Consider the following 72089-nt stretch of genomic DNA (forward strand, 5'->3'; position numbering starts at 1 on the left):
TCTGCGAGCTGATGGTTTGTTGAGGGGAGGAGAGGTTGTGATCGGGTTCAGTAGGAGGAGGTGCCTGCGAGTTGGCACCTGGCTTCAGCTTTGTTCCTCTGCCCGACTCACAAGCCTAATTCCTGATGAATGGCTTATGCCTAAATCGTCCATTCTCCTGCTCCTCGGATGTTGCCTGACCTGCTGTGCTTTTCCAGTACAACACTCTCCACTCATTCATTATTACTGCCTCATTTCACACTGCCAGGTCCATGCTGTCTGTTTGATACTAATGAGCACTGTTCTCATGGACTGCAATAAAATCTGCCAATCTGAAACAAAAACAGAAATTGCTGTAAAATCACAGGTGTGCTGGCAGCATCTGTGCAGATGAATCACAGTTAACGTTTCACATCCATTGGGTCCGTCTCTCCACAGATGCTGTCAGATGTCCTGAAATATTCCAGCAACATCTATTTTTGTTTGATTTTCAACATCAGCAATTTTTTCATTTTTTTTTATTTTCTGCAAATATGATTTGGCTAAAAATTACGTTCGATGTTTTAAATATGACTGTGATGGAACGGCCAGATTCCACCAGCCGGCTACTTTTATTTGGTTCACGTGACCAATGCCTTTCCACTGGGTCACCGCGCCCTACAGCTGCACTGCATATAAATTGACAAAATTGTGGCATTCTCTCGGATTGGCTAACAGGAGGGAGATTGATTGAAATTATTGAAAACTTTAGATAAACCGATAAAACACGGGATATAAAACGGAAAACTGAAAGGGAAAGGGAGAACAGCGAATGATAGTTTTTTTGACAAAACTGAAATATAATTGCTCAAGATTCAGAAAGTGCTTTCATCCAGAAACATACCATAATATGGAATGTAATGTTTGGGGCAACCAATGCAAGCAGATAGCAAAATCTTAGTTTTAAAGTCTTGCTGCAACTGTTTTGGTTTTGATGAACGCACACATGGGATTCAGTGCTGTTATGATCTCCTAAAATGGGAAAGGAAATCCTTGCCTTCGAGGATACGTGGGGAATGTTGACTGATTCATCCCAGTAATGGCAGGACTGTCCTCTGGAAGCGTATGGGTTAAATCTTTCAATGTTCCATGGAGTTTCAAATGAGTGGTGAAGGGAATGTTTCCATTCCCAAATTAATCATTCAGTAGAATTCAATACAGGGACCCATGAAATGATGAACAAATTGAACAAGAACACGGACATACGACACACAATAGCTACGACCATTACTATGTGAAAACGGTTGATTTCAGATCCACAGTGACCTTTGGTGATGGCATTTACTGTCCAGAACCAGTCTGCACTGGAATGACTGGAGACACACTATGAAGTATTTGAACTTCAGTCGCCATTAGAAATAGATGGGACTGACTCAGGACACGGGGATTTGGAGATGTTGGCCTTTCAAACCTTTCAGGCATTCCGTGGAAGAATAAAGGAAGTGATAGAAACTTTTCGTCTCCATGGAGACGATGTTCATGAACTGGATAGATAGTAATTTACCTTATTGGAGTTTATAAATCGAGGCGTCATATTTACAAAGCAATGAGTTCATCGTGTAACTGTAAAATCTTTTTGTCACACTCAGTGGGAACACTGTGTGTAATCCTTGTCCTCATTCTCCACCAAAAACATGTAAAGAAGTTAGAAAGCGCACAGACGCTGTTTCCTGGATAGCAAGATATTAGAAAGCCAAGTGACGTTGTTTACTGAGACATAAAAATATCAGAAAGGATACAAAAGGGATGATAGAAAGAATTAAGTAGTTTATTCACGAGATTTGGAAATGCTGGATGCACAAACACGCAAGTTTAACGGAAACAAATGAGATTTGCACGTAACGCGAGGTTTGAATGAGTAAATTGGGGAAAGTCCCTCTTTTGAGTGAATCAATAACTTTCGTTAGAGCTTCAAAACCATTAGTGAATGATTAAGAAAAGTTTGGATGAGAGTTTCTTCCACTCAATAGAGTTATTTAAATCGTGAACGACTTTACAGAAATAAAACGTAGAAGCTGATTTCAGAGTGTTTTAAAAGATACACGAACAAACGTACAAGGAGAGAATTTACCATTGAGTGAAAGTCAGTATAGTTGCGTAACAATTTCGAATTTGTTGACTTCAGACACAAAGATATTTCATGAACATGTACAACTGAATAAGACTGAGTATAACAAGTTCATGGATTGGTAAGCTGTGGCGTATTATTCAAGGTGAAACTCTGTAAATGGAGCTGATGTCCTAAAATAACTGCAGATAGAAATTATATCCTAATGAGCAGGAATTGAATCATCACTTGGAGAGGCAACACCCACATTAAAAATTTGACCACATTCACATGATGTTATGTATATTTCGTACATTCTTAACTCCACCCAAGAAATCCACCAAGAAGACTCGGTCCTTTTGTATTGTTAACCCCCTGTACTGCTCTGCAGCACGCCATTGAAGATAAAGTATGCTCAGACCAAAATTCAATTCAATACAATATTCAAACGGTCCTATGTGATTTCTTTTTTTATGATTATTGCAACAAGCTTTGTGAGTTTGTAACAAACTGTGAAACATGAAACCAGTTCAACATCAATTTTCCCGGAATTTAAAGCAGTGCTCATGGGAAACGTTATCCACCTGCTAAAAAAATCACCTTAGCCTCTCTCTCTCCACATATGTCTCTTCACGTTTTAGATACTTGCAGTATGTTTGTAGATCAAGGAGTCATTATCCGGAAAAGGTTGTTTCTCTATCCACAAACACGGGTATTTTCCCATCAACTTGACCTTCTGTCCGTATCCCGCAACACGACGACAAATTGAAGCTGCTCCATGTGAGACTCAAACTTCAAACTTCGGCAAACCCCCCCCCCCCTAAACTGAAACAGAGATACCGTGCACTGGTCACCTTCAGCACAGGAGCAACACATTAATGCTTAACTCCACATTCCTGGTTTTACCTTAACATTTGGGAAACCGACTTTCTCTGATTCCATGGCTAGGAATGGGGATTATATGATCATCTTCACCAGTGATTCTGTCCCCGCGTGAGGAAAGTGGTGAGGTCCTCATTGAAAAGATGGGTAGATTGATGATATGTACAATGTCATCTTTTGCCTTCACTAACCCATGAGCTTTTTATTTTGTTTTGCATCTGTAGAAATCTTAAAATCTTCATCTTGAACAGACTCAATGACAGATCTCCATTGTGTCTCTGGCATCGAATTTCATAGTGTAAACTCCCTCTGAATCCTTCCACCGCAGTCCGCTGTTTGGGAAGTGTTCCAGTTGTGGGATATGCACATCCCCGTCTGTCACCTGTTGCAACCAGTATGCGCTCTGACACTGCCCTCATTTTCCTTCTGACACTTGCTCACTGTGTTGCTGTGATCATACAGTGACTTGGTGTCGCACAGTGCAGGAAAATGATACAGATCAAGGTTTTTGCATTGTTGCCTTCAATTGTCAGTTTAGCCTTATTTTGGATTTTGAAATTGTCTGTTCTGTACACAAGTGCGTGTCAAAAACATCTGAGCGGAAGTTAGGTGTTCCGAATAATGACATTGAGCACTATGCACTCTCCTCCGGTCTGGAAAACAATTCCTCACAGGTAATTTAATAGACAATATACAGCAGGTGCAGGAGTAGGCCATTCTGCCCTTCAAGCCAGCACCACCATTCATTATGATCATGGCCTGAACATCCTCAATCTGTATCCTGTTCCTGCCTTATCCCCATAACCCTTGATTCCACTATCCTTAAGAGCTCTATTCAACTCTTTATTGAAAGAACACCTCCTGCTGTCTGGGATCTTCATTCCGTTGACTTAAAATATTCTCAGTATTCAACAGACCTTGTTACATATTCATTTCCTCATTTTTGTTCAGATCACTGTGTGCATTGTGTGACAGTGGGAGTGCACTTGCCCCACAACCCAGGGGTCAGACCATAGTCTTGGAACCGTACTATGTTATTTATCATTTTACCAACACCAGGGAGAAATATCTGCTGCTCTGCATAATTTACCCAATTCAATTATTCATAAGGTCATAGCTGCGCCATGGTCTGTGACGAGGTGGCCGAGAGGTTAAGGCGATGGATTGCTAATCCGTTGTGCTCTGCACGCGTGGGTTCGAATCCCACTCTCGTCGCTGTCATCAATGGCATTTTGGTGGGGTTGTTTTCAGATGATCACAGCTGTCGTATTGAAACTGGAACGCTAAGAGTCAGTTTACATCCATTTCCGCTATTACAAATTTCAAAGAATAGCTTGAGCCTGTTGACTAAACTGTATTGAAATGTAGGTTGCATTGGGATAATGAAAGGGAGCGCGGTTTCCTTTTGCAAATCAAGTTGCTGTGAACGTTTTTTCGTATGAAAGACATCCAGGAAAATCAAATAACGAGAGCTGCGAAGTGCATGTTTATGCAAAGGAATTCTTAATGAACGTTTTGTCAGATGAAATCCGGAGGAGGTTGAGAAGAAGTAATTCATCCTGGTGAGAAGAGCACAGCGAGACAGCACAAAATGATGGCGATACTTCAAAGGGGCAGGGCGTGGGTGTAGGGGCACTGAGGACTGGCTGTAAATGCACAGTGGAGAATTGCCAATGTTGGTGCCGTGCATGGGCACGGAAAGGCTGACACATTGGTCTCGCCCTCTCCCCTAGCTCTCGCCATTGATGAATGCTGGGCATAAGGCACAGATAAACACAAGATGTGGGAAGCAAGCTCCCTCTCGTTATGCACACACTGGATGCATCACATTGAACTATGAACAACTGGAGAAATCAGCATGTTACCTTTAGGGAGTTGAACTAAACTGTGGATCAATGACCGCAGATTCATGCAACATAAACAAGAAAAATAATTTAAAATGTAGGGTGAAGGTTTGCTTGCTCAGCTGTAGCTTTGATATCCAGACGTTTCATTACTTGGCTAGGTAACATCATCATCAGTGGCGACCTCCAAGTGAAGAGAATCTGTTGTCTCCTCTTTCTCTTTATATCTTTCTCCTCGATGGGGTTCCTGGGGTTTGTGATGATGTCATTTCCTGTTCGTTTTCTGAGGGGTTGATAGATGGCATCTAGATCTATGTGTTTGTTTATGGCGTTGTGGTTGGAGTGCCAGGCCTCTATGAATTCTTAGGCGTGTCTTTGATTAGCCTGTCCCAGGATAGATGTGTTGTCCCAGTAGAAATGGTGGTATTTTTAATCCGTGTGCAGGGCTACGAGGGAGAGAAGGTCGTGTCTTTTTTTGACTAGCTGGTGTTCGTATATCCTGGTGGCTAACTTTCTTCCTGTTGTCTTACGTAGTAGTTGTGAATGTCCTTGCATGGAATTTTGTAGTTGACGTTGGTTTTGTCTGTGGATTGTTCTGGTTCTTTTAAGTTTGTTAGTTTGTGTTTGAGAGTGTTGGTGGGTTTGTGAGCTACTCGGATTCTGAGGGGTCTTAGTAGTCTGGCTGTCATGTCTGAAACTTCTTTGATGTATGGTTAGGTGGTTATGGTTTCTGGCTGTGTTTGGTCTGCTTGTCGTGGTTTGTTCTTGAGGAATGTGTGGACTGTATTTTTTGTGTATCTGTTCTTCTCGAATACATTGTAAAGGTGGTTTTCCTCTGTTTTCCGAAGTTCGTCTGTGCTGCAGTGTCTGGTGGCTCGTTGGAATACTGTTCTGACGCAACTTCGTTTGTGTGTGATGGGATGGTTGCTGGTGTATATAAGTATTTGGTCAGTGTTTGTCGGTTTTCTGTATGCACAGGTTTGTAGTTCTCCGTTGTCCTTTCTTTCTACTGTGTCATTCAGGAATGCGAGTTTGTTGACGGTTTCTTCTTCCTTGTTGAACTTTATGCCTGTGAGAGTGTTGTTGATGATGTTAAATGTCTTTACTATCTTGTTTCGTTTTGTGATGACAAAGGTGTCATCTGCGTAGCGGACCCAGATTTTGGTTTGATTGTTTCTAGGGCTGTTTGTTCTAGTCTTTGCATTACCGCTTCTGCTCTGAATCCTGATAGCGGAGGTCCTATGGGTGGGCCATTGGGGGTTTGTTTGTAGACTATGTTGTTGAAAGTGAAGTGGGTGGTGAGGCACAGGTCCACAAGCTTCATGATGTTTTCGTTGGTAATGTGATTGATGGTGGTTGGTGTGTGTGATGGTCTCTTCTAAAAGTGTGTTTCCTTTGCCATGTCGATGTTGATGAAGGTGAACAGTGCTATTATGTCGAATGAGACCATTGCTTCCCCTTCCTCGACTTTGGTGTTTTTGATGATTTTTAGGAATTCCTGGGTGGAGTGGATGGAGTGCTGTGAATCTTCTATGAGGTACTTCAGTCTTGAGTGTAGTTCTTTATCCCGTCTGTAATTTGGTGCTCTGGGTAATGAGACTATGGGTCTGAGGGGGCTCCTGGTTTATGGATTTTTGGTAGTCAGGTTCGACTTGGCCAACACATTGATCCTGGGACAGTCTAAGCAAAGACATGCTAGAGAATTCCCAGAGGCCTGGCACTCCAACAACAATGCCATAAACAAACACATAGATCAAAAAGCCATCTATCAACCCCGCAGAAAACATACCGGAAATGACATCACCACAAACCCCAGGAACCCCATCCCGGAGAAAGATATAAATAGAAAGCAAGAGACAACAGCTTCGCTTCACTTGGAGATCTCCACTGATGATGTTACCTAGCCAGGTAATGAAACGTCTGGATTTCAAACCTACAGCTCAGCGAGCAAACCTACACCCTAAACCTCAACCTGAGCTACAAACCTTCACAAACCTTGCGATTTAAAGTGTCTTTATACGAATATCATTAACAGACTTTTCGTTATAATACCCGTCTGGTTGAAAGAAGAAGACATCACATTTCAAGATAGATGACAACGTTACCAATTTTGTTTTGAAATTGAGATTTATTTGATCATTTTACACAGTGAACAAGTTCATTTTAAATAATGCAAACCACATTCTCTCACCTGGAATAAAAGTATGATTTCAATATAAACATTGTCCTTGCTAACTCGCAGTTACTCAACATGAAAAATAGGATGTAATGTTTATTAAGCATAGATCAATTAGCACCATTATCTTACTTCGGATTGACTGCAGTGTGCACATGCTAACTATTGTTTAAGAAAGAATGACTTTTGGAAATAATGATTCGGTGGTGACTAAAAATAATATTAGGTTCTCATGATGCGGATATTCCACCAATGTGTCCAGTGGTGGAAATGTACAGTGGGCAGTATTTCTATGATGGTATAGACGTATGTGAGCCGCCAGGGATGGGAGCTCCCACTTCATCTGGAACAGCGTCTTTTGACGTGGACCAGGGAGCATTGTGGCATCCGTCTGGGAGTTCCAACCACACCTGGAGCAGCTTCCATTGACATGGAGCAGCAGGGAGCATTGGGACATCAGAGTGATAGATCCAACCTCAACTGGACCACTTCTATTGACATGGAGGACGGAACATTGGGACATCAGACTGGGAGCTCCAACCTCACAAGGATCAGCGTTTAATGACATTTAGCAGCTGGGCGCATTGGGACATCAGAGTGGTAGGTCTAACCTGAACTGCACCACTTCTACTGACATGGAGCAGGGAGTATTGTGACATCAGACTGGGAGCTCCAACTTCAAATAGAGCCGCTTCTAATGACATGGAGCAGCAAGGAGCATTGGAACGTCAGGTTGGGAGCTCCAAAATCACCTGGATCAGCTTGTATTTACATGGAAGAGGAGGGAGGATTGGGACCTTAGGCTGGGGGAAAGGATATTCAACTATTTTAATCTAAAGTAAAATATGTTTCAACACCTCAGATGTTAATTGATTTATGAAGAATCTTTCCCGGGAAAATACTTAATTCTTTAGATAGTAAAGTCAAGTCCTGCAAATATTCAACTCAGGAAAACGCATTGGTACAGAGAGAAAGGGGAGTGATGTTTCATGTCTTTGTCTTTTCATTTCTGGCCGTCTCTGCACTGGATTACATCACCGGAAGGACGTTTTCACTCATTTCCAGCAAATACCATCAGGTCACTAACGTAATCTAAAGATGAAAAATAATGGGAATATGCGATGTTATGATTAGGATGGAGTTTACTTCAAATTTTGGTGAAAAAGTAGCAAAGTCAGTTGCAATTTCCAAGATCAGCAGTGACCTCATTGATTGGCTGATCAGATTGTGAATGGTCGTTTTTTTGAGGACAATTTGAAGTGAATCAATGATGGTGATTATCTTTGTTCTTTGTTCACCTTGTGACTATTACTGCTATTGCTCATGTCCTTGTTAACAACACAGCTCTGCAGCGTGTAAAACCTCAGCTGTGCATCTGGCCAGTGGCACAACCATTCGTATAGCTGGCTACGCATCAGGCGGTTGTAAGTTCAACTTTTACTTTGCGCAAGTGCATTGTGGAGATTCATCACACATCCAACCTAATCATTTTTGTAATGCTGAGGTGGATAATATTTGAAATTTTCATCTTCACGAGCGAAAATTCTTTCACTGTCTTCGATCAGTTAAGCATTACCAAGAGCTATCAAAGTAAAAATCACACAGCACCAGATGGTATTGAACAGACGTATTTGGAAGCACCAGTGTTCCATGCACTGCTTCTTCATCAGGTGTTTGTCAACTGTTGGAATCGAAAATGGCTTTGTCTGATTATTAAATGTATCCACCCCAGTCCAACACCAATACCTCCAAGTCATGGGTACCGTCGACACCACGAACGGTCGGTTAAAGTCCAGATGATCTTCCAAAAGATCGCGCATATTGACACAAACACCAAGTTTCTGCAGTAAAACACCCACCTGATGAAGGAGCGGCTCTCCAACAGCTAGTGCTTCCAAATAAACCTGCTGGACTCTGCCCTGATATTGTGTAATTTTTAACTTTGTCTACTCAATTCAAACACTAGCACTTCCATATCATAGACAACATCAGCATGTCCCACCATTGTCAGAGAAGGCAATCCTGGAAGAGCCTAATACATTACTCATGGGTACGTTTCATTTTCAGAAACCAACGCACTCAATCGCTGCAGCTCCGGTGGATGAAAAGGCAGAAAAGAAATAGCTGAGACTCGGTTTTGACAATATTTTGAAACTTTTTGGGGAGTGGAATCAGAGGAGAATGAAGGATTAACGGTCCGACTGTGCAGAGAGAGGGAAGGCACTATTCCCTTTGATGAGCTGGGGTATTGACTGATCTAAGGCATGAAACAGATTCCTGGTAGAGCTGCGCTCTCTGCATCAGGAACAAGAAGTCCTGATTTTCTAAACTGTAATGAAACCCAGGCCACTCAGTTAAAGCCCTGAATACTAACCACTAGACCACCAGGGATGAGGGCAGAAGCCGTTGCACCGTTACTTCATAACACAGTTTTTGGAATTATGTCACTGCAAATATGTTTCCACTCAAAAATGATTGAATTATCGCGTGTTTACAGCACAGATCTGGGTCCCTTCATCTCGTTTCCCAACACTTTGTCTGTAAACTTGTATGCTCTTACATTTCACGTGAGGTCTAATTTCTCTGGAACGTTTTAATCTCGTAAAACACAATAAGTGGGATTAAAGTTTGAGATGGGAACTGAACCCCATTTTTAACCATAGACTGAAGCACGCAGACACAGTTCCCCAAGTGTGTCACAGGCCTCGGGAGAAAACATGCAGAAAGTAAGATTTCACCGACTTGTCTGATGTTGTCCCATTTCAGAGTTCAACACCAATGTCTGGTTACAGCAAAGAAAGGAAGCATTCAGCCCCTCCCGTCCCAGTGTTCCTTGCCCATTATTTCCCCATTACTCTGTAGTTTATACTGCCTCACCTCGTTCTTGCTGCCAAACTTTATCACTGCTCACACCCGCTATTTCCTGTCCTGCCAAACGGTTTGCCTCAAGTTCTTGGAATGAAACACAGGATGGCCTATTTCAAGCACTTTTCTAGTTTACAAGGACAGTGTTATCGCCACTGAGCAAGCACATTGCCAGCTCAGAGAGAAGGTCTCATCCTTTAGAAACTGAAATGCAAAGATGATTGGATGGCCTCAGTATTGTGAACCAACCAACCAGACCGGAATAGGGCCGAGGAGATCACGCACAGAAGGATGGGAGAATAGAATGTCGATTTTCTTGGTGTCCAGGGTGATTTTAACAGAAATCTTCCCTGGTAGTATAGTGATGCGGATTCAGTGATTTCACTGTCATGGCTTGTTAAAGGTTAACGTTTACAGCAATCAATATGAAATACTGCCTGATATTTCGAAGCAGAATGATGTGCAGCAGACAGAATAGTTTCCCTGCATGACCTAATAAGAGAGCTCAGAAGAGCGAGGAGGAGACATGAGAGCCAGGAGGAGACATTAGAAGTTGTTGGCGGATAGGATCAGGGTTAACCCTCAGGCTTTCCATAGGTATGTCAGGAATAAAAGAATGACGAGAGTTAAATTAGGGCCAATCAAGAATAATAGTGGGAAGTTGTGTGTGGAGTCAGAGGAGACATGGGCAACACTAAATAAATATTTTTCGACAGTGTTCAGGACATAAAATGAAAATGTTGGCGAGGAAGATATAAAGATACTTGCATCGAGACTCGAAGAGATTGAGGTTCACAAGGAAGAGGTATTAGAAATACTATAGTGTGTGAAAACAGACATGTCTTCTGGGCCAGATGGGATCTATCCTAGGATCCTCTGGGAAGCAAAGGAAGAGATTGCCGAGCCTGTGCCATTGATCTAGAAATCATCATTATCTACAGGAATCGTGCCTGAGGACTGGAGGATTGCAAATGTGGTTCCCTTGTTCAAGAAGGGTCGTAGAGACAACCCTGGTAATTACAGACCAGTGAGTCTCACTTCAATTGTTGGTAAAGCGTTGGAAAAGATTATCAGGAATAGGATTTATAATCATCTAGAAAAGAATAATCTTGTCAGGGACAGGCAGCATGGTTTTGTAAAGAGTCGGTCGTGCCTAACGAATCTTATGAGTTTTTTGACAAAGTGACCAAACAGGTAGATGAGAGTAAGCAGGTTGATGTTCTGTATATGGATTTCAGCCAGGTGTTTGATAAGATTCCCACAGTAGGCTATTATACAAAATGCGGAGGAATGGAATTGTGGGAGACATAGCAGTTTGAATCAGTAATTGGCTCGCTCAAAGAAAACAGAGGGTTGCAGTTGATGCAACATGTTCATCTTGGTGTCCAGTTACTAGCGGCATTCCACAAGGGTCAATGTTGGGTCCACTGCTATTCGTCATTTTTATAAATGTCCTGGATGAGGGCTTAGAAAGGTGAGTTAGTAAATTTGCGGACAACACTATGGTCGGTGGTGTTGTGGATAGTGACGAAGGATGTAGTCGGTTGCAGAAGGACATAGATAGGATGCAGAGCTGGGCTGAGAGGTGGCAAATGGAGTTTAATGTGGACAAGTGTGAGGTGATACACTTTGGATGGAGTAATCGGAATGCAAAGTACTGGGATAATGGTAAGATTCTTGGGAGTGCAGATGAGCAGAGAGATCTCGGTGTCCATGTACACAGATCCCTGAAAGTTGCCACCCAGATTGACAGGGTTGTTAAGAAGGAAAACAGTGTTTTGGCCATAATTAATACAGGAATTGAGTTCTGGAATCAGAAGGTTATGCTGCAGCTGTACAAAGATCTGGTACGGCCACATTTGAAGTATTGTCAACGTTTCTGGTCACCGCATTATAAGAAGGATGTTGACGCTTTGGAAAGGGTGCAGAGGGGATTTTCTAGCATGTTGCCTGGTGTAGAAGGAATGTATTATGAGGAAATACTGAGGACCTTGAGGCTGTCCTCGTTGGATAGAAGACTGAGAGGTGACTTAATAGAGACATACAAGATAATCAGTGGTTCAGATAGGGTTGATAGGGAGAGTCTTTTTCCAAGTATGGGGACGGCAAACACGAGGGTCACAACTTTAAAGTGAGGGGAGATAGGTACAAGACAGATGTCAGAGGTAGTTTCTTTAGTCAGAGAGTAGTTCGGGCATGGAATGCTTTGCCTGTAACGGTGGTAGATTCGCCAAGATTAAGTGCATTTACATCGTCATTGGGGAGGCATATGGACGTACATGGAATAGTGCGGATGGAATGGGCTTCAGATTAGTATGACAGGGTTGCGCAACATCGATGGCCGAAGGGCCTGTACTGCGCTGTAATGTTCTATGTTCTATATGCTTCAGTTCCACATCAACAATGTCATTTGCAATTGCTTGAAGTTCAATCAGTTTAAAACAAGATGGAGGGGGCGTCAGGAAAACGGAAGGGGAATAGTGGTTTTTGAGAGTTAACTACATGCCTCGTGGAGCCAGGTTCAATGTCGACACTGAATATCGGTTTTCCTATTTACCTTGGTATACTGATCACGACGTATCAATGACCCAATATTGTTTGCCCTTTGTGTGTGGTTCTTTGTACATTTCACCTCGGTTCAGTGCTCCGGGGGACCACACTTTTTTAAATTTGGCACGTTTTACTCAGGTCGGTTATGCAGCTTCATATTAAGGCCAACAATTTTAGGGAAAAATAGTCACTATTCAGACCACCAAGTCTGTTCTGCTATTGAATGGTTTCATATCTGATCTGATAACCTTGAACTGCAATTTTTGCCTTTCGCTAGAATGCTTGATATCTTTGCGGTTTGAAGATCTACCGGTCTCAGCCTCATTACACCTAATGACACTTCCCCAACAGCCTTCTGCTCCAAGAAAGTCCACTGATACGGAACTGTCTGAGAGAATAAATGCTTCTTCATCTCTATTTTAATTGTGAGATCCGCATTCCAATACAAAGTTAAAAATCGCACAACACCAGGTCATAGTCCAACAGGTTTAATGGAAGCAATAGCATTTGGAGAGCAACTCCTTCATCAGGTGGCTGTGGAGTACACAGTGGTAAGGTACAGAATTTATGGTGAAAGGTTACAGTGTAATGTCACTGAAATTATACATTGGAAAAATACCTTGATTGCTTGTTAAGTCTTCCATCTGTTAGAATGGCTATGTTAGGTTCATTTCTTTCTTATGTAAATCGAAAATCTTTCTTTTAACACTTACATTCTCAGGTTGTCTTAACCAATTAGTGTCAGCACAGATAACATGTTGAAGGTGTTAGTCCCTGTGTACTGCGTCCATGCCATAATGTTTAGACTGACGCTAATCTAAAAAAACACAACATGCTGCAGACAAGGATGCCTTAAGACATGGTACATTGGTGAAGCCGAGCAGAGGCTACAACAACGGAATGGGCGCTCCGCATCAATCAACGGACAGGTGTACCCCTTCCCAGTTGGAGAGCACTTCAGTGATCCAGGACATTTGACCTCGGATCTTCGGGTGACAACCCTCAAAGGCGGTCTTCGGAACAGGCACCAGCTAAAAGTGCCCCCACAGAGACTGATAGCTAAATTCGGTACCCATGGTCATTGGGTTCATGTCACAGTACAGGTGATCCCATTGCCCTACACACACACACACACACACACACACACACACATCCGTCTGTGGGGTGAATTTGTACTTGCAGAGTTATATTGTACTTTGCTCAAAAACTTCATGAATCCATGTAAGTCTCTGGTAACTCATTTTTATAAATTAGAATCAGTCTAAACATTATGGAACAGTCAGCAGCACAGGGGTCAGACACCAGTTGTTAAACTTCACCTGAGAATGAAACTTTAAAATAAAAAAAGGTTTGCGCTTTGCATATGAAAGAAGTGAAGCTAACATGGTCATGAAAACAGATCGGAGACTTAGCAAACAATCAAGCCATTTTTCAATGTACAATTTCAGTTACATCACACTGCAAACATATGCTATAAATTCTGTGTCTTACAAATGTGTACTCCACAATCACCTGATGAATGAGCAGTGGTCCGAAAGCTAGTTCTTCCAATTAAACCTGTTAAACTATAACCTGGGGTTGTGTGATTTTCAAATTTGCATATCCCAGTCCATAACCGGCATCTCCAAGTCATTCGATACGAGGTGCTCTGGTCACAGAACTAAACTTTCTGCATCCAACTTATTAAATCCTTGAAAATGCCTATATGTTTCAATAAGGATCATTATGTAGTACTGAGTCTCAGCAGGCAAAGGCAACTTATTTCAGCGTTTCTTCCCATTTGATTTCATCTCTGATATGAAATTTTCACTGACTCTGACAGAACTGCTACCTTTGCTGTTTTGTAATGTCAGGAATTCATGTTCCATTTCAGATTTCCATAAGGAACAACAATGTTTTTTTTCCCTGACTGGAAATCAACATTGGGAAATAGCAGCGAGACAGCTGCATTTCAGCACGTTCGCACCAAGGACAACATATGCAATGCTTGGAAATTTTCTTGATGACTTGTTTTTGCCTATTTTGTTCAGTTGAAAAATGACAGTTATCGAGGTTTTAAAAGCATGGCGAATGGCCCTTCAGCCTATTGTATCATTATCAGTTATCAAACATCTGGTTTGGAAACACAGTTTCCAGACGTGACTCTTCGCCTGGTGTGTTCTAACATTTCAAGTCTTAGTTAAATTGTTATTCAATTTCTTAAGGGCTTGAGTGGAACAACAAACATCTCTGTGAACTAACAGTTCTGAAAGACAAACTCTTTCTCGGAGCCATTTGTCAGTTTTCCTCATGATGCTGTGGAAAATGTTTCTGCGCTCACATCTGAATTGGTTTACCCTGTTTCTTCCTCAGCTTCCTCCTTCTTTCTCTTAAATGGGTTACACTCCAGTACAGACACAAGGTGCAGGTTGCGGAAGTCACGTGTTTGCACTTTCATTGACACTCTGTCTGGCCGGGAGCTGCAGACCTTCCCCACCCTGATTCAGACAGCACTGTCCTTCCTGTGACATTTCCCATGGAGAATGGAAGGACAGGCATTAATAACCCGCACTTCGGCGCGTTGCGACAGTTTTAAAATATTGACAGTGCCCCAGCCAGGAATTGAGCTCGAACTCCCGCATAACATACGGCGACACTAACCACGATACTAACAAGGACAACAGTTTCAAAGGAGACACTTCAGCCAGTTGTGGTTGCATTTGTCAAAAGCAACTGCTTAACGACCCGAATGGTTTAGCCCATAGCCTGACAGGTATTGGCAGAACATATTCACATCTGCATATTCCTTCAGGTTATAAGGGTTGCTGCCTCTCTGACCCTAACAGACAGTGTGCTCCAAATTCGAACACCCTCCGGCCGATACCGCTTATCTACACATCGACTTAAAACTTTCTGTCTCTCTCCTTAAATTTCTGGCCCCCTGTGATCGTCCTTCCCATCGATGAGAAACGCTTCTTTCAGTCTACCTTATCTGTACCCCTCACAAACCCCTCTGCATGGTGACAAACAACCCCAGTTTGTCCTGTCTCCCTTCATGACTGAAACTCTTCAGCCTCGACACGATCCGAGTGAATCTCTCCTGCAACTCTCCCAGTGCGATCTCATCCCTGTACAATTCTAGCCCTGAGCCGAATGAACATATTTCCATTCTGTAACAGCATCATGGGTTGCTCTGCAGCTTTTATTGCCTTCCGGTCTGGAGTCACGCCAGACCAGATAAGGACGGCAGTTTCCTTCCCTCAAGGATGTCAGTGAAACAGATGGGTTTTTCAGACAACGTAATCTTAATTCTAGGCATTTATTGCATTCACATACTATCATCATCGTAGTGTGGTGGGAATCCAACCCGTCTCCACAGAACATTACCTGGCTTTGCTGTGTTAACAACCCAGCGATAATCCCACTAGGCTATCGCAGAAAGCCCTCATGGGGGATCTTTTCCAATAGAATCTCTTTTCCCCAGTTATTCCCTATGCCCTTTTATTGAGCCTCACGCTCCAATAATCTCTGGTCCATGTCAGTAAAAGCTGCTAAAAGAGAATTGATCTCACAGCCACGATATCCAAACGGATCGAATGATTTGAAGGTGCCAATGAAGAGATTGGGGCATGGTCGCCCAGCAACAGTGAGTGCAACGGCACAGACTGGATGGTACCAAAATGCAAGTGTATGTTAGATTGTGCAATGTCTCAGTCAAATGGGGCGAGGGACGGAAAAGAGAGCTAGGGAGAGTGCGAGGGAGAGACATCTTCGAGAACGTTTGTGTTTAAATCCTGATACATGAAACGCAGAAATATCAGAGAACAAAATTCGATGGCAAACAGATCATCACCTCGGAGAATATTATCTTGTAAAAACGATTAATTTCTGACCGTGTTTCACCAAAAGTAAAACTTTGAGAGAACTGACCGCCATGATGTGGATTCTATCCGAGGCCGCTGCAATCACAACGCAGAATGCGAGCTACTAAACGGTTACAGCATTCCACATAGCACGCTTGCAAACTGCAAACAGGATGGTAGCAGAGGAAATGTCAGGAAGAATGTACAATATCAAGACTTAGCGACCGGCATGTGGGAACGCAGAATGAACAGAATCTTTAAATGTAGTGTCCCCAGAGACTGTGGAGATTCCATGAATGAGAGTACAGGAGAATGGGATTAATGAAACTCTCCAAACTCTTGGCAGAGTGCAGAACATTGTTGAAACGTATGCTTCAATAGCATTATATTTGAACATTGGCTGCTTCATCACTTTGCCCACACAAGGCAGGACCAATTGCTGCAGGCAATCACACATAATCCGAGTTCCAGACCTGGAATCAGAGAAACTGTGTGAACCATGCACGAAGATCCAATTGGAAACTGGGATGGAATGACAGGAAAGTGGCGCATGTATTTCCGAGGTTGGGACATCTCCTGGTCAAAAGCGGGGCGGAAGGGAATACTTGCCCCCATTTATAATATTATGACCATAAACAGTACATGTTGCTGAGACAGCCGATTGGTGCATCTAAAGCGTGTGGAGACTTTAACTTTGGGGTCGCAAGGTTCGAAATTTCATTTTCCTGTTTGGATCAGTGTTTTTGACATTGGCATCTGCTTTTGTTTACATCAGCTCAAAATCAGCTTCTTGTTCCCAATAAATACTGCAACCTGGAGAAGGTGGTGTTGTGGTTATATAATAAACGAGTCAACCTTGGGGACTCACACACGGAACTGGTAATGTTAAAGTTCGATGAGTAAAACCTGGAATGGAAGCCTGACCTCAGGAACAGAGAACATGCCTTTAATTTCCTGCAATCCCATTCATGCATGTCGCTTATACAGGGGATTCTACCATCTTTACCCAATCCTGCCTCCTTGTGACTCCAGGACCTGAACAACATAGCTGACCCTTAATCCAAGAATGAGGACCGTGTGGGAAAGCAGGCCATTCGGCCCATTCCAGTCGACACCATCCCTCTGAAGCACATCCTATCAGACCCACACTCCATACCTATTCCATTCCCCTTCATTTCCCATGGCTGATCCCAGAAACCTGCACACCTTCAGACTGTGGGAGGAAACTCACACAAGCAAAGAGAGAATGTACATTCTGCACACAGTCACACGAGACTGGGATCCAATCCATATCTTTTGTGCAGCGAGACAACAGCGAATCTGGAAGAACAACAAATCCTGTCCTGACCAGCGACATCCACACCCAGTGGATATATCACGAAGAATCAAAACACATCCACAACATGGACAACGGGACTTGCGTCTGCATGGACATGATTTGAACCAATCGTTCATCCTGGGTATATACAAGGACAGCGATATCACAGAGAAACCAGGGCAATGCGGGATTCAATTACCTGCTGAAGTGGAAACTCGTCTACTCAGTCAAACTGGGGACAGGCTATTCAATAATCCCGTGCGTGGGAAGGGCTCAATGAGCAGAAGAACCTACAGAGTAACCAGCAAGATTACATAACCCAGAAGGAGATCAATTAAACTGTCAACGCTACTGTTAATCCCAACCAGCTGCCGGTTTCATAGCGCCAAAGTCATAGACTCACGCAGCATGAAAACAGGCCTTTCACTCCAACCAGCTCAGACTGTATATAATGCCAAACTAAACGAGTCGCATCTGACGATTCTTAAAACTGTTGAGGGTTAATAATACCCTTGTGATATTATTACTGCATTGTTAATATGAATGTCCAGACATACTTCTGTGGACACGGGTTCAAACCCTGGCATGGCAGATGCTGGAATTTTATTTAAATAAATACCTAGAGTCTAATGATGATATTGAATCAGTTGTTGTAGATCTGATTCACTAATGCCTGATAGGGAAGGAAACTGTCATACCTATCTGGTCTGGCTGGTATGTGACTCCAGATCCATAATATCGTGGTTGATTCTGAACTTCGCTCTGGGCAATAAATTATGTACTAGGCATGAATGAATAGATTTTGTTAATCCCACTGACACTTTCCAACTCATTTATCGAACCAAATATCCTGTAAATATTTTAAATGTACTTTCATTCATCACTGCCTCAGGAAGTGAATTGCACACATAAACCATCCTCTGTTAAAAAAAAGCCTCTCATGTCTTATTTTAAATCCCTGTTTTCACTTTAAACATTTGCCCTCTCGTGATGAAGTCCCCCTCCTTGGAGAAAAGACAGTTACAGTTAACTCGAGCCGAACTCTCAATAATTTATAAATTTCTATCAGGTCGCCTTTCAAACTCCAGTGCTCGAGTGAAAATATTCTCAGCCTATCCAACCTTTCGTTAAAACACAAACCTTCCCCACTAGCCATACGCTGGTATACCTGTTCTAAATCTACTCCAGCCGTATAATTTCCTTGCCATTACTGGGCGACAAGAACTGGACACAGTATTCCAGAAGACGCATCACCCAATGTCCTATTCAAATTTAACTTTACGTAGCAACTCCTACGCTCAAGGGACAGAGCATCGAAGGCAAGATGACATTTTTTTGAACCATTCTGTCTCTATATGAAGCAAACAAAATGAATTATGTACTTGCATCCCTCGCCTCCGTGTTCTACAACACGATGCCACGCCCGATCATTAATTGTATAAGCCCTACTCTTATTTGATGTTGCAAAGTGCAATACGTTCCATTTATCCAGATTGAACTTCATGTGACATTTTTCGGCCCAAAGACGCAATGGATTAATATCCTTCTGGAATCTTAGACCACCTTCTTTACAGTCTCCAATTCTGCTGTCCTCTGCAAGCTTATGAACCATGGCTTCTATGAGTTCTATTGTTTTCTCATATAGGTCAACGAATTTTAATTATTTGTCGTGGCCATCATTTAGCAGTTTTCAAATCATGTAACAATTAGTTATGTCGTTAACCATGAGGAAGAAAGCCACAGACTGCAGGGAAATTGGAAACAATTGGCAAGAAAATGTGCTGAAAGGAATTATATCCAGTGAAGTGGGTGATAATAAATTTGGGAAGGAACAATGATTAAAGTGTGACTGTTAACAGTAACAAAAGAGAAACTGGAGTAGGCATTCAGAATGTTTGAAGGTGATTGGACAAGGTATCAAGTGGTCTCGATGGGTTGGAGATACTTTCTGTTCTTGACAGCAGGTGGGAATATAAGAGCAGGGAAATGATGCTGGAACTTTAGCAACGGCCTATTCAAGATCAATGGAGAGGGGAATCAGATGGACGGAAGTGCGTACTGCAGGTGCTGGAAATCAGAATGAAGACTAGAGTGGTGCTGAAGAAGCACAGCACGTCAGGCAGCATCCGAGTTGCAGAAACAAAAAACGTTTCGGGCAAACGCCCTTCATCAGGAATAAAGCTGGGAGCCTCGAGGATGGAGAGATAAACGGGAGGACTGGGTCTGGGAAGAATTTAGATGAGAGTGCAAGAGGTGGATAGAGATGGGGTGAAAGGTGATAGGTCGGAGAAGAGGGTGGAGCGGATAGGTGGAAAGGAAGATAGACAATGGGACAGGTCAGTAGGATGGTGCCAAAATAGAAAGTTGGAACTCGGATAAGGTGGCCGTGGGGAGATGAGGAAACTGGTGAAGACCACGGTGATGCCCTGGGGTTGAGGGTCCCGAGGTGGAAGATCTGGCGTCTGGTGGTGAGGGAATGGTGGTGGAGGAGACCCAGGAACTGCATGTCCTTAGGAGAGTCGGGGGACGTGGTAATTGATGTTTTTGGTCATGGGGAGTTGGAGTTGAATGTTGTGGGTGCCCTGGAAATGTTCTCTGAAGCGCTCTCCGAGAATGTGTCTGTTGGCGCCAATGTAGAGGAGACCGCATCACGAGCAAGAGATGCAGTAAATGACATGTGTGGAAGTGCACAGGGACATTTGATGGATGTGGAAGCCTCATTGGAGCCTTGGAAGGATGTGAGAGGGAAGATTTGCTGAAGGTTTTGCAATTCCTGTGGTGGCAGGGGAAGGTGCCATGAGGGGAGGGTGGGTTTTTGGAGGGCGTGGAATTGACTAGGTAGTCGTGGAGGAAACAGTCTTTGTGAAAAGTGGATAGGGGTGGGGAGGGAAATATAAATTCCCCTGTCACTGCAGATATTGCAAAACCTGCACCCACATCTACCTCCTCACCTCTGACCAAGGCTCTAATGGTGGCTGCCACATCCATCAAAGTTTCTCCTGCACTTCCACACATGCCATTTCTTGTTCCGGTCCTCCCGATGCGGTCTCCTCTAAGTTGGAGAGAGGAGATGTGTCCTCACACAACACTTCAGAGGTTATCTCCAGGATAACCGCAAGAATCAACCCCAGTGCCCCATGGCCAAACATTTCAACTCCCCCTCCCACTCTCCCGAGGACATGCAGGTCCTGGGCCTCCTGTATCGCCACTGCCTCACGACCCGATGCCTGGAGGAAGAAAGCCTTATAATCCGCCTCGGGACTCTTCCACCCCATGGCATCAATTTTGACTTCACCCGTTGCCTCATTTCCCCTCCCCTACCTTACCCCAGTTCCCACCTTCCAGCTCAACACCATCCGCCTGACTTGTCCCCCCGTGCATCTTGATTCCCACCTATCCACTCCACATACTTCTCTGACATATCATGTTCACCCCACGCCTGTATCCACTTACAGCACTCTCAGCTACCTTCTCCCTAGCCCCACCCCCTTCCCATTTGTCTCTCCATCCCATGTGCTCCCAGTCTTATTCCTGATGAAGGGCTTTTGCCTGAAACGTCCATTTTTCCTGCTCCTCAGATGCTGCCGGACCTGCTGTACTTCTCCAACACCACTCTAATCACGAGGGGAGTCAGTTGATTGAGAAGATTTTCAGATATTTTCTATTGTTGACCACAGACTGTGGATGATAGCAGAACTTTAGCAACCACCAGTTTAGGGAACAGCTAAAGGACTGAGCACAAGTCTGGTCACGGCATAAATCAACATTTTTCTTAAAATTGTAAGATAAAAGATGGAAGGCTGAAGTATGCAACTTTGCCCATCAAGACCGTTTCACCAATGAGTTTCTCACTGATACGATTCAAAGTTAGGGTGCTATGGGCCTTGGAGGGGAACTTGAAAATGGTGGCGTTTCGTTGCATCTTCCAACCTTGTTATATAGTCAGTATAGCTGTTGAGCTTTGAAGGTTGTCAAAATGCCCGAATGACTTACTCCAGTGCATCTTATAGTTGGTGCAATCTGCTGCAATTGTGCCTTAGCGGTGAAGGGAAGGAATATTGCAGGTGTTGAAGAGGGTACACTCAAGTGACTGCATTGTCGTGGACGGTGTCCAGTTCCTTAGGTGTTATTGAAGTTATACCCATCTAGGTAAATGGAGAGAGTTACATTCCATGTCTCTTTTGTGCCTTGCAAACGATGTAGGATTCACAGAACAATGAGTTGAGTTTATAATCAAAAAATGTCTCAAGAACATGTTATTGTTGTCAAAGTATTTATGTAGCCAGTTTCGATAAGCTTTTCCCCTGAAATAATAGCTCTGTGGACGATTACACGGGGTAATTTGTTTACAGTAAAGTTATTGAATGTCAATGAGATATGATTAAATTCTCATTTGTCAGAGTGATCATTATTCTATTTCCGCCTTGTGTTGACCAATTTGATTCGATTCGCTGTCTGATTTCAAGTTCCAATTCCCGTCTGGGCTTGAACGTTCAACCGTTTCTTCCCATAAATGTCTCCTCCTGCTGTAATAATATGTAAGGACGCTGCAGGGGACAGCAGAGATTAATGAACATGTTGTCAACACTGGAGAAAATGGAGCTTCGTGGAATGATTGGTTAGGCTGGGATTATTCTCCTTGAAACAAAGGAGAGGGAGGGGAGCTCTATAATCACATAATAACATTTATAAACGTTCAATTTTTCATGGGATCTTGACAAGGTAGTTACGGGCAGGTGATTCACCCTCTGGTATGAGGAGAGCACCAGAGGACATGAACTCAGAATTAGATATTACCTAATTCAAAAATGAGGAGTAATTTTTTTGCTCAGGGGCCAGTGAATCGGTGGAACTCCTTGCCGAAATTGTTATTGAGGCTGAGGTGTTGTGTATTTTCAAACTGCCAGACAGATATTTAACCAGAAAGATGATGAAGCTTTGTCGAGGCAATGCTGGAGAATGGAGTTGAGGATTATCAGATCAGCCATTAGTTCGCTGAATGGTGGAGCAGACTCGATGGGCTGAATGGCCGACTTCCAATCCTACATCATTTGGTCTAACGTCTTATTTTATTGATACCTTTAGAATTCTGAGGGGATGGGATGAATGATAGAAAAGGTTTCTCAAACTGATCAGACAGATCAGGAACTAAGCTCATAAGGTCATGAACAAGAAATGTGCTGTGGCCTGGACACAACAAATGACACTGGGCACACCGCAGATGGGTATGTGCAGATGTTGTGATTGCTAAAGAAATTTGGTGGATATAATATTGTTGCCAACTTGGTGACCACGCTGGATGCTGGATCGTGGTATGATTCACACAGCAAAAGGTTGTGAAAGAATGAAAGATTCGTTTCATTGGAAAAGTTTTCTGCGGTTCCAATTCAATTGACTGTTTAAAATACTGATCAGAACTTTGTGTGGAGCATTACATTAAAATTCACAATCCCACTGGATAAACTATTGCACCCGATCTCTCCTTTTTTGTTCCCCTTTCATTCGATGTAAATTCATAGAAAGTCAAGATGAAATGAAAGGAGGAAGGAAACGTTTGCACTCCTTTTCATTATCCCAATGTAACTTACAACAGAATCAAATTGCTTTACTTCGACTTTGATGAGATATCGATTTATCACAAATCTCCGTTTCAATGAAGGGCAAGAGCAAGATTCTCCACACAAAGTATCCTAAAGATGCGAGGCACAAAGGAAAACAAGAGCTGCTTATGATGGAAATAACAGCCAGAGAAGGATTCAACTCCACACATGAGCAATGGAAGAGCAACCCGTCGCCTGAACCCCTAGGAGACTTCAGCCCATTGCAAAGGGGCTCACATGTGACCCCGTCAAGATTACATTTGGTGCACCTAGGGGATAAGCAATTCCCTGAGCCGAATCGAATCCACACCATTATGTTTCTGCTTTCAGTGGAATAATAATACCAGCAAAATACAAGCAATTGACCTCGTCCTTGGAAGGAATACCTTGTCCTTGATTTATTTCGAGTCGGAACTGTCTCAGAATGAACCAGCAAACATGAAATTCCCGTCACATTCACACGCACATTTAATCTTGACGCATAATTTCTTCAGATAGTTTCTCTCTCACGTGAAGAAGTATATACGGAGAGAGAAGTGAAGGTGATGTTTTAGCTCGATGGTCTTTCTCATATGGCTGAACCTGAACTGGGTAAAATTCCCGGAAATGCAGTTTTGTTCGTTTCATTTTATTAATTTTGCTGTAACTTCACTCTGTTCATTCCAATGATCGGAAGTGAATTGGATTTATATGATTGGAACGTTTAATGTTGTGTTCAATTTTGCTCCGAATTTATTTCAGCTTAAAGAAAATACTGATGCGAAAAACAGAAGGTTGAACTACAAAACAAGATGCCAGTTTTGATGCTCAGTAACTTCGGCTGATTTCAGTGGGTATCAAATGAACCCAATATCATGGCGATCGTCCTCCCATCTTTAAGGCATGGGATTAAAGCAGGAAATCGGTCTCCAAGAGACGGGTCACTTCCTACTCATTATGGAATAGCTTTCCTTGACAATATACAAAATCTGCTCTGTTCCATTTATAATGCTTCATGTGGTATATTAATATAAATCTTTCAAAACTGAGTTTTTTTTTTTGCGGAATCTTACTCAGCTGCATTCGCTTCCGATATTTATTTGCATCTGAAGTCGTCCAAATAAGACATTGTTTCCTCACACCTTCTACCCCCTACACCCTCCTTTACACTTTTACCTGGCCACAGGCTGTCTCTCTCCTGGTGAAACTCACTGCTTCTGTGTCTCTAAATGTGCTTTTCCAAATATTTTGGAAACGGATTGTCTGAGTGACAGAAATTCTGCTCCCATCATTTATTAGTCCTACTTCGATGGTTTTGAAATCTTGACTTGCAGAAATTTATGAACTTGAAAGAGTGAATTTACCACATATTTACTGACTCCAAACCTCATATACTCCGGAAAACTTCCATTCGGTTTTCCTTGGTTCAGTGTCAAATTTTCCAACACACAAATAAATAAAATTCCATCCCCACTAAACGCCGTCAGCATCGTCTCCAATGCCTGAGCAGCCCAGTAAACGCTGGCAGTGTCCTCTCTGATAGAATCACATATTCCCTACAAGGCAGGAAGTACAGTTCAGACAATCAAGTCTGAAGGGATACTCTGAACAGCATCTCAACCAGATACCGCTCCCATCTCAATCCCTCCAGGCCTCTGGCTTGTGATTACAAATCAACCTGCTGGAATAAAACCTGGCATCGTGTGACTGTTGACCTTATCACTGCGTTACCCATGGCTAATTCACTTAACTGACTGAATTCACTCCCTGGACACATGAGCGCAATTTAACATGGCCAATCCAACTAACCTACAGACTTAAGAGCAGTGAGAACCACTGAGCAAATGTACCATCACATTGAACACTATTTGAATCATGTGTAATGGCTTTACACACTGGTAACTCCACCTAGTGAAAACAAGCCGCGCCCACCAACTCGAATTCAATGCATCCAAACGCGGTTCTATGCTGGACAACCTCATTGTACACAAAGCTGCTGGAAATGTTTCTGCACGCAGATCTGAATGGGTTTACTTTGTTTTCTTCCTCAGATTCCCGATTTAAATAAACATATCAGTCAAGAACAACTCTATATAATGGTTTTCATTACAACCCAAACACAATGTGCAGTTTGCAGAAGTTACGTGTTTGCACTTTCATGACACTCGATCTCTCCAGGAGCTGCAGTCCTTCCCCATCTGATTCAGACAGCACTGTCCTTCCTGTGACATGTCCCATCGAGAATGGAAGGCCAGGCATTAATAACCTTCACTGGGGAACAGAGCGACAGGTTTAAAACCTTTACGATGCCCCCAGCGGAGTATTGAGCCCTGTGACAGGCGGGGACACTAACCACGATACTGTGGAGGATGACAACATCGAAGGAGGCCCTTCAGCCTGTTGTGGCAGCACTTGTCAAACACAACTGCTTAACGACCTGAATCAAGTTTTCCATCGTTTAGCCCATAATTTTACATGTTTTGGCATCACAATTTAACATCTCGATTTTCTTTCAGATTAGAATGATTTCTGCCTCTCTGACCATTTCCGCAAATGTACTCAAACCTTTCTGCCTTTTCCCGAAAACTTTTGGCCCCAGTGTTCGATCCCTCCATCAATAACAAAAGCTTCTTTCAGTCTATCCTATCCATATCACTCAATATTTAGTACATCTCAGTCATGTCTTCTCCAATCTCCTCTGCTCAGCGAGAAACAACCCCAGTCTGTCCAATCTCTCCTCACAACTGAAACTCTTCAGCCCAGACAATATCCCAGTGAATCTCCACTGCAACGTTCCCAGTGCGATCACATCCATGAAGTACTCTGAATTGCAGAACTGCACATAGTAATCTAGCTAGGGCGGAATGAACTTTTTTCTCTATTCTGTTACAGTTTGAGGGCGTCGCTGACTCGGCAGTATTGATTGGTATCCCTAATTGCACAGCGGATAGTTGAAACTCAACCATATTGTAGTGAGTCTGGAGTCACATGGAGGCCCGAGCAGGTAAGAATGACAGTTTCGTTCCTTAAATGACGTCAGATGTTTTTTTTTCAACAATTGAACATGGATATATAGGAGTTGTTAGATCGTAATTCCAGATATTTATTGAATCCCAATTCTACCACCTAGCATGGTCAGAGTCAAACCCAGGTGCCTGGTGTCTGAATAAACAGTTCAATGTTCAGTGGTAATAGCGCTCGGCCATTGCAGAAAAGCAGTGAAACTGATCTTATCCAAGAAAGTCGCTTTTCCCCGATACTGTCCCGTGCCATTTTCCTGAGCTTGACCACCCCCCCCCCCCCACCGCCCGAATTATCTCGGGTCCATATCAGTAAAAGCTGCTACATGAGGATTGATCTCACAACAGTGGTAAACAAATGGATCAAATGGTCTGCAGGTCCCGATGGTGGGGTTGGGGCACGTTCACCCAGCAACAGTGACCCCAGCCACACAGACTGATCGGTATCAATGGGAGAGTCTGTATTAGACTTTACAATGCCTTAGTGAAATGGGAAAAGACTCCGCAAACACATGATGAAAGAGCGGCTCTCTGAAAGCTAGTGCTTCAATTAAACCTGTAAGACCATAACCTGGTGTTGGGTCATTTATATCTTCGTACTCCATAGTCCAACAACGCCATCTCCAAATTAATGAAATGGGGGTTATGGGATGGAAAGTTCGGTTAGTGATCGTTGGAGGGAAGAAATCTCTGAGAACGGGTGGATTTGAATTCTGACATATGAAACACAGAGATGTGAGCGAGCAGAGCTTGAAGGAAAAAAAAATCAGCTTGGAGAAAATCAAAACTTTAAAACAACTGATTCCTTTGTGTTTCACAAAAGACTGGGTCATATAGAGCAATTACTGCCACGACTCGGATTCGAACCGAATTTGCTGCGGCCACAACGCAGAGTACTAACCACTATACGATCACGGCAGCCCACTAACATGCACTAAGCACTCGCAATAAGTACAGTATCATAAGGAATGTTAGGCAGAGCAGCAAATGCACAATATCAGTGCTTAGCGAACAGTAGCTGATATGTGGGAACTAAGAATGGTCTGACCATTTAACATCGGTTCCCCCAGTGGCTGTGTTGATTCCATCATTGATGTGTTGAGGGCTGAGATAAATACATTTCTCCAAAACATCAAAGACTCCGCGGACAGTGCAGCTTTTATAACCTGCACATCCACCAATATCATTTATTATATCCGTTGCTCCCGGTGCAGTCTCCTGTACATTGGGGAGACTGGGCGCCTCCAAGCAGAGTGCTTTAGGGAACATCTCCGGAAAACCCGCACCAATCAACCACACAGCCCTGTGGCCCAACATTTCAACTCTCCCTCCCACTCTGCCGAGGACATGGAGGTCCTGGGCCTCCTTCACTGCAGCTCCCTCACCACCAGACACCTGGAGGAAAAACGCCTCATCTTCCACCACGGAACACTTCAACACCAGGGCATCAATCTGGACTTCAACAGTTTCCTCATTTCCCCTTCCCCCACCTCACCCCATTTCTAAACTTCCAGCTCAGCACTGTCCCCATGACTTGTCCTGACTTGTCCTACCTGCCTATCTTCTATTCCACCTATCCATTCCACCCTCCCCACCCCGACCAATCACCTTCATCCCCTCCCCCATTTTACTATTGTACGCTATGCTACTTTCTCCCCACCCCCACCCTCCTCTCACTTATCTCTCCACCCTTCAGACTCTCTGCCTGTATTCTTGAGGAAGAGCCTTTGCCCGAAACGTCGATTTTACTGCTCCTCGGATACTGCCTGAACTGCTGTGCTCTCCCAGCACCACTAATCCAGAATCTGGTTTCCAGCATCTGCAGTCATTGTTTTTACCAAGCTTTTGTTGAAATATATACCTCAATAGCAATGCAGTTTACCATCGGTTACTTCTTGAGTTTCCCCATACAAGGCAGTAACCACTGCTGCCACATGGTCCCTGTTCCTCGCCCCAGAATCAGAGGGACTGGGTGGTGCAGTCGCGAATAACCAACTTGAAATCAAGATGGGAATGAAGTTGCAGATAGACTCGATGGCTCAAGTGACTCAACCGGAGAATGCACGGTGTTTCTATGATGGTTTAGAGTCGCAAGCAATTCCGAGGTTGGGAGTGCTTCTGGTCAAAGGCGGGACAGAAGGGAAAATTTGTTCCCGTTTATAATAACAGCAATCTACAGTGCATCTTGCTGAGACAGCTGAGTGCCACAACTGGAGCGTGGGCAGCTGGTTTGAAGTTTAATTTTGCTTCACTATCACCCAGTTCCCTGGAATGAATTGGTTTCACCATTTTTATTTCCAATTGTTTAATATCTCCCAGCAGTCTGCGGCTTTCTTCCTCATGGTTAATTGCATGACGAACTGTTGTGTGATCTGCACACTGCTAAATCACGGCAACTACAAGTAAATATAAATCATGGATCTATATGAGAAAACAGTGGAACTCACTGCAGGCATGCTGCTTAGGTTTGCAGGCGATACCAGTATTGTAGACAGTGAGGAAGATTATCAAAGTTTCGAAAGGATCTTAATCCAATGAGTCGTTGTACTGAAAAATGCAACATGGAGTTCAATCTGGATAAATGAAAGGTATTACATTTTGGTACAACAATACGTGTGGTTTTGCGTATGTTGGAGAACAGGGAAGCTCGGTGTGCAGGTCCATAATTCCTTGTAATTTGCATTACCAACAGACAAGATGATTCAAAGGCATTTCACATACTTCCCTTCATTGCTCATTCCTTTGTGTATAGTAGTTGGGACGTTATGTTGAAGTTTTGCAGGACATTGATGAGGCCTCCTCTCGAATATTATGTCCAGTTCTGGTCGCCCAGTTGTGGGAATGATATTATTCAGCTGGAATAGGTTCACAAAACGTTTGTTGCCTGTGGAAGGTTTGAGTTATAATGAAAGGCTGGATAGGCTGAGACTATTTTCAGATTCGAGTTTGGGGTACTGGATATTGGGGTACTTGAGGAGCAGGAGAATCGACGTTTCGGGGAAAAGCCTGATGAACGACACTTGCGTGAAAAAAAACATTGATTCTCCTGCTCCCCGGATGCTGCCTTACCTGATGTGCTTTCCCAGCACAACACTCTCGACTCTGATCTCTCATCTGCAGTTCTCACTTTCTCCTAGTTGAGACTGTTTTCACTCGTGGTTAGGGGTTTGTACGGTGACCTGACAGAAGTTTATGAATTATTGAGAGGCAAGTTAGAGTTAACGATAGCGGCCTTTTCCCAGGAGGGGGATTTCAAGACGAGAGGGCATATGTTTAAGATGAAAAGAGAGAGTGTTTTAAAAAAGACATGTTTAGATACCGTATTTTACGTGTGTAATTAACTTGCTGAGGAAGTGATGGATGAGGGTATGTTTGCAACATTTAATGGACAATTGATTCCAAACATGAATGGGAAAGTGGGATTTTTAAAATAAATTTATTCATGCCTAGTACATCAGTTATTTCCCAGATTGCATTTAAGAGTCAACCACGGTATTATCCATCTGGAGTCTCCTGTGGGACAGAGCAGATGAATAGGGCAGTTTGCTTCCCGAACTGGCATGAGTGAATCAGATGGGATTTTCCACACAACTGATTCAGGTCATCAAGAGACTCTTCAATTCCAGGTGCTTATTGAATTCAAACTCCACCATCTGTTATGCCAGGACCTGAACTCTTTGTCCCCAAAATATTACCTGGGTTTTGGATTAACAACACATTAATAAAACAACAAGGGCATTATCACCACTCAGCGGGTACAGGAGGAGGCAGATGGGAATGGGTGAGTTTGGCAGTATGTTCAGCATGGATCGGTTGGACTGACAGTCCTGTTTTCATGTTGTCTGACTCTGACTAAAGCTATGGAGCAGGAAGCTGGTTGGGATTAATGGCGCATTGACAGCATAATCGATCTCCTGATGGGATATGTAATCCTGCTGGAGTCTCCGGAGATTATTTTGCTCAGTGATCCCTTCCCACACAAGGGACTGGTGAACGGTCTCGCTCCAGTGTTACTGATTAAATGAGATTCCATCTCTGTGGTTAATTGAATCTCTTCCAGAAGTTCCTATATTGCCCTACTTTCTCTGTGGTATCTGTGTACTTTTTTCTACACAGGGTGAACGATCCTTTCAAATTGTGTCCACACAGATACAAATTCTGTTTTCCATGTTGAGAATTTGTTTTCATTCTTCCTCATTCACCCACGGGGTGTGAGTATGACTGGTCAGGACAACATTTATTCTTCGCCCCTCGTTCGTTTCTGTCTGGCTACACCACAAACCCGGGTGTGATCCCAGCCTCGGGTGTCTGTCTGTGGGCAGTCCACACATTCTCTGTGTGTATGCGTTTTTAAGGGCTCAACACGCTCCACTTGTGCCACTCAGCTGTCTTAGAAAGATGCACCAGAAATCGCTATGATAGTATAAACGGGGACAACCATTCCCTTGAGCAGGAGCACACTCAACCGAGGAATTTCTTGCGCCTCTATATCATCGCAGAAGGACGCACGCTCACCAATTGCATCACTGGAGACAGAGAGTAACTCCACGCACTCATTCTCATCCCCATTTCCGGTTGGATCTGGGCGGCTGTGCCGATGTTATGCTAAACTCCTATTGAAGCACACATTTCAACAATAGCCTGTACTGTCCCGCAAGTCTTTGATGCTTGTCGAAATCTATTAATCTCAGTTTTCAACATTCTCTTACAAGGGATCTCCACAGCCTCTGAGGAAACCGAACTGAAAGATTCAGCTCATTCACAGTTCCCACATATATATCACTGTTCGCTGAGTACTGATATTGGACATTTGCTGTTCTTCCGAACATTTCCTCTGCTAGTATACTTATTGCTGCTTGCAAGCATCCTGTTCTGTGGTTACTGTGATCGTTGTTGTCGGTATTTTGCATTGTGACCACAGCAACCTTGATTTGAAACCAAATCACGGCACTTAGTATTCTCTCCGTTGTCCTTTTTGTGACACATGCTCAGAAATTAATTGTTTTACCTTCAAATTCCGCTCTCTCACATCTCTGCGTTTCATATATCAGGATTCAAACACACCCGTTGTCAGAGATTCCGGTCCTTCCCACGATTATTAAACCTCCTTTCCGTCCCTCCTCCCATTTCTCTGAGGCAATGCACAATCTATCACTCTCTTTCACATTCATACTATTCTGGCTGTGCTGCTGCTGCGGTCACTGTTATTGGGTGAACGTGCCCCAATCCCACCATCGGGGCCTTCAAACAAATTGATCCAATTGGATACCGCGGTTGTGAAATCAATCCCCATGTAGCAGCATTTACTGACATAGGCCAGAGACAATTGGAGCGTCAGGCTCATGGAAAATACCCAGGGCAGTTTTGGTGAAAAGACATTTTGTTGGAAAAGATCAGCTTTTATGGCTTTCTGCGTTGGTCTTGTGATAATTTCATAGGACCGATAATCCAGAGACCGAGGTAATTGTCTGGGTACCGGGGCTTGAATCCCACTATGCCATGATCGTCAAATTTGGATTCAAAACATATCTGCAAGGAAGAATCTAATGACTACTATAGATCCATTGACAATTATTGAAAAAAAAATCTATTTCACTGATGTCATTTCGGGATGGGATTTGCTATCCTTACTTGGTCTGGGCTGCATGTGACTTCAGACTCACAGCAATATGGTTGAGTATCAACTGCCCGCTGGGGAATGTGGAATGGGTAATAAAAACTGCTCAGCCAGAATCGCCCTCATACTAATCCAGAAATTTTAAAACAAATACTCATTAGGATCAAGCAAGAGTGTTGTGTGCAGCTTTGCAAGTCATATTATAGCAGGGATGTGATCACACTGAGAAAATTGCAGGAGATATTTACCGGGATACTGTTTGGGCTGAAGAGTTTCAGTTTTGAAGAAAAACAGGACAGAGTGGAGTGTTAGTCGCAGTGCAAAGGAGATGTAGACAAGACTTGATTGAGTTAGGGCATGGACAGGGTTGACTGAACGAGTTTCCCATTGATGGAGGGATCGATCAGCAGGGGCCAGAGACTTCAGAAGAAAGACAGAAAGGTTTGAGAAGTTGTGCGAAAAACCTTTATCAGCCAGTGGGTGGTTGGAATTTGGAATACACTGTCTGCATTTTTTAGAGCGGTAGAACCCCTTATAACCTGAATAAATATTCAGATGTGAGCTTGTGATGCCAAGACATATAAGGCTGTGGGGTAAGCATTCTGAAATGGGATTCAGTTCATTAGGCAGTTGTTTTTGACAAGTGTGGCCACATTGGGTTGAAGGGCCTCCTTTAACATTCTTGTTCTCTGTAGTACAATGGTTGGTGTCCCCGCCTGTCACAGGGCTCAATTTTCCGCTGGGGACAGTATAAGCGTTTTAAAACTGTCAATCCATTCCCAAGTGCGAGTATTGATACCTGTCCTTCCATTCTCGATGGGGCATATCACACGAAGGACAGTGCTGCCTGAATCAGTGTGGGAAAGGGCTGCAGCTCTCAGGGAGGCAGAGTATCAGTGAACGGCCAAACACGTGACTTCTGCAAACTTCACCTTGTGACTGTGTTGGAATGAATAGCATTTGACAGACTTGTTCCGGATTGAAGGATTTACTAGAAACAGGAAGCTGAGGAAGAAACAACATAAACGCATTCAAGTATGAGTGCAGAAACATTTCCCACAGCACGAATAAAATTGTAAAAGACAGAGTAGCGTTTCGATACATTGAATTTGGGTTCATTTGTTTTGATCAGTTTTACCAGGTTATAAAACCATGAAAAAATGATACAGCACTTGCTCATTTGATGGAACATTGTTTCAGTAATTCGCACTGCTGTTCAGAGGGAGGGTTAGGTTGATTTGCAAAGTTAAATTTCCCTTTCGTGTCCAGGGAGTGAATTTAGTAAGTTAGGTGAATTAGCCATGGGTAACGCGGGGATAAGGTCAGAAGTCACAGGACGTTAGGTTATACTCCAACAGGTTTATTTGAAATCAAAAGGGGGAGGGATTCCCCTTCTTCAGGTGAAGTATAAGGAAATGGGAAGGGGAACTAGGTCTGAGTGAGATGCTCTTCAGAGAGTCAACACCGGTTCGATTGACTGAAATGCTCTTTCTGCACTGTAGGATTCTGTGATTCTATGAATTGATAATGACGGTGTTTACTGGGGCGTAAAGCCATTAGATAAGATGCTGATGGGGGTGTACTGAGGATGAGATTTTATTCACTTGTGCTCTTGGAAAATTGAGAAGAGTTATCCCTGAACCAAGGAACACTTAATGGGGTTTTTTCAGGTTATGAAATGTTTGGACAGAGTAAATAGGAGGAAAATTCCCACTTTTAAGTAAGGAAACATCTAGATGTCAGGCATTCAATACCTTTGATAAAACCTTTGAAGGACAACGAAATGATGAGAACAGAATCGCTGTCACTCCGAGAATCTGTTTTTCAAAATATTTGGAAAGGCACATTTGATGACATACAAGGAATAAATTTCACAAGGAGAGAGACAGCGTGTGGCTCGGTAAAGATGCAGAGGTGGGGTGTAGTCGGTCGGAAGTTGCGGGGAAACAATGTCTAAGTTGATTGACATTAAATGTAAAGAAATTTCTTTAATGTGTGCAGCTGAAGAAGATTCGGTTCCAAAACTCTGCGTTTTAAAAGATTTGGCATTATGTTCACCTAAAGCATTGTAAATGGAACTGAGTGGAGTTCTATTTATTGTGAACGGAAGATATTACATAATGAATAGGAAGTGACCAGTTGCTTGGAGATCGACTTCCTGCTTTCATCACATGCGTTAAGGATGTGAGAACAAACACCATGATGTTTGGTCCATTTAATACTCAGTGAATCTGCCAAAGGAACGAGCAACAAAACTGGTGGGTTTTCTTTTGTACTTTAACCCTCTGTTTTTCTAAGCAGTATTTTCCTTAAGCTGAAATAAAGTCTGAGCAAATTTGAATACAACATTAATCGTTCCAATGAGATATATCCAATTCACTTCTAATTATTACAATAAACATTGTGAGTTTGCAGCAAAATTAAAATGAAACGAACAAATCAGCTTTTCTTGCGATTTAATCCAATTCAGGTTCAGCCATACGAGAAAGGACATTGAGCGACAACATCACCTTTATTTCAATTACCATGGCTGCTTCTTCACGTGAGAGAGAAAGTGACTGAAAAAATTATGTGCCAAAATTAGGTGTAAATATGACGGAAAATTCTTGTCCTGTTTCATTCTGACTCAGTTCTGACTCAGTATGTATCAATGACAGCAATTCATTCTGACCAGCATGGCTATTTATTGGAATTTGCTATTATTATAATTCTAGTGAAAGCAGAAACACAATGGCGTGGATTCGATTCCGCTCTGGAACTTTCTCATCAATGACTTTCACTACATGTAACCTGATGAGGTCACATGTTACCCCTCTACAAAATGTGGAGAAGAGACCGAGAGATTATGGTGGTGGGATATTACACCGCTGTACTCCACATTCACGGGTTCGAGTCACACTCTGGTTGCTAACTTTACGCGCCGCACTCGCAGTTTTTCTTTGCACATCACACCTCTGGTTTACACTGGATCGAGAAACTTGTTCTTGCCCTTCACTGCACGAGAGATTCAGGAATAATCGACACCACATTAAAGTCGAAATGAAGAGTGAGAGCAGTCATTCTATTCAATTGTAGATGAAATTGGTGTAATGAGAAGGAACGCATTTTTCTTTCCGTCCTACACTCCATCTTGTCTTTCTATGAATTCCCATCGAAAGAAAGAGAAAAAGAAAACAAGAGATTGGGAGCACAAGATTATCAAGTCGGGTTGTTCATGAGTATTTTAACCTAACACTTCACACAAAGATTTGATCAGTATTGCAAACAGTCACTCGGAATTGGAACCGCAGAAAATTTCTCCAATGAAACGAACCTTTCATTCTTCACCAATTTCTGCTGTGTGTGAATCATGCAACGATCCATCATCCAACGTGATCACTGACTGAGAGCGTGCCAACTGTATAAGATTTAGCAACTTCCTTCAGCAATCACAGCTTCTGTACACAGCCACCTGTGCTGGGCCCAGTGTCATTTGTTGCCCCAGGTCACAGCACATTTCTTTTTCCTGTGTTTATGAGCTTTGTTCATAATCTGTCTGATCTCTTTAATAAACTTTTCCTGTCACTTCATCCCATCCCCTCACAATTTTGAACTTATGAATAAAATAAGGCGTTAGATGAAATGTTAAACCAAGTGGAAGTATGCTATTCAGCCCAAGGAGTCTGCTCAACCATTCAACGAACTCATGGTTGATCTGATTTGGAGATGCCGGTGTTGAAATAAGTAAAATATCACACAACACGAGGTTAGAGTCCAGCAGGTTTACGTGGAAGCTCTAGCTTTCTGAGCGATGCTCCTTCATCAGGTGATAGTCACCTGACTATCACCTGATGAAGGAGTGTCGCTCCGAAAGCTAATGTGCTTCCAATTAAACCTGTTGGACTATAACCTAGTGTTGTGTGATTCTTCACATAGTTGGTCTGATAATCTTGAATTCCTTTCTGCTCATTTAGCTCGAAAAGTTTCATCATCTTTCTGATTAACTATCTGGCACAGTTTGAAAATACCCAACCACACAGTCTCAACAGCGGTTACTCTAAAATGCCACAGTTTCTTAGACCCCTGAGCAAAGAACTTACTCCTCATTTCTGAATTAAATGGGCAATATCTAATTCTGAGATTATGTCCTCTTGTGCTGTCTTCAGAGCATAGGGCAAGCCAAATGCTCGTATCTACCCCGTCAAGATCCTACGACTATTGAACATTTATAATTGTTACTATGTAATTATAAATTTCCCCGACTCCTCCTTTGTTTGAAGGAGAATAATCCCATCCTAACCAATCATTCCACGAAGTTCTACTGTATTCAGAGTTAGCAACATGTTAGTAAGTCTGCGCTACCCCTTATAGCATCCTTACATATTATTAAGACAGGTGGAGAAATTTCAGCGAGGAAACGGGTTGAAATTTCAGGCGCAGACGGGAATTGAAACTTGAAATCAGAAAGCGATTAGAATCGGATTGACCCCCAGAAGGACTAAATACAGGAAAGATATCTCTGACAAATCAGAATCTAATCATGTTCGATTGACATTCAATGGCTTCAATGTTACTGAATTCCTCCGTGTAGTCGTCCTCGGAGCTAGTATTTAGGAAAAATGGAACCTGACCGCCCGTATAAAGAAGTTGACGACAAAAACCTGTCCGTGGGTCAACTTTGTTTGATTATTAACTCAACTCTTGTCTCCGTGAAGCCTACATCGTCCGCAACGCACAAATTAGATGTTTAGCAGAACTCTCTCCATTTGCCGAGGTGGGTGCAGCTTCAACACCACTGAAGGAACTGGACACCCTCCACGACAATGTAGTCACTTAACTGTATATTGTTCAACACCTGACTATTTATTCCCTTAACTGTTAAGGCACAATTGAAGCAGAGTGCACCACATAGAAGATTCACTGGAGTTAGTTATCGAGGCTTTGTTGACAGAACCTTCATAGCTCAAAAACTGTACCGACCATAAGGACAAGTTAGAAGATGCACTGAACCTTCACCATTTGCAAATTAGCGTCCAAGGCTCATACCAGCATGATTTGGAGAGGAATCAGTGGTAAATTCATTGAGTGGTGAAGTAGTTTGATGGGCAAAGATTTATACTTTAGCCCTCTATCTTTCATCTTTCAATGTTTAAAAAAAAGATTATTGCATAGACCAGACCTGTGCTCGTTCCTTTAGTTTTTTCCTAAACCGGCGGTTGCTAAAGATCGAATATCATCCACAGTCTGTGGTCAACAATAGAAAATATCCAAAACCCTCTCGAACAACTGATCTCCCTGTCCCTGTGTTCAGGGATCTGTAAATGCCCATTCCAAGATCTCTTTGTTCCTGTTCACCAATCAGAATCCTCACGGTTATTGTTACAACTCCCCAAATTCACCACCACTCATTGGTCTGGATTCAATTCCATTCACCATTTTGCCTTTCCACATGATGTATACATCCCTGCGGTCCCTGACATTATTCATCAGAGTCAACCACACGACTATGTATCGTCAGTAAACTTCTAAATCATGACTTCTAATAAAAAAGTTTTAATTATTGATCTACATCAGGAAACAGTGGTACTTCACTGGGAAAAAGCAACCAAACATGGTTCCTTTCTGCATGGGATGAACAACTCCAAGGGTTGCTAGCCCAGTATCTCGCCACTACATTTGCAGATGACACAAAGATTGGTGGAGTAGCCAGAAAACATAGAGGACAGTCAAAGAATGAAGGGGAATATAGATAGACAGAAGAGTTGAGCAGAGAAGTGGCAAATGGTGTTCCATCCAAGCAAATGTGAGGTGATGATTTAGGGAAGTCTAATTCCAGAGCCAAGTATACAGTAAATGGAAGAGCTTGGGTAAACTTGATGAGAAGAGAGATCTGGGACTTCAGGTCCTTTGTACCCTGAAGGTGACTGCACAGGTGGATAGAGTGGTCAAGAAGGCATATGGCATGCTTGCCTTCACCGGATAGGGCATTGAGTATAAGAGCAGGCAAGCCCTGCTAAAATTGTACAAGAGTTTGTTTCGGCCGCGTTTAGAATACTCTGTGCAGTTCTGGTCGCCAAAGTACCAAAATTATGTGGACGTTTAGGAGAGAATGAGGAGAAGGTTTACGCAGATGTTGCCTGGTATGGAAGATGCAACCTCTGAAGAGAGGTTGAGTCGATTACTTCTGCTTTCATTAGGCAAAAACGAGATTGAGGGGATCTGATTGAGGTCTACAATATCATGACGGGTACAGACAGGATGGATAGAGATAAGCTTTTTCCCAAGATGAGGGCTTCAATAATGAGAGGTCATGCATTCAATGAGAGGTGAAACTTTTAACGGAGATAGACATGGAAAGTATTTTACACAGAGGGTGGTAGGTGCTGGAATGCGTTGCCAGCAGAGGTAATAGAGGCAGTCATGGTAGATTCATTTCAGGTGCGCCTGGACAGATGCATGAGTAAGTGAGAAGCAGAGGGATACAGATGCTTAGAAATTGGGCGACATGTTTAGTGAGTTGATTTGGACCGGCTCAGGTACGGCAAGGAAGAATCTAATGACGATTATATATCCATTGACAATTGTTGAAAAAAAAATTCCAATGATGTCATTTCGGGATGGAATTTGCTATCCTTACTTGGTCTGGCCTGCATGTGGAAGAGATTGATCGATTTCGACAAAACATTAAAGACTCGGGGGACAGTACAGGATATTGTCGAAAAGTATGCTTCAATAGCATTTTAGCTTAACATTGGCACAGCCGCCCATATCCAACCAGAAATGGGGGTGGGAATGTGTGCGCGGAGTTACTCTCTGGCTCCAGTAATGCAATAGGTGAGCATCCTGTCCTTCTGTGATGGGAAAGAGGCGCAAGAAATTCCTCGGTTGAGTGTGCTCCCACTCAAGGGAATGGTTGTCCCCGTTGATACAATCATAGCGATTTCTGGCGCATCTTTTTAAGACAGCTGAGTGGCACAAGTGGAGCGTGTTGAGACCTTAACTTTGTAGTGATGGGTTTAAAACTGATTTTTCTGTTTGGATCTGTGTTTCCGACACTGGCGGTGGCAGCTACATTTGCTCGCATCAGCTCAGTATCAGTTTCTTCCACACAGTCAAGACTTCAACCAGGAGAAGGTGGTGTTGGGGTGATATTTTAAACTAGTCATATTTGGGGGTTGGGACACGGAAACGGTGATGTTTACGTTCGATGATTAAAACATGAAATACAAGCCTGACCTCAGGAACAGAGATCATGACTTTAATTTCCTGCAATCCCATTCATTCACGTCCCTTATGCAGGGGATTGAACCATCTTCAACCAGTCCTGCCTACGAGAGACTCCAGGAGCAGAAAAACATGAGCTGACCCTTAATTCAAGAATCTCCACCGCGTGGGGAAGCAGTCTAATCGGCCCTTCCAGTCCACACGGTCCATCCGAAGCGCATCCCACCAGACCCCACGGTATTCCCTGTCCCATAAGCCTGCATTTCCCATTGTTGATCCCTGTAACTGGCACATCTTTGGTCAGAGGGAGAAATAAAAACGCAAACACACAGAGAATGTGCAGACTGCCCACAGACAGACACCCGAGGCTGGGATCGCACCCGGGTTTGTAGTGGAGCCAGACAGCAACAAACAAGGGGCGAAGAATAAATGTTGTCCTAACCAGTGATAATCACACCCTGTGGGTGAATGAGGAAGAATAAAAACACATTCACAACATGGAAAACAGGATTTGTATCTGTGTGGACACAAGTTGAAAGGATCGTTCACCCTGGGTTGTAAAAAGGACACTGATAACACAGAGAAAGCAAGGCAATGTGGGAACTGCTGGAAGCGATTCAATTAACCACAGAAATGGAATATCATTTAACCAGTAACACTGGGGAGAGGCCGTTCACCAGTCCCGTGTTTGGGAAGGGATCACTGAGCAAAACAACCTCCGGAGACTCCAACATGATTACATATCCCATCAGGTGTTGGATTATGATGTCAATGCGCATTTAATCCCAACCACCCGCCTGCTCCAGAGCGTCAATCAGACTCATACAACATGAAAACAGGCCTGTTAGTCCAACCGATCCATGCTGAACATACTGCCAAACTAACCCATTCCCGTCTGCCTCCTCCTGTACCCGCTGAGTGGTTATAATGCCCTTATAGTTTTATTACTGTGTTATTATCCAAAACCCAGGTAATATTTTGGGGACAATGAGTTCAGGTCCTGGCATGGCAGATAGTGGAGTTTGAATTCAATAAGCGCCTGGAATTGAAGAGTCTCGTGATGCCCTGAATCAGTTGTGTGGAAAATCCCATCTGATTCACTCATAACAGTTCGGGATGCAAACTGCCATATTCATCTGCTCTGTCCCACAGGAGACTCCAGATGGATAATACCGTGGTTGACTCTTAAATGCCCTCTGGGAAATAACTGACGTACTCAGCATGAATAAATTTATTTTAACAATCCGAATTTCCCATTCATGTTTGGAATTAATTGTCCATTAAATGTTGCAAACATACCCTCATCCATCACTTCCTCGGCAAGTTAATTACACACGTAAAACACATTCCCTTTAAAAATGCCGCACATGTCTTTTTTTAAAAATCTCTCTTTTCATCTTAAACATATGCCCTCTCGTCTTGAAATTCCCCTCCTGGGAAAAGGCCGCTATCGTTAACTCAAAACTTGTCTCTCAATAATTCATAAACTTCTGTCAGGTCGCCGTTCAAACCCCTAACCTAGAGTGAAAACAGTCTCAACTGGGAGAAAGTGAGAACTGCAGATGGGAGATCAGAGTCGAGAGTGTTGTGCTGGGAAAGCACAGCAGATCAGGCAGCATTTGAGGAGCAGGAGAATCGACGTTTCGGGGAAGAGCCTAATGAACGAAACTTGTGTGAAAAAATGATTCTCCTGCTCCTCGGATGCTGCCTTACCTGATGTGGTTTTCCAGCACCCCAATCTCGAATCTGAAAATAGTCTCAACCTATCAAGCCTTTCATTATAACTCAAAACGTCCACTAGCAACAAGCGTGCACACCTTTTGTGAACCTATTCAAGCTGAATAATATCATTCCCACAACTGGGCGACCAGAACTGGACATAATATTCCAGAAGAGGCCGCATCAATGTCCTGCAAAACTTCAACATAACTTCCCAACTGCTGTACACAAAGGACAGAGCAATGAAGGGAAGTAGGTTAAATGCCTTTGAACCATCTTGTCTGTTGGTAATGCTAATTACAAGGAATTATGTACATGCACACTGAGCTTCCATGCTCTCCAACATACGCAAAGCCATACTCTTTTTGTTGGACCAAAATGCAATACCTTCCATTTATCCAGATTGAACTCCATGTTACATTTTTCAGTACAACGACTCATTGGATTAAGATCCTTTTGAAACTTAGATAATCTTCATCACTGTCTCCAATACTGGTATCGCCTGCAAACCTCCAAAGCATGCCTGCAGTGAGTTCCACTGTTTTCTCATTTAGATCAATGATTCATATTTACTTGGAGTTGCCGTGATTTAGCAGTGTGCAAATCATACAACAGTTAGTCATGCAATTAACCATGAGGAAGAAAGCCACAGACTGCTGGGAGATATTAAACAATTGGAAATAAAAATGGTGAAAGCAATTCATTCCAGGGAACTGGGTGATAGTGAAGCAAAATTAAACTTCAAACCAGCTGCCCCCGCTACAGTTGTGGCACTCAGCTGTCTCAGCAAGATGCACTGTAGATTGCTGTTATTATAAACGGGAACAGATTTTCCCTTCTGCCCCGCCTTTGACCAGAAGCACACCCAACCTCGGAATTGCTTGCGCCTCGAAACCATCATAGAAACACCGTGCATTCTCCAGTTGCGTCACTTGAGCCATCGAGTATCTCTGCAACCTCATTCCCATCTTGATTTCAAGTTGGTTATTCACGACTGCGCCACTCATTTCCTCTGATTCTGAGACTGGGAACTCGGACTGTGTGGCAGCAGTGGTTACTGCCTTGTGTGGGGAAACTCGTGAAGTAACCGATGTTAAACTGCATTGCTATTGAACTATATATTTCAACAAAAGCTTGGTAAAAACAATGACTGTAGATGCTGGAAACCAGATTCTTGATTAGTGGTGCTGGAAGAGCACAGCAGTTCAGGCAGTATCCGAGGAGCAGTAAAATCGACGTTTCGGGCAAAAGCTCTTCGTCAAGAATACAGGCAGAGATTCTGAAGGGTGGAGAGATAAGTGAGAGGAGGGTGGGGGTGGGGAGAAAGTAGCACAGAGTACAATATGTGAGTGGGGGAGGGGATGAATGTGATAGGTCGGGGTGAGGGTGGAATGGATAGGTGGAATAGATGATAGGCAGGTAGGACAAGTCAGGACAAGTCATGGGGACAGTGCTGATCTGGAAGTTTGGAAATGGGGTGAGGTGGGGAAGGGGAAATGAGGAAACTGTTGAAGTCCCCATTGATGCCCTGGGGTTGAAGTGTTCCGAGGCGGAAGATGAGGCATTCTTCCTCCAGGTGTCTGGTGGTGAGGGAGCGGCGGTGAAGGAGGCCCAAGACCTCCATGACTTCGGCAGAGTGGGAGCGAGAGTTGAAATGTTGGGGCACAGGTCTGTGTTGTTGATTGGTGTGCGTGTCCCAGAGATGTTCCCTAAAGCGCTCTGCTCAGAGGCGCCCAGTCTCCCCAATGTACAGGAGATCGCATCGGGAGCAACGGATACAATAAATGATATTGGTGGATGTGCAGGTAAGAAAAGCTGTACTGTCCCCGGAATCTTTGTTGTTATGGAGAAATCTATTCATCTCTGCCCTAAACACATTAATGATGGAATCAACACATCCACTGGGGGAACCGATGTTAAACGGTCAGTCCATTCTGCGTTCCCACATATCTGCTACTGTTCGCTGAGCACTGATTTTGTGCATTTGGTGCTCTGCCTAACATTCCTTATGATACTGCACTTATTAAGTGCATTGGCTGTGTTCGTCTGTGGGTTACCAAGATCGTATAGTGGTTAGTATTCTGTGTTGTGGCCGCAGCAACAGCGGTTCGAATCCCAGTCACGGCTGTAATTGTGCTGTATCCCAGTCTTTTGTGAAACACAAAGGAATCAGTTGTTTTAAAGTTTTGATTTTCTCCAACGTGATGTTTTTTCCTTCAAGCTCTGCTCGCTCACATCTCTGTGTTTCATATGTCAGAATTCAAATCCACCCGTTCTCAGAGATTTCTTCCCTCCTCCGATCACTAACCGAACTTTCCATCCCATCCCCCCATTTCATTAATTTGGAGATGCTGGTGTTGGACTAAGGAGTACTGTGCGAGATAAGTGGCTATCCAGCCCCATCTACGGCACTTTTCATTTCCCTTCCCAGGAACGAAGACACGGAGGAGTCAGTCCAAAACTTTTTCATTCAACTTTGCAAAGTCGGGTGCTGTTCCCAAAGGTACACACACACAAGCATAGTAATCTCCACACATTATATACATGTATATGTGGGCTGGGTTTACTACTGCTGCCTTGACCAACGAGTGCTCGGATTCCCCACTGTTTTCCTTTTTTGGGTTCTGGTGCCTGCGATTCTTTTATCATTCACTTGGCCAATCAGTGTTTGAGCTTCCCATTCTTCCCTTATATGGATGATGTTGTACAACTGTGGTTAAGGGCGGCCTCTCAACTATCGAGGAAAGCTGTTACAACTGTTTCATTCATATAAACGTGGGGGAGGTCCGGCAACAGTTTCGAGTGTCTGCTTGTGTTTACTATGAGGTAGAAAAGACTAAAAGGCAGCTAACCGTCTACCCACTACATGCTTGTGTTTACTATGAGGTAGAAAAGACTAAAAGGCAGCTAACCGTTTAAAAATTACACTACCCCCTACAAATCCCCCGTGTCTTTTCTTACGGCCTGTAATTTTTCAACCGTAAGTTTCTTCTCCAGGGCATTTAATAATTCCCGAGCTTGTTCATCAAACTGCCCTTCTCTAATTTTTTTTTTATTTCAAAAATATACTTTATTCATAAATGATTTGATGGTCTGTACATTGGATCATGCCATACATATGTCCATATTTACAAACACAGATTCGACTTTATTCTTGTCCTTTACAATCCTGTGCATTTTTTCAATCTTGTATATATACATATATTTGGCTGAGGCATCAGCAGAGCCCAAAAAAACGTCTGTATGGGCCCCCTGTTCTTCTTTCGGCAGGCCGATCTTACACGGTGGTCTTTCCCCACCGCGCCTTGGCGGCAGCTGCCCCAAGCTTCAGCGCGTCCCTCAACACGTAGTCCTGGACCTTGGAATGTGCCAGTCTGCAACACTCGGTCGGGGTCAACTCCTTCAGCTGGAAGATCAACAGGTTTCGGACCGCCCAGAGAGCGTCCTTCACCGAGTTGATGATCCTCCAGGCGCAGTTAATGTTCGTCTCGGTGTGAGTCCCGGGGAACAGGCCGTAGAGCACGGAGTCCCGCGTCACGGCGCTGCTCGGGACGAACCTCAACAAGCACCACTGCATTCCTCTCCAGACTTCCTCTGCATAGGCACATTCCAGAAGGAGGTGTGTGACAGTCTCGTCCCCCCCGCAGCCACTTCGAGGGCAGCGTGCGGTGCGGCAGAGAGTCCGGGCGTGCATAAAGGATCTCACAGGCAGAGCCCTTCTCACCACCAGCCAAGCCACGTCTTGGTGCTTGTTGGAAAGTTCTGGCGATGAGGCATTCTGCCAAATGGCTTTGACAGTCTGCTCAGGGAACCGCTCGACAGTATCCGCCCTCTCCTTTTCCCGAAGGGTCTCAAGGACGCTACGTGCTGACCACTTCCTGATGGACTTGTGGTCAAAGGTGTTTTTCCTCATAAATTTCTCCACGAAGGACAGGTGATACGGAACGGTCCAACTACTCGGAGCGTTCCGCGGCAGCGAGGCCAGGCCCATCCTTCGCAACACCGGGGACAGGTAGAACCTCAGTACGTAGTGACACTTGGTGTTTGCGTACCGGGGATCCACGCACAGCTTGATGCAGCCACACACAAAGGTGGCCATCAGGGTGAGGGTGGCATTGGGCGTGTTTTTTCCCCCATTGCACCGGTCTTTGTACATAGAGTCTCTTCGGACCCGGTCCATCTTTGATCTCCAAATGAATTGGAAGATGGCCCGGGTGACTGCGGCGGCACAGGTCCTGGGGATAGGCCAGACCTGTGCCACATATAGCAATACTGAGAGGACCTCACACCTGATGACCAGGTTTTTTCCCGCGATGGAGAGCGACCGTTGCCCCCATCTGCCTAGTTTCTGTCTCATCTTCCTGATCCGCTCCTCCCAGGTCTTGGTGCACGCCCCAGCCCCCCCGAACCAAATACCCAGCACCTTCAGGTGGTCAGTCCTGACGGTGAAGGGGATATAGGATTGGTCGGCCCAGTTCCCGAAGAGCATGGCCTCGCTCTTGCCTCGGTTTACCTTGGCCCCCGAGGCCCGTTCGAACTGGTCGCAGATGCACACGAGTCTGTGCACGGACAGCGGATCCGAGCAGAAAACAGCGACGTCATCCATGTACAGGGAGGCCTTAACCTGCAGGCCCCCGCTGCCAGGAATAGTCACCCCTCTCAGGCTCGCATCCTTCCTGATGGATTCGGCAAATGGCTCTATGCAACACACAAACAAGGCGGGTGAGGGGGCATCCCTGCCTGACTCCAGATCTTACAGGGAAGCTATCTGATTCCCACCCATTGATTGAGACTGCACTGACAATGTTGGTGTAGAGCAGTCTGATCCAATTTCCGATTCCCTCCCCAAAGCCCATTTTGGAGAGGACATCCCTCATATATGTATGCGATATCCTGTCAAAGGCTTTCTCCTGGTCCAGGCTGATGAGGCAGGTGTCCACCCCCCTGTCCTGCACGTAGGCGATCGTATCCCTGAGGAGTGCGAGACTCTCAGAGATCTTCCTGCCCGGTACAGCACAGGTTTGGTCCGGGATTCACGTTGTTCCATCTCGAGATTTATTCGTTCAACCTGCCCATAGGGAACATCCTTCTTAGTAAGGGCGGTTTCGATCAGTCGTTGAGTTAATCCCCGGACACAGGGAATAACGCAACACCCAAGGGCAGTGAGTACCCCTGCCACCACTATACATGAGACAAGAAAGGGGACGACCACCCCCGTCCATTTACCGAACCAAGCTTCCAACCAGTCCGTGAGGCCAGAGTCGATGCCCGAGTTTTCGGCCAGTTCGTCCGCCAATGTGGTGAGTCCATCCAGGGCGCGGGTGATGGACCCATCAGGGGCTGTGTTGTTGGGGATGAAAGTGCAGCACTGAATGCCTATCATGACACAAATACCCCCCTTCTCTGCCAACATCATGTCTAAGGCCAACCTATTTTCCCACGCCATCCTACTAGTGGCGTCCAGTTGTTCTGCTATTCCTTTCACTGCATCCCGGGTATAATTAATGAACCTCTGCTGATTGTAGTAAATATAATTAATCCAATCCACATTCTTATTGATGGTCACCCACCAGAACAGTGACGACTCAAAACCCGCCGCTATCTGGTTCCTAGCCTTGTATTCGTCAGGAACACCCCTGGGGACCCCTATGGCATCTAAATATATGTTATCATCGAAAGAGGTCTCCAAAGCTCTCTCAGTTCTTCCACTAGAACGGGGTCGCTCTTGTTTTTCGAATGCCAGGGTGAATGGGATGGCCAATTGAACGATCGCACAAGTGCCCGTCCATTTTCGGGGCAGGGTCGGTCGCAGAACCCTCCCACCACAGTACCACCAGAGGTCTGCCCTAGGTACATGAATGTGGGAGTAATTCCCGCCCCCGGTAGTTTCATTGACCAGCCGGATTGATCCGCTGCACTTGTCAAATGTCCCCACATCGTCGTCCCACTGTAGTCCCGTCCGAGAGACGCAGGCCTGGTGCGTACCCGTTACCCCTGAGAATGATGGCGGGCGGGGCGCCCCCTCAGTCCTGACGGGGGGAAACTTCAAACTCAAGGGTCGACAAGTGGGGTCGTTCCAGGCCTCTCGGTCCTGGTACAGCCTTATCATGCAGTCCATGGCTCGTGGGTGTTTCTCCCATCCCAGCGGGAATGGGACCACCTGAGGGTTAGGGCGGGCACTCGTGCATGCGTAGCAATCACTCTTTTTCATGCTCCTCACAGTATATTTGACCCATTCCATCCAGGCATTCGCCTCCCCGTATACCGTTTCTATTTCAAAGGTCTTTTCCAAATCCGTTGTCTCAATTATTCTAATCTTTTCCTGCTTACCAGTGGTGGATGAGCCCCCAGACTCAGCTTCAATGACCGTGATATACGTGCAGCACAGCTGCATTCCCCCCCCATCCTGCCTGGCCCCCAACTCTAATACCCAGTATTGTTCTATTAAGTCTCGCCTCGTTCTTTTGCAAGTTCTTTATGGTCAGATAAAGCGGATTGCACCGATTATGCCCACAATCTCGTCCAGGGGTGATGGGATCACGGACAACTGACACCATAGCCTGGACCCCGGGGGCTGGAAGCCTACTTAGGCCTTCCCTACCATACAATTGTAATACTAACGTCTGACCCTGGAATCCCCTTTCTCTCTCTAGATTCTGCTTAGTTTGATTCAGTTGACTTTTAGTCCTACAGGGCACCAACTCACAAAGGTCTAAGCTAAATGTCTCTGTTGATTGGTTGGCAAGCACGGAGATGGTGAACCACTGACGGTCCTCTATTTGTTTCATCCGGAGGCCAAATTGGGTAACACGCACACAAAGACCCAGCCCAAGGACAATGGCATAGCAAGTTAACAATACGATTGACCGCATTTTGTCGCGACACCCGTAGCCTGAGGGCACAGTTCCTTTAGACTCGCCAAAGTCCGATTAGTTCGTTCTCAGAGTCTCTGTTCCTTAGATGCCTTTGTCAGAGAGGTTCGTTCGTCCTCCGTCGGTTGTGGCACTGGTCCCTTGACTCGAGTGTAATGTGTCCAGCCCTTTTCGGCCGTACGGACAGCCGTTTCGGTCGTCAAAAGTACCAGGAAGGGACCGTCCCAAGTTGGTTCGAGGGTACGTTGCTTCCAGCTTTTAATCAGGACCCACTGACCCGGCTTGACGGTGTGCACCGCAAACTCGAGGGGCGGCGTCTGTGCCAAAAGTCCCTGTTGGCGTAAACGAGATAGAGCAGACCCCAGAGCCACCACATATTTTTGCACAAACATATCCCGAGACTCAAATACAGGAGGTTCCCCCTTCGGCCCATGGAACGGGAGGCCAAATAACATTTCGAAAGGGGAGACGCCCAAATCCCGCCTTGGCTGGGTGCGAATTTGCAACAGGGCAAGGGGTAGGCATTTGGTCCAAGGCAGGCCGATTTCACTAGTGAGCTTGGTTAGCTGCTTTTTGATGGTCTGGTTCATTCTTTCGACCTTGCCCGAGGAGGAGGGATGCCAGGGGGTGTGCAAATCCCAGTCAATCCCCATTGCTTGCACTACATTCTGGAGGACGGTCGAGGTGAAGTGGCTCCCCTGGTCAGAGTCAATAGCGCGGGGTAGCCCAAATCGTGGGATGATTTGCTCGAGTAGAATCTTGCTAACCTGAGTTGCCGTTGCCGTGGTAGTGGGGAAAGCTTCCACCCATCCTGTCAGGTGATCTACCACTACTAATAGATACTTCAGGCGACCTATGGGGGGGAGCTCAGTGTAATCTACCTGAACATACTCAAACGGCCTATAGACCGGACTCCTGCCCCCTTGTCTTGCATGCTGCCGCAGCCCCCTTTTGTTAATCTTTCGACATGTTATACAATCTCCTGTGACCTGCTTGGCTACCGTGTACAGACCAGGGTGAGCATATCGGCGCAGGAAGGCACCACACAGTGCCTGGGCGCCCCAGTGACCCCCTTGGTGTAAACGGGCAATAATGTCCCGCGTCAACGGTCGATTTAGTAGCTGGCGGCCATCGGGTAAGGTCCACTTGCCTTCCCTATCCTTTGTACCCCCCAGAGACGCGAGAAGAGTTTCTTCTTTGTCAGTAAACGTGGGCACTTCGGTAATTTCGGATATCTGTGGAATCCTTACCAGGCAGTTTATTGCTTCCTTCCCCATCCCAGCCAATTTTGCCTGTTCATCTGCCAATTGATTCCCCAGGGTCTCTATTTTATCGTCTTTCTGGTGTCCTTTCACATGTACTACAGCAATCTCTTGTGGCAGCAACAAATCCTCCAAGATCATGGCTACTAGTTCCTCATGGACCAACTCCTTTCCTCTACTATTTATCATTCCCCATTCTTTCCAGATCTTCCCAAAGGTGTGTACTACCCCAAAGGCATACTTAGAGTCAGTGTAGATTGTCCCGGCTATTCCCTTTAAATTCCTCAGAGCCCGGTGCAAGGCGTACAATTCGCACGTTTGTGCGGACCAGGCATTCGGTAGCCGTCCACTTTCCACTAATTCCCAACCAGTCTCACTAATGACTGCATAACCGTTGTGTCTCTTCACATCTATCACTCGAGAGGACCCATCAATGTACCACCGCCTTCCTGCATGTAAGGGGGTATCCCTCAGATCTTCCCTCACTTTACTCTGGTACTCTATTATGTCTGAACAGCAGTGTTCCAGTTCCTCCTCCCCTTCCCCTTTCCAAAGAAAGTCCGCCGGGTTCTGGCAGCCCCCGACTTCTATTCGGAGGTCTTCTCGGTCTAACAGTATGGCTTCATATTTCAGAATTCTCGAGTCAGTCAGCCACCTCCCGGCCTTCTGATTCAGGATAGTTCTAATCTGGTGGGGAGTAGTGACTGTCAAGGGGGCCCCGAAAGTCAACTTCCTGCTTTCCTCTACCAGCTTTGCCATGGCTGCCACCGCTTGGACACACTCCGGCCACCCTCGGGAGACTGGATCCAGAATTTTTGACAGGAAAGCCACGGGCTTCCTTTTACCCCCCCCCCCCCCCCCCCCAGTCCTGGGTCAATACTCCAAGAGCGGTTCCCTGTCTGGAGTTCACAAAGAGGCGAAATGTCTTACTAAAATCCGGCAAGCTTAAAACAGGTGCGGCCATCAATTTTCCTTTTAGGGTTTCAATTAACTTTTTCTCCTCCTCCTCCCATTTTATTCTGTTGGGTGCCTCCTCAATGAGTTTTAGGTACAAGTCTTTAGTAAGGGGGGCATAGTCGTCTATCCATAACCGACAATAGCCTAAGAGTCCCAAGAACTTCCGCAACTCCCTCTTGGTCGTTGGGAGGCCTAGTTCGATTATTGCCCGCACTCTTTCCGGACTTATTCGTTTCTGTCCCTGGCTTATCAAGTGTCCCAGGTACTTAACCTCTTTCTCGACATATTGGAGCTTCTTCTGACTCACTCTTAACCCCTTCTCAGCTAGGTAATTTAACAGGGCATTAGTCCCAAGTAGGACGTCCTCCTCCGCCGGTCGGGATAAAAGGAGATCGTCCACGTATTGTATAAGCTTAAGGGACGGGGACAAGGTTAGTCCCTCCAATAATTGTTCCAGAATCTGCCCGAACAGAGTCGGGGACTCAGTGAATCCTTGGGGGAGTACGGTCCACCTGTACTGTTGTTGTCTGCCAGTATCAGGATCCTCCCATTCAAAAGCAAAAAGATCCCTACTGTCCTTGTCCAGGGGACACGCCCAGAAGGCATCCTTTAAGTCTACAACACTAAACCAGCCGTGGTCCGGGGGGATTCGCTCCAGAATAGTGTATGGGTTCGGTACCACAGGGTGCCGTACTTGGACAATTTTATTTACTTCCCTTAGGTCTTGGACCATTCGGTAGCTCCCATCTGACATCCGGACCGGCAGGATGGGGGAATTGTATCGTGACATACAGGGCTCTACCAATCCATCTTTTATTAGGTCTTCCATAACTGTCTTCAGGCCCTGCCTCCCTTCCCAAGAGATGGGGTATTGGCGCACTCTGACGTCGGAGCTCTGGGGCTTTAATTTTACCTCCACAGGTCGAATTGCGAGTCCCCCCCGGTTCCCTTTAGCGACCCAAACCCTAGGGTCTATCTCTGTCAATCGGGACTCACTAAGGTATGACATGGTAACGGCTAATTCTTCCTCTTCTCCCACTTCTATTCGCAATCCGAAACGGACTATCAAATCCCGTCCCAACAACCCATAGGGAAGATGGGGGAGGTGAAGGAGTTCCACCTGGAGCTCCTCCTCCTCCAGCCGCAAGGGTTGTGGTTCGAATATTTTCGCATTAAAAACCCCACCCTTAACTCCTGAAATGTTTAATGTTTTAGCTTGGAAGCCAACCCCCCTTGGATGGAGGGGAATTGAGGACCTGCCAGCGCCTGTGTTAACTAAGAAGGTAACATCTTGTCTAAATGGGCCCACCCGTAAATTTACTAGGGGTTCTTGGTAGGCCCGTGTTCCGATCCTCCCCTGACTTCCCTAATCCATTTGTTCACACTCCATTTCATACATCCCTTCTCTTTCCCTTTTAAACTCGGGACAATCCCTTTTGAAGTGTCCCAGTTTCCCGCAATGGTAACATCCGGCCTTCTGAGGGCGCTCAATTCCATAAGATCCTCCTCTCTCACTTCTGCCCCGTCTCGCTTCTCTCCCTCTCCAACTTTTCTTCAACGTTCCTCTTTCCACCCCATAATCTTCCTCCCCCATTCCGGTGGACTTACAAGCTTCCCGTACGGCTGCCACCATCATTTTTGTCTTATGTTTCTCCCTTATTACATCCCTCTGAACGTACACCTTCTGTGCTTCCCGTAAAAATTCTGCAACATCCTTTTCAGCCCAATCCTCCACTTTCTGTAATTTCTTCTGAATGTCAGGCCATGACTTAGTCACAAAGTGCACCTTAAGCATGCTCTTGCCTATTTCCCCATCAGGGTCTAAACCTGAATACTTTCGCATGGACTCCCGCAAACGGTCTAAAAACTCACTCGGGGATTCATCCTTTTTCTGTCCAACTTCAAATGCTTTTGCTAAATTCCGCTGTTTGGGCACGCAGGTTTGGATTCCCCTGATTATAAGGCTTCTGAGGTCTGTCATATTGGCCCTTCCCCCCGCGTCGTTATGATCCCACCGGGGGTCCTCTAAGGGGTACTTCTGCTCTCCACGCTGAGGGCCGTCCTGATGCTCCCTATCCCAAATGGCCATTGCACTATTCCGGATCATAACAATTTCATCGTAATTAAATAGTATTCTCATCATGGCCTGCAGTTCAGCCCATGTGTATATACTGGGCCCCAGAAATTGGTCCAGTTGTATTCCCACACTGACGGGGTCGTCCAGTAGACGGGGTAGTTCATTACGGAGTTGCCGGATATCCCCAGAATTTAAAGGTTGTACTACGAACCCGGTCCGTTCGTTCCCAAACGGCACCTCTCGTAAGGGGTTCAGCTGTTCAATATTGTCACTCCTCCCAGCTCTCAATCCCTCTTCTCGACCTCTCCGCATCTCGAGTCGGACTGATTTCCTAGTGCATGGGGTGAGTTCTGCGCCCCCTCCTGTGCCCCCCCCCCCACCCAGCAGTCTCTTCCTCACTGGTCGTAGCCTGCTGGGACTCGGAATTATCCGTCGCAGGAGGGAGGTCCGCGCTGGACGCCTGGTCGTGCGCGGGTGGTATATACGGGGGCGGGGAAGACGGTGGCAAACCGTCGGTGAGGATGTCCCAAGACTTCTGGGTCTTCCTCGGGTCTGTTTGGGGAATCAGAGGATAGAGACGTGTGGGACTCTCGCCGTCGCCCGCCAACCAGGCGGCGGCATATTTGCTCTCCTCTGGGTCAAACGGTTGTTTTCTGTTAACATATACATTTAGGATTTGACACACCCAGTCTTCATCAGACCCATACTCGGGTCAAACTACCGAGGGGGCGCGGATAGGTTCTTTGGTCCATATAAAACAACAATATTTTATCATGGTCTCTTTCTTTAAGTCCTTCGTTCTACTGCTGTCCGTCCATAGACTTAACTTCCGACCTAATGGACTATCGGGGGGTATTTCTTTCCCATTTGCAGTCTTCCCTGACTTTTCCTTAGAAGTCTGATTTCCCATGGTTTATCTTCGGTCCTGGTCTTAAACGCCCAAAGCGTTTTCACAGATGACCGTCAAAACCACAATTTCCCGTGGTTTATCTTCAGTCCTGGTCTTAAACGGCCAAAGCGTTTTCACAGATGACCGTCAAAACCACAATTTCCCGTGGTTTATCTTCAGTCCTGGTCTTAAACGCCCAAAGCGTTTTCACAGATGACCGTCAAAACCACGCGGCCAACAAGGAAGAACAAAAGAATCTCTTACCTTGATCCGTGCACGGAGTTGTCTGGCCTTTTTAAATGTGTGTACCCCCGTGTATAGTCACTAACCGGTCGTCCCAGTACTCGTCCGTGTGTTCCTTTTCCAGGATTCAAAATTATTTTTAAATGAGCCGGGTCACATCCTCTCTTGGCCAACGGCCAACGGACCAAGCCGATCACTGAGAAGTATAAATATATACAAGACGCGTCTTTGTTGTAATCAGGCTTGATCCGTGAGCCGAAGAGACTGCCCCCCCGGCAATAATTATTTCATCCCGGAGGAGCCCCCAATTGTGCGAGATAAGTGGCTATCCAGCCCCATCTACGGCACTTTTTATTTCCCTTCCCAGGAACGAAGACACGGAGGAGTCAGTCCAAAACTTTTTCATTCAACTTTGCAAAGTCGGGTGCTGTTCCCAAAGGTACACACACACAAGCATAGTAATCTCCACACATTATATACATGTATATGTGGGCTGGGTTTACTACTGCTGCCTTGACCAACGAGTGCTCGGATTCCCCACTGTTTTCCTTTTTTGGGTTCTGGTGCCTGCGATTCTTTTATCATTCACTTGGCCAATCAGTGTTTGAGCTTCCCATTCTTCCCTTATATGGATGATGTTGTACAACTGTGGTTAAGGGCGGCCTCTCAACTATCGAGGAAAGCTGTTACAACTGTTTCATTCATATAAACGTGGGGGAGGTCCGGCAACAGTTTCGAGTGTCTGCTTGTGTTTACTATGAGGTAGAAAAGACTAAAAGGCAGCTAACCGTCTACCCCCTACATGCTTGTGTTTACTATGAGGTAGAAAAGACTAAAAGGCAGCTAACCGTTTAAAAATTACACTACCCCCTACAACCCTCTCTCCTTCTCCCCTCTCTCCTTCCGCCTTCCTTCTCCCCTCTCTCTTTCCCCATTCATTCCCCTCTCTCCTTCGCCCCTCTCTCCTTCCCCCACTCCTTCCGCCCTCTCCTTCACCACTCTCTCCTTCCCCGCTCACCTTCACCACTCTCTCCTTCTCCCCTCTCTCCTTCCCAGTCTCCTTCCCCCTGTCTCCTTCTCCCCTCTCTCCTTCCCCGCTCACCTTCACCACTCTCTCCTTCCAAGTCTCCTTCCCCCTGTCTCCTTCAACACTCTCTCCTTCACCTCTCTCTCCTTCCCAACTCTCTCCTTCCCCCTCTCCTTCCCCCCTCACCTTCACCACTCTCTCCTTCTCCCCTCCCTCTTTCCACTTCACCTTCTCCCTCTCCTTCCCCCCATCTCCTTCCCCCCACTCCTTCACCACACTCTCCTTCTCCCCTCTCTCCTTCCACCCTTTCCTTCACCATCTCTCTTTCTCCTCTCTCTCCTTCCCCCCGTCCATTCCCTCTCCTTCCCCCTTCCTTCTCCCTCTTCTTCTCCACTCTCACTTTCCCCCTTCCCTTCTCTCCTTCCCCCACTCCTTCCCCCCTCTACTTCACCACTTTCTCCTTCTCCCCTTTCTCCTTCCTACCTTCCATTCCCTCTCCTTCCCCCCTCTCCTTCCCACTCCCTTCCCCTCTCTCTCTGTTTCTCCTCTCTCCTCCCCCCTTCCTTCCCCCTCTCCTTCTCCACTCTTTCCTTTCCCCTTCCTTCTACTTTCTCCTTATCCCCCTCTCCTTCTCCCCTCTCTCCACCCCATTCCTTCCCCCCTCTCATTCTCCACTCTCCCCTTCCCCCTTCCTCCTCCTCTCTCTTTCTCCCCTCACTCCTTCCCCCTCTCCTCCCCCCTCTCCTTCTCTCCACTCTCTTTCTCCACCCTCTCGTCCCCTTTCTTCTTCCTCCTCTTCTTCTTCCCCTCTTCTTCTCCCCTCTCTCCTTCCCCCTCTCTTTCCCCCGTCTCCTTCACCACTCTCTTCTTTTCCCCTCTCTTTTTCCCCATTCCTTCCCCCCTCTCCTTCTCCATTCTCTCCTTCTCCACTCTCTCCTTCCCCACTCTCTCCTTCCCCCTCTCCTTCACCCCTTACCTTCATAACTCTCTCCTTCTCCCCTCTCACCTTCCCCGCTCTCCTTCACCACTCTATCCTTCTCCCCTCTCTCCTTCCCCTTTTCTTCCTCTCTCTCCTTCCACCCTTCCCCCCTCTCTCCATCTCCCCTCTCTCCTTCCCCCTTCCTTTCCCCCCTCCTTCTGCACTCTCTCCTGCCCCCTCTCCTTCCCCTTCCTTCTCGTCTCTCCTTTCTCCTTCCTACCCCATTTCCTTCCCCACTCTCTCCTTCCCCCCCCTCTCCTTCTCCCCTCTCTCCTTCTCCCATCTCACATTCCACCCTCTCCTTCACCACTCTATCCTTCCCCCCTCACCTTCACCACTCTCTCCTTCTCCCCTCTCTCATTCCCCCTCTCATTCCACCCTCTCCATCACCACTCTCTCCTTCTCCCCTCTCTCCTTCCACCCTTTCCTTCCCCCTCTCCTTCACCACTCTCTCATTCTCCCCTCTCTCCTTCCCCCTTCTTTACCCTCTCTCCTTCTTTACCCTCTCTCCTTCCCACTTCCTTCTACCTTCTCCTTCTCCCCTCTCTCCTTCCCCCTTCCTTCCCCTCTCTCGTTCTCTCCCTCTCCTTCCCCTTTCCTTCCCCTCTCTTCTTCTCCCCTCTCTCCTTCCCTCTTCCTTCTCCCCTCTCCTTCTCCTGTTCTCTCCTTCCCCCCCTCTCCTTCTCCGCTCTCTCCTCCCCCCTTCCTTCCCCCCTCACCTTCTCCACTCTTTCCTTTCCCCTTCCTTCCACTTTCTCCTTATCCCCCACTGCTTCTCCCCTCTGTCCACCCTCTTCCTTGTTGTGCCCTCTCTTTCACCCCCCTTCACTCTATCTCCTTCTGACAACCCTCCTCCCCCTCTCTTTCACTCCCTGTCCATCCCCCCTTCCCCCTCTCCTTCCACCCCACTGCTTCACCCCCTCTCCTTCCACCCTTCCCCACTCTCCTTCCCACACTCTTTCCCTCACTCTTTCCCCCTCTTTCCTGCCCCCCCAACATCCCCTCCCCCCCTTCCCACTCCATTCCCCTCTCTCCTTCCCCCAACTCCTTCTGACATCTCTCCTCTCCACTCTCTGCCTCCGTCTCCTTGCCCCACTCCTTCCCCCTTCTCCCTCTACTCCCCCCTTTTCCCCCAATCACCTTTGCCCCCTTCCCCCTCTTCTTCCCCGCTCTCCTTACCCCCGCTCTCCTTCCCCCCACTCTCACCCCCCCACTCTCTCCTTCCCCCTCTCGCCCTCTCCTTCCCATCTCTCCTTACCCCTCTCCTTACCCCTTCTCTACTTTCATCCTCTCTCTGTCCCCCCTCCTTTCCCCCTCTCCTTCCCCCTTTCCCTCCCTCTCCTTCCCTCCTCTGCTTCCCCTCACCTTACCCCATGTCTACTTTCATCACCTCTCCTTCCCCCTTTCCTTCCTCCTTTCTCCTCATACCCCTTCTCCTTTCCCACCTCTCATTACACCCCTTCCCCCTGCTTTCCACCCTCCCTCCTCCCCCTCCTTCCCCCCTTTCTCTTCCCCCCCTTCCCATCTTATCCCTCTATCCCTCCCTCCTTCCCCCACTCTCTCTCTCTGTGGACCTTGTGTTCTTTTACCCCTTTGTCTCAAAAACATTCAACTTGTGCTACAAAATATTTCCATCTCCCCCACTTCAAATACCCACGAGTCACATTGCTGTGTGTGGGACGGTTTTATTTGTTTAAAATATCAACAAAAGAAGCTGGAGAAGGTGTGAGAGAGGGGACAGCGAGAGAGAGAGAGCGAGAGACATATGGACAGAGAGATCCCCTCCCTGATACTCAGAGAATTGAATTGAAGCGGCCAACCTGTGTCTTATTTATGCGATTATCACATTTGATCACCCAGGCCTGTACACATCCCACATTACTCTGACATTAGAACAAGTCTTTGGGGAGAGTTTCTCATTTAAGGTTTTAATTCCCTTCTTGGGGAGTCTGGTCTGTCAGACACTTTCTGGGGATTGGTATATTTGTCTTAAATCACAAGTCCCCAATTACTTTAATCCCAGGCTTCAAGTCTGTTTGAAAAATGACAGGGCCACAATCTGACAGGAACCAGTTACCCAGAGGCCCCTAAAACCCAGGGTCCCCCCCAGAAGAGATTAAACCTCGGGGTAAATAAACACACAACTCACTGTGGGCCCCCACAGGGTGCAGCCTGTCGACTAGGCCTCAGGCCTCAGGCCCATGTTCCCCCTCTGGATGTTGTTCTTTCCTGGCCTTGAACATTTTGGATCTTCATGTTGCAGATTTCCAAACAAAAGTTCCTCGGGATAAAAGAGAGAAAAGATCATGTGAAAGGGTAAGCGAGAGTATTTTGAAGGCAAGCTTAAAATCCAAGGTTTAAAATCACCCCCGCCCATCCCCAATGTATCAAAATATCTAACACAGTCAACAGTGGAACATGGTGTGGGAGCAGATCTTCCCAGGGATTGGAGGAGGATAGTGAGGGAACACCATCAGATTCTTACACTCTGCAGTGACCTGGGATCAATTGCCTTTTACTGAAAACAGTTCCCAACTTGTATGTGCCTGGAGCTCCCTCCAGTCTGAAACCCTCATTCCCCTCTATCCTGTCTCCTGTCTCTGAGCCAATGGTGTATTCATTCTGTTACTGACCCTTCAGTCCCTTCAGACACAGCAAGATCCCACAATTAGTATTACTCTGATGTTACAACAAGTCTTTGGATAGAGTTTCTCATTTAAAATTTTCATTCCCTCTTTGGGGGAGTCCTGTCTGTCAGACACTCACTGGGGATTGATGTGTTGGTGTCAAATCCCAGGGTTTATAAATGTGTTGCTGGAAAAGCGCAGCAGGTCAGGCAGTATCAAAGGAGAAGGAGAATCGGTGTTTCGGGCATAAGCCCTTCTTCAGGAATGACAAGGGTGTGCCAAGTGGGCTAAGATAAAAGGTAGGAAGGAGGGACTTGGGGGAGGGGCGTTGGGAATGCGATAGGTGGAAGGAGGTTACGGTGAGGGTGATAGGCCGGAGAAGGGGTGGGAGTGGAGAGGTCAGGAAGAAGATTGTAGGTTAGGAAGGTGGTGCTGAGTTCGAGGGTTGGGACTGAGGCAAGGTGGGGGGAGGTTAAATGAAGAAGCTGGAGAAATCTGTATTCATCCCTTGTGGTTGGAGGGTTCCTAGGCGGAAGATGAGGCGCTCTTCCTCCAGGCGTCGTGTTACCATGGTCTGGCGATGGAGGAGGCCCCGTTACTTTAACCCCAGACTCAGTCTCCAGGATATGAATGGGACAAGACAGGTTTGATCAAAGATCAACGATTCCCACTGGGTGGAGATTCCAGAAAGAGGGAGAACATGTCACATCCAACAGCTGGAATAGATAGAGAGGAAAGCTGCTTGCTGCTGCTGGGGCTAGGATTAGGATCATCTTCGAAAACCCGAACAATACTCTGAAACACTTTCAGGACTAAAATGAAGGAACACAGCCTTCCATTTCACACCAGGATGTTGTACAGACTTTTCTTACTCACTCACTGAACCTGTCCAACCCCCCTTCCCAGCCTCTCTCTGTCCTCTTGGTATTTTCCTGTCCCACATCACTTTGTGTTATCAGCAAATGGAACCGAGGGTCCCATCATCTCAGTCATTCATACAGAATATGGCCAGTGTTCAGTGGGGAACAGAGAATGATCCACTCCCATCTGCTGCTGTACAGCTCATGTCTGTCTCAGAGTCAGCTCTGAAACATCTCCAGGACACTCCCATCCTGTCTCTGGGGGCCTCTGGATTCCTTGGGACCAGCTGAGTTAGTTTTCGAGTTAACATCATCAGACTAGTCACCTCTACAAAGCATTGGTCAGATCACATTTGGAATATTGTGTTCAGTTCTGGGCAACTCATTGAAGGAAGGGCGTTAAAGCCCTGGACAGAGTTCAAAAGGACATTTACATTAGGAATGAAGGATTTTAGATACAAGGAAAGATTAAAGAGATTGGGTTTGTTCTCCTTGGAGCAGAGAGATTAAGAGGTGACCTTATGGAGGAGTTCAAAATGTAAAACAATTTTGAAAGGGTAAAGAATGATATTCTATTTCCACTAACTAGTATGTAAGACACGGGGGATCCAACAAAGAATCCCTGGAGTGCTGGTTCATAGTTCCTTCAAAGGTACGCAGGATAGTCTTTGTCTTAAAATGACACAATTACTCTGTTTCCTGGTTTGCAACTGATTTCACAACTTCCTATATTCGACTTTCAATGCTCCCTCTGTCCCCCCACCTTATATTGGCTGGTGTCCCTTTTAGACTGTCCTTCAGCCCCTCAGTGCCATCCCAGCCTCTGGAACCAGGGAGGCAGTGTACTACCTAGTGTCACATTCCCACCCTCACACAGACATCTGCCTGGTTCCCTTACAATGCGATACCCCAATCACTGTCAATCTCCCTCTTCAGTCATTTTCTGCATGAATTAAAGTGGGTTCGATTAGCGGAAGGTTCCTTTAGACTGAGGAAATAACTAATCTAACTCCTTTATTTAAAAAGGGAGGGAGGCAGAAAGCAGGAAATGACAGGACCAGTTCAATCAACTTCTGACCAAGGAATGATGTGAAATGTTTTCATCTTTCTGTGGTTCCTAACAGTTACACATGTCCTGTATTATAATATTGCAGTAATTCATGTTGGTATTTCAGGGGGAGGGTGTGCTGCCTTGTTATTGGATGGTGAAAGAAGAATAAAGGACCCAGTCGGACATTTCTCTATGAAACAAATCAATTTCATTCATTCAGACAGTGGCTGCCATTCCTCCTCCTGGCCCCTAGAGGGAGCCACTCCAGTCTTCAGGGATCTCACCCATGGCGACTGATGATGGAAATCTATCAGACAGGGCCCCCTCCAATTTCTCCTCTAGCCTCTTGCAGGAAGGTGTCTCAAACATTTGAGGAACAGCTCAATCTAGCCATCTCCCCCCCATCACTATCCAGTAAATCAATGAGTGTCTTTCTCCACTAAGTAGAATGCTGGCTACGCCCAATGGGGGTGAAGAAGGTGTTAGTTGAACATTAATCTTCCAAGGATCTCAGTTTGGGGTGGGCAGGAAGAGTGTCCACAGACCTCCCACAATGCAATGCATCTTGTGGAGGTGGGAACATGTCAGAGACTTTACCTACTACTCTCCTGCCTGATCATTCTTCAGTGTCCCCCAGTCTCTGTCCCCCCCCCCCCATCCCCAAATCCAAACCAATTCCACACTGAGTTTTCAGAGAGGTTTCAGAATTTGCCTTCATTGGCGTCGAGGTGACGATATTAGGTGCAGTTGATGGCAATCAGGAGAGTGGCTGGAGATTGATACATATCCAATGTGATATATCATTCTTCCCTTTGTACATTGTTCACTGATACCACAGATTGGTTGCTGGGATGCAGATGCCCCTTGGCCTGCTTTGTTCGCTCCCCTACCATTTGGCATCCTTTAAGAAACACAGAAATTTATGATGATAAAAAGAAAATGGGATGTTGAACAAAATTTTGGCTGCCTAAAACCCATAATGTTCTCAGTTATTTTACTGCAGCATTATGGAAACTTAAAAGTACAGAGGAGGACCCTGAGCCTTTTGTGCTTTGAAACAGCAGACATGTTGAGTGCCCCATCTCCAATTGAAACCTGCAAGTTCCTTATCCTGAACAAGTTCTCCAACTCCCTTCCATTTATTCCTGGAACCAGGTTCCACTACCTTTTTCTGTCAAATATTCCTAGATGCTGAGAACTCAAAATATGTAAACGGTTCTCCTCATCTGCCGTATTAGTGATATCGCAATGAGATTGAATCTCTGGTTCTACACTACTGAGATTCCTTCACATTGGGAATAACCTCCATTGTGTAGAGTGGCACTATCACTGTGTTAAATAGACTCCGAACAGACCCAGGAACACAAGAGTGGGCTATGGGCCAGCAACAGCAGCAGAGTTGTATTCCAACACAATCTGTCACCTCATGATCTGGCATATCCCCCACTCAAGCATTTCATTCATGAAGTTGACAACAAGATAAATCTTGTGGGACTGTAGGAACCAGAACATGTCTGCTGTCTATTGTCGAGAATGAGCAGTACCTGTCTATATTTGAGAGAACAGCAGTCCCTGTCTATAATACAGGGAACAGCAGTCCCTGTCTATATTACAGAGAACAGCAGTCCCTGTCTATAATACAGGGAACAGCAGTCCCCGTCTATAATACAGGGAACAGCAGTCCCTGTCTATGATACAGGGAACAGCAGTCCCTGTCTATGATACAGGGAACAGCAGTCCCTGTCTATAATACAGGGAACAGCAGTCCCTGTCTATAATACAGGGAACAGCAGTCCCTGTCTATAATACAGGGAACAGCAGTCCCTGAGTATAATACAGGGAACAGCAGTCCCTGTCTATAATACAGGGAACAGCAGTCCCTGTGTCTAACACAGGGAAGAGCAGTCCCTGTCTATAATACAGAAAACAGCAGTCCCTGTGTATAATACAGAGAACAGCAGTCCCTGTCTATATTTGAGAGAACAGCAGTCCCTGTCTATAATACAGGGAACAGCAGTCCCTGTCTATAATACAGGGAACAGCAGTCCCTGTCTATAATACAGAAAACAGCAGTCCCTGTGTATAATACAGAGAACAGCAGTCCCTGTCTATATTTGAGAGAACAGCAGTCCCTGTCTATAATACAGGGAACAGCAGTCCCTGTGTATAATACAGGGAACAGCAGTCCCCGTCTATAATACAGGGAACAGCAGTCCCCGTCTATAATACAGGGAACAGCAGTCCCCGTCTATAATACAGGGAACAGCAGTCCCTGTGTATAATACAGGGAACAGCAGTCCCCGTCTATAATACAGAGAACAGCAGTCCCTGTCTATAATACAGAGAACAGCAGTCTCCGTCTATAATACAGGGAACAGCAGTCCCTGTCTATAATACAGGGAACAGCAGTCCCCGTCTATAATACAGGGAACAGCAGTCCCTGTCTATAATACAGGGAACAGCAGTCCCTGTCTATAATACAGGGAACAGCAGTCCCTGTCTATATTTGAGAGAACAGCAGTCCCTGTCTATAATACAGGGAACAGCAGTCCCTGTCTATATTTGAGAGAACAGCAGTCCCTGTCTATAATACAGAGAAAAGCAGTCCCTGTCTATAATACAGGGAACAGCAGTCCCTGTGTATAATACAGGGAACAGCAGTCCCTGTCTATAATACAGAGAAAAGCAGCCCCTGTGTATAATACAGGGAACAACAGTCCCTGTCTATAATGCAGGGAACAGTAGTCCCTGTCTATAATACAGAGAAAAGCAGCCCCTGTGTATAATACAGGGAACAGCAGTCCCTGTGTATAATACAGAGAACAGCAGTCCCTGTCCATACTACAGGGAACAGCTGTCCCTGTCTATAATACAGAGAACAGCAGTCCCTGTCTATAATACAGGGAACAGCAGTCCCTGTCTATAATACAGGGAACAGCAGTCCCTGTCTATAATACAGGGAACAGCAGACCCTGTCTATAATAGAGGGAACAGCAGTCCCTGTCTATAATACAGGGAACAGCAGTCCCTGTCTGTGATACAGGGAACAGCAGTCCCTGTCTATAATACAGAGAACAGCAGTCCCTGTCTATAATACAGGGAACAGCAGTCCCCGTCTATAATACAGGGAACAGCAGTCCCCGTCTATAATACAGGGAACAGCAGTCCCCGTCTATAATACAGGGAACAGCAGTCCCCGTCTATAATACAGAGAACAGTAGACCCTGTCTATAATACAGGGAACAGCAGTCCCTGTCTATAATACAGGGAACAGCAGACCCTGTCTATAATACAGGGAACAGCAGTCCCTGTCTATAATAGAGGGAACAGCAGTCCCTGTCTATAATACAGGGAACAGCAGTCCCTGTCTGTGATACAGGGAACAGCAGTCCCTGTCTATAATACAGGGAACAGCAGTCCCTGTCTGTGATACAGGGAACAGCAGTCCCTGTCGATAATACAGAGAACAGCAGACCCTGTCTATAATACAGAGAACAGCAGTCCCTGTCTATAATACAGGGAACAGCAGTCCCTGTCTGTGATACAGGGAACAGCAGTCCCTGTCGATAATACAGAGAACAGCAGACCCTGTCTATAATACAGAGAACAGCAGACCCTGTCTATAATACAGAGAACAGCAGTCCCTGTCTATAATACAGAGAACAGCAGTCCCTGTCTATAATACAGAGAACAGCAGACCCTGTCTATAATACAGAGAACAGCAGTCCCTGTCTATAATACAGGGAACAGCAGTCCCTGTCTGTGATACAGGGAACAGCAGTCCCTGTCTATAATACTGGGAACAGCAGTCCCTGTCTATAATACAGGGAACAGCAGTCCCTGTCTGTGATACAGAGAACAGCAGTCCCTGTCTATAATACAGGGAACAGCAGTCCCTGTCTGTGATACAGGGAACAGCAGTCCCTGTCTATGATACAGGGAACAGCAGTCCCTGTCTATAATACAGGGAACAGCAGTCCCTGTCTGTGATACAGGGAACAGCAGTCCCTGTCGATAATACAGAGAACAGCAGACCCTGTCTATAATACAGAGAACAGCAGTCCCTGTCTATAATACAGGGAACAGCGGTCCCTGTCTGTATTACAGAGAACGAGGAGTCCCTGTGTATCTGGTAGCAAACAACAGTTCCTGTTTGTATTGTGGAGAACAGCTCCCTGTGTGTAGATTTTAGAAAACAGCCATCCTTATTTTTATTGCAATTGTACCAGCCTCCACCACATCCTCTGGCAGCTCATTCCATAAACGTACCACCCTCTGTGTGAAAACGTTGCCCGTTAGGTCCCTCTTATATCTTTCCCCTCTCATCCTAAACCGATGCCCTCCAGGTCTGGACTCCCCTACCTCAGAGTAAAGACTTTGTCTATTTACTCTATCCATTTCTGGACTTCCCCACCCCAGGGAAAAGACTTTGTCTATTTACCCTATCCATGCCCCTCATAATTTTGTAAACCTCTATAAAGTCACCCCTCAGCCTCTGATGCTCCAGGGAAAACAGCCCTCGCCTATTTAACCTCTGCCTATAGCGCACATCCTCCAACCCTGGCAATATCCTTGTAAATCTTTTACGAACTTTTTCAAGTTTCACAACATCTTTCCGAGACCAGAATTGCACTCAATATTCCAACAGTGTCCTGTACAGCCACAACATGACCTCCCAACTCCTGTACTCAATACGCTGACCAATAAAGGAAAGCATACCAAACACCTTCTTCACAATTCTACCTACCTGTGACTCCACTTTCAAGGAGCTATGAACCTGCACTCCAAGGTCTCTTTATTCAGCAACACTCCCCAGGACCTTATCATTAAGTGTATAAATCCTGCTAAGATTTGCTTTCCCAAAATGAAGCACCTTGCATTTATCTAAATTAAACTCCATCTGCCACGTCTAAGCCCAATGGCCCATCTGATCAAGATCCTGTTGTAATCTCAGGTAAGCTTCTTCGCTGTCCATTACACTTCCAACTTTGGTGTCAGCTGCAAACTTACTAACTACACCTCTTATGCTCACATCCAAATCATTTATATAAATGATGAAAAGTAGTGTACCCAGCACCGATCCTTGTGGAACTCCACTGGTCACAGACCTCCTGTCTGAAAAACACCCCTCCATCATCACCCTATGACTTCTACCTTTGAGCCAGTTCTGTATCCAAATGGCTACTTCTCCCTGTATTCCATGAGATCTAACCTTGCTAATCAGTCTCCCATGGGGAACCTTGTCGAATGTCTCACTGAAGTCCATGTAGATCACATCTACCACTCTGCTCTCATCAATCCTCTTTGTTACTTCTTCAAAAAACTAAATCAGTTTTCTGAGACATGATTCCCCATGCACAAAGCCATGTTGCCTATCCCGAATCAGTCCCTGCCTTTCCAAATACATGTAACATCCTGTCCCTCAGGATTCCCTCCAACAATTTGCACACCGCTGAGGTCAGGCTGACCGGTCGATAGTTCCCTGGCTTGTCCTTACAACCCTTCTTAAACAGTGGCACCACGTTTGCCAACCTCCAGTCTTCCGGCACCTCACCTGTGACTATCGATGAGACAAATTTCTCAGCAAGAGGTCCAGCAATCACTTCTCTAGCTTCCTACAGATTTCTCACGTACACCTGATCAGGTGTTGGGGATTTATCCACCTTTAACCGTTTCAAGGCATCCAGCACTTCCTCCTCTGTAATCTGGACATTTTGCAAGATGTCACCATCTATTTCCCAACATTCTATATCTTCCATATCCTTTTCCACAGTAAATACTGATGCAAAATACTCATTTAGTATCTCCCCCATTTTCTGTGGCTCCACATAAAGGCCGCCTTGCTGATCTTTGAGGGGCCCTATTCTCTCCCTAGTTACCCTTTTGTCCTTAATGTATTTAATAAAACCCTTTGGATTCTTCTTCATTCTATTTGCCAAAGCTATCTCATGTCCCCATTTTGCCCTCCGGATTTCCCTCTTAAGTATACTCCTACTTCCTCTATTCTCTAAGGATTTACTCGATCTATCCTGTCTATTCCTGACATATGCTTCCTTTTTTTTCTTTACCAAACACTCAATTTCTTTAGTCATCCAGCATTCCCTATTCCTACCAGCCTTCCCTTTCACCCTGACAGGAATATACTTTCTCTGGATTCTTGTTATCTCATTTCTGAAGGCTTCCCATTTTCCAGCCATTCCTTTACCTGCGAACATCTGCCTCCAATAAGCTTTCGAAAGTTCCTGCCTAATACCGTCAAAATTTGCCTTTCTACAATTTCGAACTTCAACTTTTAGATCTGGTTTATCCTTTTCTCATTACTATTTTAAATCTAATAGAATTATGGTCGCTGGCCCCAAAGTGCTCCCCCACTGACACCTCAGTCACCTGCCCTGCCTTATTTCCCAAGAGTAGGTCAAGTTTTGCATCTTCTCTAGTTGGTACACCTACATACTGAATCAGAAAATTGTTTTGTACGCACTTAACAGATTTCTCTCCATCTAAACCTTTAACACTATGGCAGTCCCAGTCTATATTTGGAAAGTTAAAATCCCCGACCATAACTACCCTATTATTCTTACAGATAGCTGAGATCTCCTAACAAATTTGTTTCTCAATTTCCCTCTGACTACTGGGGGATCGATAATCCAATCCCAATAAGGTGATCATCCCTTTCTTATTTCTCAGTTCCACCCAAATAACTTCCTTGGATGTAGTTCTGGGAATATCCTCCCTTCGCACAGCTGTCATGCTATCCCTTATCAGAAATGCCACTTCCCGTCCTCTCTTGCCTCCCTTTGTATCCTTCCTAAAGCATTTGTATCCTGGAACATTAAGCTGCCAGTCCTGCCCATCCCTGAGCCATGTTTCCGTAATTGCTCTGATATCCCAGTCCCATGTTCCTAACCATGTCCTGAGTTCATCTGCCTTCCCTGTTAGGCCCCTTGCATTGAAATAAATGCAGTTTCATTTATTAGTCCTACCTTGTCCCTGCCTGCCCTGACTGTTTGATTGACTTCTGTTCTCAGCTGTACCCGTCTCAGATTGATCTCTTTCCTCACTATCTCCCTGGGTCCCACCCCCCCACCTTACTAGTTTAAATCCTCCCGAGCAGTTCGAGCAAATTTCCCTGCCAGTATATTAGTCGCCTTCCAATTTAGGTGCAATCCGTCCTTCTTGTACAGGTCACTTCTAACCCAAAAGAGATTCCAATGATCCAAAAATGTGAATCCTTCTCCCATACACCAGCTCCTCAGCCATGAATTCATCTGCTCTATCCTCCTATTCCTGCCCTCACTAGCTCGTAGCACCGGGAATAATCCAGATATTACGACCCTTGAGGACCTCCTTCTTAAATTTCTGCCTAACTCTCTGTAATCTCCCTTCAGAATCTCAACATTTTCCCTTCCTATATCATTGGTTCCAATGTGAACAATGACCTCCTGCTGGTCCCTCTCCCCCTTGAGAACATTCTGCACCCTCTCTGAGACATCCTTGATCCTGGCACCAGGGAAACAGCACACCATTCTGCTTTTTCACTGCTGGCCACAGAAACATCTGTCTGTACCTCTGACTACAGAATCCCCAAACACAATTGATCTCTTGGAAGCCGACGTACCCCTTGTTGCATTATAGCCAGTCTCAATACGAGAAACTTGGCTGTTCATGCTACATTCCCCTGAGAATCCATCACCCCCTACATTTTTCAAAAGAGCATACGTGTTTGAAATGGGTATATCCACAAAAGACTCCTGCACTAGCTGCCTACCTCTCTTACCCTTCCTGGAGTTAACCCATCATTGTGACTGTATCTGAGACTTTCCCCCTTCCTATATCTGTCATCCATCACATACTGTTGCTGTTGCAAATTCCTCATTGCTTCTATCTGTCTCTCCAACCGATCCACACAGTCTGATAAGATTCGCATCCAACAGCATTTATGGCAGATATAATCCGCAGTAACCTTTAAAATCTCTTTAAACCCCCACATCTGACATGAAGTACATATCACTGCAAAAGCCATTTTTTCTCCTTCACAATCGACAGACCCTGAAAATACACTGTCTTATTCCTCTACAAACACTGCCCCAGGTTAAATTAATCGTTATGGCTTATATTTTAAGTTTAATCAAGAGACTTATCTCCAAAAACATATAATCAAGAAAGAATCCACTATACTCACTACTGCAGCCTCTCTCTTGGACAGACTTAAAACAATTAACTTACCTGATTCTGTGCTGTGAACTTCGCCCAACAGTTCCTCCAAGATCAGTTGTGAATTTCACTGTTTGTTAATTTTCCCAGATGCACTCCGATGTCCAGCGATACATGAATTCAAACAGCAAAGGCAGTAACTGTGCAGGTTCTCGTTCTCTCTCTCTTCAGGGTTCATTCCAGAGTATTTTGCATTAAGACTCTTAATCTGCGACTTTGGAACTGCCTCTCTTACTCCTTTTAGAATCAGGTCTTTCAATTCCCTCATTTCTTCTCTATGATCCGGGTTTTGATTGTCCCACTGGGGGTCTCTGAGGGGAAACTTCACCTCTCCCTGTCCAGCATCCCCATCCCCAATGGGATATTCCCTGTCCCATATTTTAATGGATGCTCCTCGAATAAGTCCCCTTTCTTCTCCAGCAAATAGTATATTCAAAATAGACATTAACTCAGTCCATGTACACAGACTGGGCCCCAAGAATTGATCAATTTGTTCAGACAGCCCCACCGAATCCTCAACCATGACCTTCATCTCCTTTTTAAATGTTCTGACCTCCCCACTGGTGAGGGGAGCACTTACAAACCCAATCTCTTTGTTCCCTATTGGTACCTCCCGAAGGGGATAACTCTTTACATTCTTCCCCTTTTTTTGTTTTTGCTTTCCTCCCCTAGGCTTTGGTTTAGATCCTCCGGAGGCCTCCTCAACATCTACTTTATCTTCCCTTTCTTTCGTTGAGGATTGAGGGTCTGGGACAACAACGTCCCCGTCCACTGCCCCTTCTTCCTCCTCTTGTGGGTCATCCGTTCCCTGTCCCCATCTATCTTCTCCTCCTCCATTTCCACCTAATTTGATTTTATAGTACGGGGGGGAGCGGGGGGAAGCAGCCAAGAGGATCCCTTGTCTTTACTACCATCATTCCCAAACTGCCCTTCCAACAAGACGCATAGTCTGCCTCCTCTCGAATAAAAGGTTGTTTTTCATTCACATACAGATCTAAATTCTGACAGACCCAATCCTCGTCCGAGCTGTACTTTGGCCAGAAGACAGCCGGACGAAGGATTGGTTCTTTGGTCAATAAGAAACAACAATATTTCATCATTTTCTTTTTATCTTTTTCCCTTGTACAAGTCTGACTTGTCCATTTCCTTAACATCCTCCCCAACGGACTTTCTGGAGGAATGTTAGCAGGGACTTTTTCTTCCTTTACTTCGTCGCAGTTTGACTTACTCTGCCTGCCCCCCATTTCTCAGGACCCTCGCCAGTCCCTCAGCGATTAAATACCCCTTTTCCCAGCCACCAAGGCAATACTTAAAAGTCAGTTTTCGTACCTTGGTCTGTGCACAGAGTTGCCTGACCCCTTTTTTCTGTATTTTCTATCGACCTCCTTTCACTGTCTGATTCAGATGTCTCTCTTGTGGGATTCGTACCAGTCGCCCAAGGGAGCGGACCAAACTGGGACACGAGACCGCTCCTCAATCGGGAACGGGACATGTCTTCCCAGTGTCCAGGGCCAGCCACTACGCCCGGCGATGGAAGAATATCCCGGACAGGCCCCCAATTGTGGGAAATAGAACCCACTCACTTCAATAATTTCAGTCCGAGACAAGATCTGAAGCAGCAGTATCGTTTATTATAGCGTGGCGCCTATAAGATAGGCATACCGAGCTTAACGAGTACACAACTTATATATAATTCAATTCTCTTTCCCTCCTCCCACTATTCTAAACCTGGCGCCCATTACTGTTGTTTATCTCTTGCCTTATCCGACCTCGTACATAACAAAGTATAAGTCTTGGTTGGCCATTTCACCACATCCTGCTGTGGTCCATCGTTAGTGTATCCTCTTCCACTACCATCTGCTTCCTTACATTGTTAAAGTAACATTTCCTCCCATTCTTTATCCACACTGAACCTTATAGCCTCTTGATTGTGGTTTTATTATGTTTTTGCAGAAGTGGGAAACAGATGTTTATAACAGTTTGTCCAATATTAACCTACACCCCCCTCACCTTCCTCTTTCATGATACAACCTTGTGATTTTTTACAGATAACAACATTTATAATGACTCCTCACACTCTGATCCACCAGACACCACATGAAATGGTGTCAGACCCAAACAGGTGAATGGTCACATTGACGGGACTGAGTCCCAATGGAACAGGTATCACCATAAGATGGAACATCATGATGAAGGGATTCCCTCCCAAAGTCTGCTCCACCTTTCAGTCAGACCATGTCTGATCTGATCATTCTCAACACAACTTTCCTTCCCCGATCCCCCATAAGACCCTGTTTCTCCAGGGACCCACCTCCTGGGGGCGGTGCCCAAGCGGGACCGCGGTCCCTATTGGTCGGCACCATCGGATCGACAGAGCCCTTACCCAATCGGAGCGGGGGCTGAGCTGTGTCCCGCCCTGAGGTATCTCGAGGCGGTGCCGTTGAACCGACACTGCGCGAGGGAAGGGAGGGGCGGGGCTCGCGCATGCGTACCATTTCAAACCGGGAGGGGCGGGAAGGCGGTTGGTCCGTCTTCTCTTCTCCGGGGGTTTCGGCTGCGCTGGACTCAGGAGGTTGGGTTTAAACCAATATCTTCCCCCCCCCGACGGCGTGAAGATCAACAAACTGTTAATGTTGAGTTATAGAGTCTGGGGGAGGTAACACCAAACAGCTGGAAACACACAGCAGCATCCTCCGAGGAGCAGGGACATCCTGAGGGAGGCCTTTTGCCCGAAATGTTCCTTTCCGTGATCCGCGGATGGTGCCTGAGCTGCTGGGCGTTTCCAGCGCCATCCTGATCCTTCCTCACACCTGCCTTTGGCCCCACCCCTCTCTGCTGTCCGGACTCCCGATTGGCCGACACCACGGCGATCGACAGTCTAAGTGACCAATCGGAGCCGGGGAGAGTGATAACTCCGCCCTGAAGAGTCGTGCGCAGGCTCAAGGCACCTCCGTTGAACTGAGTCTGCGCGGAGGTGAACTGCACACGCGCAGTTTGAACCCGGAAGTGGCGGTGTCTTTTCCTCTGTGTGGATTAACCCACAATGGACAGTGAGACTGCAGCGGTTCAAGAAGCTCATCCACACCTTTTGAATTTGGCAACTAGGAATGAACAATAAATGCTGGCCCAGGCAGCGATGCCCGATTCCCATGACTGGGAAAAACAGAGACAAACTCAATTGGGAATAGTAATTTATTGCTCTTGATGTCATGGAAGGCACTGCTTGAGTTCTGGTGGGATGCTCCGAGGCTTCTCATTGCCATCTATGTCATTCAGGGCCTGGGAACATTCCACCTGCTTCATGTCGTCAGTTCAGTTTACTGGAACAGAAAATCCCTTATTTTACAGTTATATCTGTGTCAGAAATACTGTTATTAATAAACTGTTGTTCTTGTTCTTTCTCTGTGCCCCCCCCCCCCCCAGGCTATGTACTGCTTCCTTCTCAGAACTTTGTGCTGAGAAACTTGCCCTCCCTCTCAGTACAAACCAGTCACTGATGGAGTTGTCCATCTCACTCAACCAACAATCCTGTCCCCTCATTGCTCCACCGTGGACAAACTGCAGCGTCTGCAGTGGATCAAGTGAGTGCATATGAGCTGCTTCAGTATTAGAAATACAATACAGATTAGTTTCTATATTTATTATTGAACACTAACCCCACTCTGCCCGTCATTTACACAGTGTTTCCACCTCTTTCGTTTCTGTTTAATCTTCAATGTGATTCAGATTGTGGGGAAATGAATTCATTCCAAACGGGGAAAGAAGAGAGTCTTGAAGTCGCTCCGATCCAGACTGAGGGGACTGTGTGTACCTTGGAAGTTATAAGCATCACTGCTGTCATCATTTTTTGCTGATTCTGCACCCACCCCGACTTCTATCAACCGTCTGTGCTGAAGGTTGAAATTCTATTGAAGATTTTCCAGTCTCCACTCGAGCTAAGTGAGGGTCATCTCTCATTGTAAGATTAGAGGCCCAGACACTCAGAGACATGGCCTCACAGTGTGGTTTTATCAGGATATCTCTGACTCAATGTTTCCTGCTGGGGACATGCACGGCATGAAGGAGCTAGAATGGGACTCTGTCTCGGCTGCAATGGAACATTAACAATTACACTCAACATTCGTAGGCCTGTGGGGTATGTTACTCCAGGTTCCTGCTCACTACTGTACCCAGTCTGCGTACTGGAAGGTGAATCTGTGTCGAAGTGAAAGGGGACTGTGCCTCTCAGCTGAGAGGGAATCCTCTGCCAATAACATCCACCCTCTGGATTCACTCAGTGACAGCTCTGTTTTGGATATTCCTGGGTTTGTTTTTTCCTGGAGCCACAATCAAGCATCTCCAGGCAGAGAGG

At 45.5% G+C, this 72089-nt stretch overlaps 1 protein-coding gene and 1 non-coding gene across 2 annotated transcripts; one reads left to right on the forward strand and one right to left on the reverse strand.

The window, feature by feature from the left end:
* Nucleotides 1–4080: 4080 nt before the first annotated feature.
* Nucleotides 4081–4162, forward strand: trnas-gcu (transfer RNA serine (anticodon GCU)). Its single transcript has one exon. It is a non-coding gene; the product is annotated as a tRNA-Ser (tRNA).
* A 17788-nt stretch (nt 4163–21950) lies between these two features.
* Nucleotides 21951–57263, reverse strand: LOC140471674 (uncharacterized). The gene is made up of 3 exons (XM_072567441.1): nt 57136–57263; nt 45693–47884; nt 21951–22089 (listed from the first exon to the last, which is right to left on the reverse strand). Exons 2-3 carry the CDS (start codon nt 47072–47074, stop codon nt 21951–21953), a joined length of 1521 nt encoding a protein of 506 aa, XP_072423542.1. The 5' UTR covers nt 47075–47884; nt 57136–57263.
* Nucleotides 57264–72089: the final 14826 nt, after the last annotated feature.

The sequence above is a fragment of the Chiloscyllium punctatum genome, unplaced genomic scaffold (assembly GCF_047496795.1).
Source record: "Chiloscyllium punctatum isolate Juve2018m unplaced genomic scaffold, sChiPun1.3 scaffold_151, whole genome shotgun sequence".
NCBI lineage: Eukaryota > Metazoa > Chordata > Chondrichthyes > Orectolobiformes > Hemiscylliidae > Chiloscyllium > Chiloscyllium punctatum.

What these genes read in the sequence shown, in the direction of transcription:
- LOC140471674 (XM_072567441.1), bottom strand. Translation starts at nt 47,074, where the DNA reads ATGCAGCTGTGCTGCACGTATATCACGGTCATTGAAGCTGAGTCTGGG. An exon ending in TCCCGGACCAAACCTGTGCT is followed by an intron (nt 22,090 to 45,692) that starts GTACCGGGCAGG and finishes TGTCCCCTGCAG; the next exon opens with CGTCCTTACATATTATTACA.